This window comes from Gigantopelta aegis, chromosome 4, assembly GCF_016097555.1.
Source record: "Gigantopelta aegis isolate Gae_Host chromosome 4, Gae_host_genome, whole genome shotgun sequence".
Taxonomy (NCBI): domain Eukaryota; kingdom Metazoa; phylum Mollusca; class Gastropoda; order Neomphalida; family Peltospiridae; genus Gigantopelta; species Gigantopelta aegis.
In genome coordinates, this window is record NC_054702.1 from 26114771 (window position 1) to 26177903 (window position 63133).

General features: G+C 36.0%; 2 protein-coding genes across 3 annotated transcripts; one reads left to right on the forward strand and one right to left on the reverse strand.

Moving 5' to 3' along the window:
• Positions 1-4446: 4446 nt before the first annotated feature.
• LOC121371984 lies at positions 4447-23112 on the reverse strand. Its single transcript, XM_041498217.1, has 9 exons — positions 22160-23112; positions 21562-21687; positions 19950-20063; positions 12164-12316; positions 10611-10832; positions 9826-9938; positions 7742-7884; positions 6200-6301; positions 4447-4582 (listed from the first exon to the last, which is right to left on the reverse strand). Exons 1-8 carry the CDS (start codon positions 22809-22811, stop codon positions 6238-6240), a joined length of 1587 nt encoding a protein of 528 aa, XP_041354151.1. The 5' UTR covers positions 22812-23112; the 3' UTR covers positions 4447-4582; positions 6200-6237.
• Positions 23113-31786: 8674 nt separating this feature from the next.
• Positions 31787-54125, forward strand: LOC121370281. Of its 2 annotated transcripts, none has more exons than XM_041495416.1 (10): positions 31787-32027; positions 33204-33933; positions 36167-36286; positions 40070-40183; positions 41774-41926; positions 44178-44399; positions 45383-45495; positions 48277-48419; positions 49726-49829; positions 53151-54125. In XM_041495416.1, exons 2-10 carry the CDS (start codon positions 33285-33287, stop codon positions 54017-54019), a joined length of 2487 nt encoding a protein of 828 aa, XP_041351350.1. In that variant the 5' UTR covers positions 31787-32027; positions 33204-33284; the 3' UTR covers positions 54020-54125. The 2 variants fall into 2 exon arrangements, with proteins under 2 accessions (XP_041351350.1, XP_041351351.1); XM_041495417.1 differs by having other exon boundaries at positions 33208-33933.
• The last annotated feature ends 9008 nt before the right edge of the window (positions 54126-63133 follow it).

Sequence of the window (63133 nt, forward strand, 5' to 3'; positions counted from 1 at the left end):
CTCAAATATCTTCGAGACAAAATACACCACTAAAAATGTCAAATTATGTCATGAATCCCTTTTTGTCATGGTTATCTGTGATATAAATTTCTAATTCATTATTTATATTAACAAAACTTCAATTATTACAAATGATATCACTGGATAATATAGCAACAAGCAGAGGGTGAAGAAAAAAAAAGTCGGAGACATACACAAATAGAGAAAGAGAGGGAGTGTGACAGACAAATAGACAGACGGACAGAAACAAATACAGATACACACAAAGTAAATGGGGGAGATATAATCAAAGGAACAGGCTCACAGAGAGAGAAAGTGGGATATAGAGGGACAGTGAGACAGAGAGAGAGAGAGAGAGGGGGGGGGGGGAGAGAGAGAGAGTGTGTGAGAGAGTGTGTGTGTGTGTGAGTGAGAGAGAGAGAGAGTGAGAGAGAGAGAGAGAGAGAGAGAGAGAGAGAGTGTGTGAGTGAGAAAGTGGGATATAGAGGGACAGAGAGAGAGAGAGAGTGTGTGTGTGAGAGAGAGCGAGAGAGAGTGTGTGTGAGAGAGAGAGAGAGAGAGAGAGAGAGAGAGAGAGAGAGAGAGAGAGAGTGATCGATTAAAAGAAAGGGAGACAGACATAACATAGAGTGGGAGAGAGGCAGATTGACACATACACTAACAAGTCACATACGTACACGCACAATATACGCACAAACCAATTTTGGTATGTATATATATGGATATATGTATGTGCTGAAGGATGTGTGGATACATGGATGGATGAATGGGCGGCTGGATGGAACCTTATCCCTGGATGTCTGCCATTGGTATTTTTCCCGCCCCATCCAATGCCCCACATACCGTGCTATGTACTGTTTTGTTAAAGGGAAAGGGCATATAAAAATCCCTTGCTCCTTTTTGGTAGGATCAACCATTTCGTCCTTAGCCAGTATAACAATAAATACAATGTGCTTAGAATGTCGTTAAATAACCCTTTTTTTTTCTTCCTTTCTATCCAGCCACACACATATCCATCCATTCATCCAACCAACCATCCACCGATCCATTTATTACCTCAGAACAGATACGTCATACTTCTTCCCGTTAGACGCCATTTTCCAATATCATTTCATTGCAGTACATTACATTAAAATAATCTTTGAAATATATTTCAAAAATGGATCGCTTTTCTACTGTACACACACACACACACACTCTCTCTCTCTCTCTCTCTCTCTCTCTCTCTCTCTCTCTCTCTCTCTCTCTGTACACACACACAAAACACACACACACATACATACATATATATATATATACATACATACACATGTGATATATAATATATATAATAATAATAATTATATATATATATATATATATATATATATATATATATATATATATATATATCTTTGTACTTTAGTTTTTGAGAGGTGCGAGTACCACTGCAATCCTGCACTCTTGCCAATTCAGTGTTAAGGGTGTAAAACCATATTTCTAATTCATTATATACTCTTCAAAAAAAGTAGGGGAACTCTAATAAGAATTTCCAGTTGCCAAAATTGTAAGGTATATTAGCTGTGGGGAATGGTTATATGATAATGGTGAATTAATTGGGCAAACATTACAACCGGTAGTTCAGTATTACAGTAGGTTTTATGACCACCAAAAAAAATTTTAAATAAAAATTTCATTTCCAGTAACAACATCTGTGAATCATGGAACATTGGATTCCAGAGGCTGGTTGGCCATCAACACCCTTCTGTGTGGACAGCTATCGACTGTCTACGCAAAGACCAGGCACTGGTCTCCACCCTCATCCTCCAACATCAGCGAGGTGAACCACCTAGGAAGAGGGTGAAGAGGTCCACTCAGCAGATGCAAAGCAGACTGCAGATAAATATCATGGACTACTCACTGACTGGAACAAGAAATAGGCCAAATAACAGAGATTGATCCTAGATTGATCGCACACCAGGCGGACATTTCACAATCAGGCTATACGTTCTGAAAAATTAAAACCAATGCATAGGCATACAGGCTCCCATTTTTTTGACGGGGCAGCCTGCCTTTTGCCCAGATTAAACGAAAATGCCCGAATCTGGATAACAACATTTATTTACATTAGCATTTCTACCAAAGAGAAACCTCAAGTGGTTATCAATGAACCAAAAGTTATATAATCATCACATACACCGTGAATCAACAACTAGTAATATTTTGTAACATATTAAAATTATTTATTAAATTTTTTAAATAAAATTTTCACTTCACAATATAAATGCAACGTAGACAAAATTAATATTATGAAACTCAATTTCGACAGATTATTAAATTTCAAACGCCAAAATCTATATATTAAAACATATTATTAAAAGGACATTCCCGAGTTTGATGCAATTTTTGAGATGTTATCGACTAACAGAGAATTTTCAACGATTGTAATTACATATCAAACATATTTTTCTGCATAAAATATTAGTGGCTGCATATTAAACGTGTTTCTGATCGTTCTGCTATTTGTACTAGGTTAAATTTCATTTTATTTCCTAAAATATATTTTTTCGTACGTACGAAATTATTTGAAGACAAAATCCACTTTGGGCTTCTTACAAATATTAAGACGACCAGAAAAACATTAAATATACAGACATAGATATTCTAAACAAGAAAATATATTTAATATGTAACTTTAATCGTAGAAATATTTTAATAATCGGAAACGTCTTACAATGCAGCAAACTCAGGAATGTCCCTTTAAGTCTTAAACTCGAAAGTATATACATGTATTGTAAAACTCAATTAAAATATATGTTTCAAACTGCAAAATGAATATTATATAATAAAACAAATTAAATATAATAAAAATAAATAACAAAAACAAAACAACACAACACAAATTTTGATTAGGCTTTGATTGTTACAAAATAATATATAATAAATTATTTTAATATATAAATAATAATTATAATAATAATTTGCCAGAGAAGCTGCAGGACTGTCCCCAGGACAGCGTGCTTAAACCTTAATTGGATAAAGGCACATCAAATACTTACAAGTAAGTAAGCAAGTATTAGAGCTTATTTTTGTTATATCAAAATAAATATTACAGGCCAGACTCGTACAGTATTCACAGTATAATTTATGACAACAATAAACCCGATTTTCTTTATATTGTTTAACATCATCAAGTAAAACCCAAACATGCTACTGATTAATACTGATTTTCACCACTCTTAAAATACCAGGCTGATTTGGAATTAATACTTTGTTTGTTTTGTTTAACGACACCACTAGAGCACATTGATTTATTAATCATAAGCTATTGGATGTCAAGCATTTGGTAATTTTTATATAATATATAGTCTTAGAGAGGAAACCTGCTATATTTTTTACATTAGTATATATATATATATATATAATTATAGCAAGGGATCTTTTATATGCACCATCCCACAGACAGGATAGCACATACCACATCCTTTGATATACTTGTGGTACACTGGCTAGAACAAGAAATAGCCCAATGGGCCCATCATCGAGGATTGACTGTGCATCAGATGAGTGCTTTACCACTGGGCTATGTCTCACCCCGTAATGCTGATCAATGTCACAGTAGAATCTCGGAAGGGTCGAATACTCCACGATGCTTGAACCAAAAATGAAGTCCCGAGTTACACTTACACGATGTTAACAGAATGATGAGGTCAAACTACCCGATGAGGTCAAACTACCCGATAGGTCAAACACTTTCTCGAACACCGACATGGTTCGAGCCAATGTGATTCAGCTGTATTATACAACATCTTATGAGAATAGAGGGTTTGCGATCTTGTCTCTTCTCAGTTCTGTTAACTTGGCTCTGAATTCCTGTGCTAGATGGTCAAGATCATTTGCCTTGTACATGGCAATCAGTTTTCTCAGCTGAGCAGCAGCTCCTTCATACGCCTCCTCCAACTGCCGGGAATTGCCCATTTGAGTCAGCACCCCAACCATCCCCATGTAACAATCGTAAATTTTTTGTACATCTGTCTTCTGTTCGTAAGCCTCAGCATGATACCACAGAGCCTTCTGGAATGCTGCCAACGCCTCATCCAGCATTCGAGCATCTTTATAAACACCTCCTAAGGCAATGAGGCTTTTGATATGTGGTGCCGCACCACAGAAATGGGTCCTCCTAATGTCCACAGCAGCTTTGTAACTTGTTATGGCATCTTCGTATCTCCCTTCCTTCCAATACACCCGACCCATCGTATCGAGTATCTGACTTCGCTCAGATCTGTAAAGCTCTGGAGCTCTGTCCAATGTTTCCATAGCTTCTTGCAGAAGAAACCTGGCTTCGATGAATCTACCCAGGTAGGTTATGTTGATGCCATGGTGCTCTGTGATGCCACTATCGCTATGACTGGTGCGTTACTCTGTCTTTTGACTTGCAACCCATGCTCGTAATACTCACTGGCACGTTCGTGATCTCCCTTTTTGGTCATGAGGACTCCTATGTTATTGTAAACTGATCCAACAGTTGGGTGTATTTCACCCAGTTTTTGTTTGTATTTTCTTAAAGCACTAACAAAATGTGTCTCGGCCTCAGTGAACCTTCCTAGAAAGAAAAAACAACATTAAATAAAAAGAATCATATTATTTACCCCCTCTGCTCTCTCGTAAAAGATTGGCAATCTCTTACTCTACCAGTTGTTAGCCAGACCTAGGTCAGATACATTTTAGAAGCTGTAATCTCTTACCCTCTAAGATATGTTACCAGACCAAGATCAAATACATTTTAAAATCTGCAATCTCTTTATTCTTTAAATTGTTAGACAAACCAAGGTCAAATATATGTACATGTATATTTTAAAATCTACAGTATCTCACCATACAAATTGTTAACCAGACCTAGGTCAAATACATTTTAAAATCTACAGTATCTTACCATACAAATTGTTAACCAGACCTAGGTCAAATACTTATTAAAATCTGCAGTATCTTACCATACAAATTGTTAACCATACCTAGCTCAAATACTTCTTAAAATCTGCAGTATCTTGCCATACAAACTGTTAACCAGACCTAGGTCAAATACTTCTTAAAGTATGCAGTATCTTACCATACAAATTGTTAGACAGACCTAGGTCAAATACTTCTTAAAATCTGAAGTATCTTACCATACAAATTGTTAGACAGATCTAGGTCAAATACTTCTTAAAGTATGCAGTATCTTACCATACAAATTGTTAACCAGACCTAGGTCAAATACTTCTTAAAGTATGCAGTATCTTACCATACAAATTGTTAGACAGACCTAGGTCAAATACTTCTTAAAATCTGAAGTATCTTACCATACAAATTGTTAGACAGATCTAGGTCAAATACTTCTTAAAATCTGCAGTATCTTACCATACAAATTGTTAGACAGATCTAGGTCAAATACATTTTAAAATCTGCTGTATCTTACCATATAAATTTTTAAGCAGACATATAGGTCAAAAACATTTTAAAATCTGCAGTTTCTTACCATACAAATTGTTAAGACAGATCTAGGACAAATACATTTTAAAGTCTGCAGTAACCAGACCTCTGTTAAATACATTTTAAAAACTATAGTCTCTTACCCTCTAAGGTATGTTACCAGACCAAGATCAAATACATTTTAAAATCTGCAATCTCTTATGCTTTAAGTTGTTAGCTAAACCAAGGTCAAATACATGTACTTTTAGAATCTGCTAACTAAATTGTAAGCCAGACTAGGATCAAATAAACCCATTAAGTTATTAGATACCAAGATCAAATACATTTTAACATGTGGAATCTTTTATTTACCCTCTATGTTACCAGACCAAGGTCAAATATATTTTTTAATGTGCAACCTCTTACCCTCTAAGATGTTGGCCAGACCAAGGTCAAATATATTTTAAAATGTGGAATCTTTTACCCTCTATGTTACCAGACCAAGGTCAAATATACTGATGGAAAGAAATAAGGGAACATGTCAAATTGTAGAACATATTTAATTCTCAACTAGCATAGTAATATCTGTATTTCATACCAAGTTGTAATTTGGTATTGAATGTCTGTAGTGTTGAATCTGCTGCCTATATCTTCCCAGTCAACTTCTGACAATATGAATTGATTTTTGATGCAGTCATTATTTCTTGTTGCTATCTGTGTGATCCTTTATTTCTTTCCATCAGTATAAATTTTAAAATATGCAACCTCTTACCCTCCACGATGTTAGAAAGACCAAGACAGTTGAGGAGTTTACACAGGATAACTGTCTTCACACCCTGCTTCTTTCACGACTTCGAGACCTCTACTGAAATGCCTGAATCAGTGAAATCATTATCATTATTTATGAAAGGATGAGACTGTTTCCATGACAACTGTTTGACTGTATGTTTTTATAATTAAAAATTCATTTTGCAAATTTATAACAGACAGCAAATATGACTTTTTCTTTACAACATCTAGTCCTCAGCTGAAATGCTGAATTAATGAAATCAGCAATCAGCAAGATGGGACTGTTTTCATAACACCAGATGGGCTGTATATTTTTAAAAATTAAAATTCATATTTGTAGATAACACAGCAGACTTTACTAATAGTGCTTTTAACCAAAACATAAGTATAATATATATATACAGTACAACATCAATACAATGACCATCATCACTACATTTACAACTTCTGTCCAAAAAAATTTGGGAGTACAAGGTTATTCTGTTCATTACATTGGAATTCACACATTCCAACATGAATAGGGCAAATTAGGAACAACTGTACATCCGACTTCTGAAAATACTTCTTTACAACGACATTGCAAGATGCTGTAATCAGTTAAAAGAGGCACAGTCAACGACCAACATAGCAGTACACATAGAGCCACTTGGCATCTTTGATCTTACCCTAACTGACCGAGTCACATGATGTTGTGGCCTCGGTGATGTCATGGTTAAACCATAGGACATAAGGCTGGTAGGTACAGGGTTCACAGCCCGGTACCGGCTCCCACCCAGAGCAAGTTTTAACGACTCGATATGTAGGTGTAAAACCACTAAATCCTCTTCTCTTTCACGAACCACTAACTCACTGTCCTGGACAGACAGCCCAGATAACCGAGGTGTGTGCCCAGGACAGTGTGCTTGAACCTTAATTGGATATAAGCATGAAAATAAGTAAAAAAGAAAAAAAAAGTTTGAATTGTTTTTTGTTTTTTTTAATTCGTTATTTTTCTTTTTTACTGGCAAAGGCATGGGCGTACGACCTGGGGGGGGCAGAACACTGGGGAAAATTCGGGAAGTTTTTATCTGGGTAAAATTTCGGGCAAATCAACCCCTCCAGCCCCCCTAAATCAAAGAGTCCCCATATGCCCATGGGCAAAGGTACAGTTTACAAAACATATATTACAAAATACAAGAAAAAAGAACAAAACAATATAAAAACAGCACATAATTATAAATACAAACAGTAATTGAAAAAATTATGTACAGCTGATGTCTGAGTTACGGATGTCTGCTAAATCTGCAGACGTGAATTGCTTTTGAAAGTAAGCCTTTATATAGATTAACCTTAAATAATGATGTCATCTATTTATAAGTCAGTTTGTAAATGTGCAGATGTCATTTACAATGTCTTTAACTTTAAGCAGTAAATGATTAACTATGAATCACTGAATGCCACTAGGCCTATTGATTAATACATTTAATAATGCTTTTACAAATTAGTGTTTTAGTAAAATGATAAAAGATGTAAACTCTGTACTTACTTAATAGCTTGTGGAATCTCACCCTGGAGATAAACTGTCCAACCCAAACTAAGCAGAACAGTTGCCAGAGACTCTGTAGGGGGAGACAACTCCAGGATGTTGACTGCCTCTGTTAACATTTTTCTTCCTCCCATAAAATCAGACTGTTAATTAAGAACAAATATATATACCTACATGGTCATGCATCTACTCAAGAGGAAGTTAAATTTTGTTTTATTTAACAACATTAGAGAACATTGTTAATCACTGACTATAGCTTAAGTTCTTTTCTCTTTCTCTCTCTGAGAGTTCTCGCTGTTCCATTTAAGCGGGGCGGCCCTCTCCACTATTACATTTTGCCACCCTCCTTTCATGATCTCCGCCCTCCTTTATTTTTCTGTGCCCCTGTTTATTTTCCAGTACCATGCTATATTTTACAGCACCTATCTCCGGTATAATTTCCAAATGCACACTTTTTTCCACACATAAAAAAACACAAAGATCAGTCGGCACACTAGACATCAAAGGAAACAAGCTGTGTTGTACACGAAAAAGCAATTGACGAAACATCTATGACAGTCACCGTAACGTAATTTAACAGTATTTTTAACAGCCTCTATTTTGTCCCATATCTGTATGCATTTGTATGTTTAATACGCACAATAAAAATTATATTTTATTTGAGCAATGAAATTTTTTTTATTTTTTACGGATTCGGCAATCTCCGATTGTAACCCCCCCCCCCCCACTTATTTGGCGCCAAATTTGTCACGTGATCAGAATGGTCATTCTGTCTTTTGTTTCCACTAACTATCGTCTGATATTTTGTCCTCAATTGCAGATATAATATATTGGTTGTAACTGATGGTTTTTTCTTTCTGTCACTTCTGTCATTCAGTTTATTCAGCAATTATTTATAAAATATTGTAAACTTTTCATTTTGGGGGTATATCACTGCTTATAAAACAATGGAAGTGGTAGTGTTTATCATTAAAATCATTTATCTTGTGTAACAAATAATATATACATCACCTTTACAAAAACTAAACTTTTTATCAGCTGGTGATATTTTATCACAGCGATCGATTCATTCGATGAAGATGGAAAGAACAAAAAATGTACCGACATTAGGGGATCACTTTACAAACATCTTTATTGTTTTTCGTATATCTTGAAATCTTTATTAAAATAATAATATTAAAACTTTGATCGAATGAATGAATGAATGTTTAATGACACCCCAGCATGAAAAATACATCGGCTATTGGGTGTCAAACTATGGTAATGCAAACAAATAAGGTGATGATCAACATCAATATAAAAATTCAAAATTTAGATAAAAACAGTGTAAAGAACTGTGCGAAAATACAAATATCACAGATAGATACTGACTTTTACTCAAAATTTCAATATGTGCTGTATTGGCCATTCTCAAAGAGAATGTTACACCCCTGCACCACGGTGAGGTTACAGCATGCGCAGGGGAAAACTTTGATCGGTTCAGCAAAACCAGAACTGCCCGTGAATGTCAGACCGATAACATCTTTGGTTCAATTAAAAGACGAGTGCTTGTATTTCGTATAAACTTCTTTTGCACTTTTTTGTAGGCAAAATAACAAGTATATCTTTCAACAAAGTCTACTAACACACAATAATATGGTAACCATGCTCCCCCACCCCACTCCACTTTTTTTTTTTTTTTTTTTTTTTTTGAAGGGTGTGGTGCCGTGCGGCCGCCCTCCTTTAATTTTCGCCGAGCGAGAACATTGCTCTCTTTTCTTTATTATATGTAGCGAAAACATATCACCATTACTATAGTTACTTGGTAATACTGGCCACGGTGGCACAGTGGTTAAGCCATCAGACTACAGGCTGATACAGTGAGTTCTTAAGGGCTCAATTGGTAGGTGTAAGGCCACTACACCCTCTTCTCTCTCACTAACCACTAACCAACTAACAACTAACCCACTGTCCATGACAGACAGCCCAGATAGCTGAGGTGTGTGCCCAGAACAGCGTGCTTAAACCGTAATTGGATATAAGCACAACAATAAGTAGAAATCAAATGAAAATATTTGGTGATATAGTCACATGACTCATCTCACCTTGACACTGGTCAGAGTTCGACCGTAGTGTGTCATCGCCAGAGCCTGGTCTCTCTGCTTCCCATACTGCTGTGCTAGTTCAAAACACTTGGTGAAAAACAGAATACTTTCGTCTACAAAATATAATATAATTAAAGCCGACTTCTTTAGTGTACTTTTAATGATATACAGTATAAGCATTTACAAAAGATCATCAACTCTTGTTTTGTTCGTCTGATACGAAAGGCCTTTCTTTGATGTTCTTCAGATCTTATTTACAATTTAGGTCAAATTCAAATACTCTGTTTGTGAAATGGACAATGATTGGTGGGACACCCACAGTATACCTGACAAATATATATATATGCATGTGAACTGCTTGCAGAAGATATGAAAAATATATAGTTCATAAGTTACCTACTGCATTTTATTGCCAAACATATTTGAGGAAATACCTTTGTTTATTAAATATATAAGATAGTTCTTCTTCTTCTTTGCATTCATTGACTACACTTCTATATTTGATCGGATGATGAAGAGCATCATCCTCTCTAGGTCCTCCTTGTTGCCATAGAGTGATACAGTGATTACAAAGATTTCAGTAACTCAAAAAGAATAACTGATTTTAAAGGATTTTATTTTTCCTTCCATCTCAAACTTTGTCATAAAAAGTATTGAATTTTGTCATGTATTATTCAGTAAAGACATCCACTAACTGGATTACATTACACTTCAGACAAAGACTCGGCTATCATTTAATGTCATTCCACTCTGTTCAGTATTGTATTGTATTAAAATACACTCACTGCCAAAGAACCCAATGATGAGATTGGAGGATGTGGCCGCCATTTCGATGTAGAAGGGGAACATCTCCTCTGTGGAGTGCATCACGTTGGTCAGCAGTTTCTGCAGGTTGGGATATTCCTGGATGAATGCAGCGTACGCTTCCAGATACTCAGCTGTCTCCATCTGGCAACTCAGCTCATGCAGAACCCGACTGAACGTAACACAGTAGCGCTTTTGGATGTCTACACATCACAAGAAATTTTTTTATAGCAATCATACAAAGCAGAATTGAACATATGGCAATAGCACATGCATACGACTACATATCACAAGAAAAGAGATTACATTGTATAGCAATCATAATAAAGGCAGGACTGAAGGTGCAGCAATATCACTTCTAAAAGTAAAACATTCACAAGAAAAGAGATGATAGCAATGATACTAAGGGTAGGAATGGTGGTACAGTAGTAGTACTTCTCTGCTAGCTTCTATGCACTATAACAAAAGTCATTATAGCAATGACAGGCTGAAGGTATGGCAATAGCACTTTTGTACATCCATACGTCACAAGACTGCAGGTATGGCAGTAGCGTTTTTGTACTGAAGGTCAGGAAGGATAGGACTGAAGGTATGGCATGAAATGGATGAATGTTTCACAACACCCCATCACAAAAATTACTATTGCAGTAGCACGTCCATAAATCTATACATCACAAGATAGAAATGATACTCAAGACAGGACTGAGGCTACAGCAATAGCACTCCAGTACATCTATACACCACCAAACAAAGAGATGACAGAAATGACACTAAGGACTTATCCAGAACTAATCATATGGGTGGAGCTAGAGACATTGTATTTATTATTTGTATACCCAGTGGGTCTATATATACTTAAAAAATTCAACTAAAGTTATTTTATTTTATGCGTTGTGAGGATAGAACAATATGCATTCTTGTCTGTGAAGGAATGACATCATGAACTTATCTTTTTTTCTGATGTGAAACTAACAATGGTGCAAAGTGCTATCATGCTGCCATGCTATGTAAGGGTTAACATATAGGCTTTATTTTCTCTGGACTAATAATGCTTCTTAAAGTATGCAGTGGTGTTATGGACATAAATAGAAACACATAAACCTTCTTGGACAATTTAATCAAACAACATGTCAAGCAAGATTTGAGTCCATTCACAGGACTTGAGTACCCAATGCAAAGCATATGATAGAATAGTATAACACATTAATGTGCCTATATCCAATTAAGGTTCAAGCACCGTTCAAGGACAAACATTTTGCTATATGCTTGCCACCGGTTACATCACAGGGCTATGAGAATGTGTGCAATGCAATACAAGGCATGACTTGGCATCCACGTTCAGCACTGGAATTAAGATGCATAATGCTAGTTTACTTTATTACTCAGTCTCATTACTATCTAGTGTAAGTGTCGGGTACTCGAGTCCGGGTTGAGTTTGACCTTCGAATACCCGAGTCCAATATTTTGGACTTGTGGAGGCCCTAATTTTTACAGTATGCAATGGCTAATTATATCCAGGCTTAATAATTCTTACCTGGAAGGTTCTCAATGTTGAAATAAACTTCGAGGCAGTCCTGCAGAATACCATGGATGTTGTATCTCCTGGTTTTAGGTTGAAACTCTATCATGTAACGTCTCAGCAGGGGTCTTAATGTCTGCTGGCGAGTGTCACTAGTAGTAGGATGAGCTACAAGACAAACACACGTGACCACCTGTGTAAAGCTAGGCTCAGACTGTCAACTGTTATGACAAAGTTGGCCAACTTGACGGTTGCTTTGTTATTTCCCCCGACTCCTGACTTACGACGGGTACGTGCGTTCAGATTAACAACTAAAGGGTAATACAAGTGAGCCATCTAGCAACTGGACAGCCATAGATGTCGTGACAGCAGAAAGGTGGCCAACCTTGTGCTGGCAGTTGGTAGTGTGAGAGTAGTATAAATGTAGTCAATCATCGATGATGGCCACTATACGATCCACCCAATTCATTTCACTATATATTTTAACACTGTATCACAACCAATGGCTCAACACTAGCAGAATTCAAAAGGTGAAATTAAACCTGCTCTTGTATCTCTAAAATAGCATCGAAAAGATGACCATAACAATTATGATGACAAATTCAGGCTTCAAAGCATACTAAGTAACTAACAAACACATACTCAGTAACTGACTTAATAACACATACCCAGTGACTGACTTAATAACACCTACCCAGTGACTGACTTAACAACACCTACCCAGTAACTGACTTGACAACACATACCCAGTGACTGACTTGACAACACCTACCCAGTGACTGACTTGATAACACCTACCCAGAGACTGACTTGATAACACCTACCCAGTGACCGACTTGATAACACCTACCCAGTGACTGAATTAATAGCACATATCTAGTGACTGACTTAATAACACATATCCAGTGACTGATTTCATAACACATCCCAGTGACTGACTTAACAACACATATCCAGTGACTGACTTAACAACACTTACCCAGTGACTGACTTAATAACATATCCAGTGACTGACTCAATAACACATACCCAGTGACCGACGTAATAACACATACCCAGCGACTGACTTAATAACACATACCCAGTTGATCCACACATTACATACTCAGCAGTTAATCAACACATTACAAACCTAGGAGCTGATCAACACATTACATATCCAGTAGTTAATCAACACATTACAAACCCAGTAGTTGATCAAAACATTACATACCCAGTAGTTGATCAACACATTACATACCAGTAGTCGATCAACACATTACATACCAGTAGTTGATCAACACATTACATACCCAGTAGTTGATTAACACATTACATACCTAGTAGTAGATCAACACATTACATACCAAGTAGTTGATCAACACATAACATACCAAGTAGTTGATCACGACATTACATACTCAGTAGCTGATCAACACATCACATACCCAGTAGCTGATCAACACATTACACACCCAGTAGTTGATCAACACATTACATACCTAGTAGTTGATCAACACATTACATACCCTACCCAGTAGTTGGTCAACACATACAAACCCAGTAGTTGATCAACACATTACATACCCAGTAGATCAACACAGTACATACCCAGTAACTGATCAACACATTACATACCCAGTAGCTGACTTAAGAATACATATCTAGTAGTTGATCAACACATTACATACCCAGTAGTTGATCAACACATTACATATCTAGTAGTAGATCAACACATTATACCCAGTAGCTGATCAACACATTACATACCCAGTAGCTGATCAACACATTACATACCCAGTAGCTGATCAACACATTACATACCCAGTAGCTGATACATTACATACCCAGTAGCTGATCAACACATTACATACCCAGTAGCTGATCAACACATTACATACCCAGTAGCTGATCAATACATTACATACCCAGTAGCTGATCAACACATTACATACCCAGTAGCTGATCAACACATTACATACCCAGTAGCTGATCAACACATTACATACCCAGTAGCTGATCAACACATACATACACAGCAGGTGATCAACACATTACATATACCCAATAGTTGATCAACACATTACATACCCAGTAGTTGATCAACACATTACATACACAGTAGTTGATCAACACATTACATACCCAGTAGCTGATCAACACATTACATACACAGTAGTTGATCAACACATTACATACACAGCAGGTGATCAACACATTACATATACCCAATAGTTGATCAACACATTACATACCCAGTAGCTGATCAACACATTACATACCACGTAGCTGATCAAAACATTACATACCCAGTAGTTGATCAACACAATACATACCCAGTAGCTGATCAAAACATTACATACCCAGTAATTGATCAACACACTACATACCCAGTAGCTGATCAACACTTTACATACCAAATAGCTGATCAACACATTACATACCCAGTATCTGATAAACACATTACATACCCAGTAGCTGATCAACACATTACATACCCAGTAGCTGATCAACACATTACATACACAGCAGGTGATCAACACATTACATATACCCAGTAGTTGATCAACACATTACATACCCAGTAGATCAACACAGTACATACCCAGTAACTGATCAACACATTACATACCCAGTAGCTGACTTAAGAATACATATCTAGTAGTTGATCAACACATTACATACCCAGTAGTTGATCAACACATTACATATCTAGTAGTAGATCAACACATTATACCCAGTAGCTGATCAACACATTACATACCCAGTAGCTGATCAACACATTACATACCCAGTAGCTGATCAACACATTACATACCCAGTAGCTGATCAAAACATTACATACCCAGTAGCTGATCAACACATTACATACACAGTAGTTGATCAACACATTACATACCCAGTAGCTGATCAACACATTACATATACCCAGTAGTTGATCAACACATTACATACCCAGTAGCTGATCAACACATTACATACCCAGTAGCTGATCAACACATTACATACACAGCAGGTGATCAACACATTACATATACCCAATAGTTGATCAACACATTACATACCCAGTAGTTGATCAACACATTACATACACAGTAGTTGATCAACACATTACATACCCAGTAGCTGATCAACACATTACATACACAGTAGTTGATCAACACATTACATACACAGCAGGTGATCAACACATTACATATACCCAATAGTTGATCAACACATTACATACCCAGTAGCTGATCAACACATTACATACCACGTAGCTGATCAAAACATTACATACCCAGTAGTTGATCAACACAATACATACCCAGTAGCTGATCAAAACATTACATACCCAGTAATTGATCAACACACTACATACCCAGTAGCTGATCAACACTTTACATACCAAATAGCTGATCAACACATTACATACCCAGTATCTGATAAACACATTACATACCCAGTAGCTGATCAACACATTACATACCCAGTAGCTGATCAACACATTACATACACAGCAGGTGATCAACACATTACATATACCCAGTAGTTGATCAACACATTACATACCCAGTAGCTGATCAACACATTACATACACAGTAGTTGATCAACACATTACATACCCAGTAGCTGATCAACACATTACATATACCCAGTAGTTGATCAACACATTACATACCCAGTAGCTGATCAACACATTACATACCCAGTAGCTGATCAACACATTACATACACAGTATTGATCAACACATTACGTACCCAGTAGCTGATCAAAACATTACATACCCAGTAGTTGATCAACACATTACATATCTAGTAGTAGATCAACACATTATACCCAGTAGCTGATCAACACATTACATACCCAGTAGCTGATCAACACATTACATACCCAGTAGCTGATCAACACATTACATACCCAGTAGCTGATCAAAACATTACATACCCAGTAGCTGATCAACACATTACATACACAGTAGTTGATCAACACATTACATACCCAGTAGCTGATCAACACATTACATATACCCAGTAGTTGATCAACACATTACATACCCAGTAGCTGATCAACACATTACATACCCAGTAGCTGATCAACACATTACATACACAGCAGGTGATCAACACATTACATATACCCAATAGTTGATCAACACATTACATACCCAGTAGTTGATCAACACATTACATACACAGTAGTTGATCAACACATTACATACCCAGTAGCTGATCAACACATTACATACACAGTAGTTGATCAACACATTACATACACAGCAGGTGATCAACACATTACATATACCCAATAGTTGATCAACACATTACATACCCAGTAGCTGATCAACACATTACATACCACGTAGCTGATCAAAACATTACATACCCAGTAGTTGATCAACACAATACATACCCAGTAGCTGATCAAAACATTACATACCCAGTAATTGATCAACACACTACATACCCAGTAGCTGATCAACACTTTACATACCAAATAGCTGATCAACACATTACATACCCAGTATCTGATAAACACATTACATACCCAGTAGCTGATCAACACATTACATACCCAGTAGCTGATCAACACATTACATACACAGCAGGTGATCAACACATTACATATACCCAGTAGTTGATCAACACATTACATACCCAGTAGCTGATCAACACATTACATACACAGTAGTTGATCAACACATTACATACCCAGTAGCTGATCAACACATTACATATACCCAGTAGTTGATCAACACATTACATACCCAGTAGCTGATCAACACATTACATACCCAGTAGCTGATCAACACATTACATACACAGCAGGTGATCAACACATTACATATACCCAATAGTTGATCAACACATTACATACCCAGTAGTTGATCAACACATTACATACCCAGTAGCTGATCAACACATTACATACCCAGTAGCTGATCAACACATTACATACCCAGTATCTGATAAACACATTACATACCCAGTAGCTGATCAACACATTACATACCCAGTAGCTGATCAATACATTACATACCCAGTAGCTGATCAAAACATTACATACACAGTAGCTGATCAACACATTACATACACAGTAGTTGATCAACACATTACATACCCAGTAGCTGATCAACACATTACATATACCCAGTAGTTGATCAACACATTACATACCCAGTAGCTGATCAACACATTACATACCCAGTAGCTGATCAACACATTACATACACAGCAGGTGATCAACACATTACATATACCCAATAGTTGATCAACACATTACATACCCAGTAGTTGATCAACACATTACATACACAGTAGTTGATCAACACATTACATACCCAGTAGCTGATCAACACATTACATACACAGTAGTTGATCAACACATTACATACACAGCAGGTGATCAACACATTACATATACCCAATAGTTGATCAACACATTACATACCCAGTAGCTGATCAACACATTACATACCACGTAGCTGATCAAAACATTACATACCCAGTAGTTGATCAACACAATACATACCCAGTAGCTGATCAAAACATTACATACCCAGTAATTGATCAACACACTACATACCCAGTAGCTGATCAACACTTTACATACCAAATAGCTGATCAACACATTACATACCCAGTATCTGATAAACACATTACATACCCAGTAGCTGATCAACACATTACATACCCAGTAGCTGATCAACACATTACATACACAGCAGGTGATCAACACATTACATATACCCAGTAGTTGATCAACACATTACATACCCAGTAGCTGATCAACACATTACATACACAGTAGTTGATCAACACATTACATACCCAGTAGCTGATCAACACATTACATACACAGTAGTTGATCAACACATTACATACACAGCAGGTGATCAACACATTACATATACCCAATAGTTGATCAACACATTACATACCCAGTAGCTGATCAACACATTACATACCCAGTAGCTGATCAAAACATTACATACCCAGTAGTTGATCAACACAATACATACCCAGTAGCTGATCAAAACATTACATACCCAGTAATTGATCAACACACTACATACACAGTAGTTGATCAACACATTACATACCCAGTATTGATCAACACATTACGTACCCAGTAGCTGATCAAAACATTACATACCCAGTAGGTGATCAAAACATTACATACCCAGTAGCTGATAAACACAATACATACCCAGTAGCTGATCAACACATTACATACCCAGTAGCTGATCAACACATTACATACCCAGTAGCTGATCAACACATTACATACACAGCAGGTGATCAACACATTACATATACCCAATAGTTGATCAACACATTACATACCCAGTAGTTGATCAACACATTACATACACAGTAGTTGATCAACACATTACATACCCAGTAGCTGATCAACACATTATATACACAATAGTTGATCAACACATTACATACACAGCAGGTGATCAACACATTACATATACCCAATAGTTGATCAACACATTAAATACCCAGTAGCTGATCAACACATTACATACCCAGTAGCTGATCAAAACATTACATACCCAGTAGTTGATCAACACAATACATACCCAGTAGCTGATCAAAACATTACATACCCAGTAATTGATCAACACACTACATACCCAGTAGCTGATCAACACTTTACATACCAAATAGCTGATCAACACATTACATACCCAGTATCTGATAAACACATTACATACCCAGTAGCTGATCAACACATTAATTACCCAGTAGCTGATCAACACATTACATACACAGCAGGTGATCAACACATTACATATACCCAATAGTTGATCAACACATTACATACCCAGTAGCTGATCAACACATTACATACACAGTAGTTGATCAACACATTACATACCCAGTAGCTGATCAACACATTACATACACAGTAGTTGATCAACACATTACATACACAGCAGGTGATCAACACATTACATATACCCAATAGTTGATCAACACATTACATACCCAGTAGCTGATCAACACATTACATACCCAGTAGCTGATCAAAACATTACATACCCAGTAGTTGATCAACACAATACATACCCAGTAGCTGATCAAAACATTACATACCCAGTAATTGATCAACACACTACATACACAGTAGTTGATCAACACATTACATACCCAGTATTGATCAACACATTATGTACCCAGTAGCTGATCAAAACATTACATACCCAGTAGGTGATCAAAACATTACATACCCAGTAGCTGATAAACACAATACATACCCAGTAGCTGATCAACACATTACATACCCAGTAGCTGATCAACACATTACATACCCAGTAGCTGATCAACACATTACATACACAGTAGTTGATCAACACATTACATACACAGTAGCTGATCAACACATTACATACCTAGTAGCTGATCAAAACATTACATACCCAGTAGCTGATCAACACATTACATACACAGTAGTTGATCAACACATTACATACACAGTAGCTGATCAACACATTAAATATACCCAGTAGTTGATCAACACATTACATACCCAGTAGCTGATCAACACTTTACATACCAAGTAGCTGATCAACACAATACATACCCAGTATCTGATAAACACATTACATACCCAGTAGCTGATCAACACATTACATACCCAGTAGCTGATCAAAACATTACATACCCAGTAGTTGATCAACACATTACATACCCAGTAGCTGATCAAAACATTACATACCCAGTAATTGATCAAAACATTACATACTCAGTAGCTGATCAACACACTACATACACAGTAGTTGATCAACACATTACATACCCAGTATTGATCAACACATTACGTACCCAGCAGCTGACTGGCCTCCACGTCTGTGAAGGATCCTGGGATGTATCCCAACACAGCAAGTCTCTGCTGGAATTCCTTCGTTAGCTGCTCAATAAAGTTCTTGTAAACAGCTCCTGCGAACAAAAAATATATTCCCATAATTATCCATTGCATGCTAAGCCTCAACTATATGTGCATTTCCCCATACTTTCTGAGGTATGTACCTGGTTTGTTTTTGTTTTTTAACATACAATTTATTTTAGCTACTACAAACACCAGAATGACCATGTAGAAACACATTTGAAGATGTCCACATTAAAGGACATCTCTGAATTAATGTCATCCCAGGCACCTCCCAGGGTCCCGTTCCACGAAGCTATCTTAGCATTACTATCGCCTCGTTAACTTTGTTCTATGATCGCCAGCCAGTTCCATGACGCAGCGTAGCTTACTATCATCGTAAATTACTGTGAAAATGTACAATAGGTACGAGGCAGTTGTAAGCCACTAAAGTAGGTGTCAAATGGCAGTTAAATGATGATTTGGTCATTTTCTAAGAAGGATACTAACTTTTTGTATAAAAATGGATCTAATAATATACCAAATACCTTTTATAAAACTCGGTGTTCGATAAAAACATTCTAGGCCATACGACCTTTACATGAAATTACGGGAGATAACAATCACATCTTATGCATTCAGCAATTACTGCTTAGCAAATAAACTGACAAAGTTACTTCATGGATGTCCGATACCATAGACTACATCATAGATGTTCCGAAAAGTCGGTAACCAATTCACTATTTAACTAATTCGTACTTCTTCGTAACAAATATTTTAATCATTAAAGGGGCACTTACGATTACCGTAAGGTTACTTTGTGGAACGGCTGTAAAGCTTAAGGTGCCAGTTGTAAAATTCACTGTAAGTTACTACAATTAACCTTAGCTACAATTCTTTCATGGAATGGGGCCCTGGATGATATAAACGTGTGGTGAGATACAGAGGTTTCTACAAATTAAGCTCTAAGCCTGTATTGCATGATGACAAATTGTTAAATACATTTGTACATAGTGCTGTGGCTTAGGGTAATGATCCTGATTTGCTGGACCAAAGCACCAAATTTGGCACAGTTGTAGTTTAAGACAGTACAATTGTTTTAGAAGGGGCTACTCAATTTTAAAGGTCACGGTCAGATCAAAGGTCAAAGGTCAAATTTATATAATATTCAGAAAAGCTGTTTCAAATTACTACATTTTAATCATTACATGTATACATTAACAAAATTATGTAGTAAAATAATGGTGTGTGTGTGTGTGTGTGGGGGGGGTTATGGGGTTGGGGTTTTTTAATGTCAGGGTTGGGGCCTTGACATCACTACCTTACAATCATGTTAGACATTGTACATAATATATAAAATAGGTGTGTGTGTATATATATATATATATATGTATGTATGTATGTATGTATGTATGTATGTATGTATGTATGTATGTATGTATGTAATACATTACACTAGTAATAATGAATGTTCATACATGAAAAAATTAAGATTTCTGACGTTAACAGAAAATGAAGATAAAAAGACAGAAGGAAAGAAAAATTTGATATAATAATTCTAATGATACCAACCAACTTGTTCCTCTGGCAAATAGCTTTCTGAACTAAGTGCTCTAAGTCTACACTGACTGAGGATGTCAACCATCTCTGCTGCAGTGAAAGCAATTTCATTTTCCTGGCTCAGTGCATATCCAGTGACTAAAAGAGATTGATTTATATACATATGCATACACATACCCTGTATATACACACACACACACACACAGAGAGAGAGAGAGAGAGAGAGAGAGAGAGAGAGAGAGAGAGAGAGAGAGAGAGAGAGAGAGAGAGAGAGAGAGAGAGAGAGAGAGAGAGAGAGAGAGAGAGAGAGAGAGAGAGAGAGAGGAGAGAGATGGACACTAGAGAGAGAGAGAGAGATAGAGAGAGAGAGAGAGAAAGAGAGAGAGAGAGAGAGGAGAGAGAGAGAGAGAGAGAGAGAGAGAGAGAGAAAGAGAGAGAGAGAGAGGGAGGGAGACACTAAGAGAGACTAAGAGAGTGAAGAAGAGAGAGAGACAGACTGAGAGAAATGGAGAGAGAGACTAAGAGAGAGAGAGAGAGAGATAGAGAGAGAGAGAGAGAGAAAGAGAGAGAGACAGAGTGGCAGGCACACAGATTTACAAGTTATACAAACCTGCAATAGTTAATGCTAATGGTAGTCCACAACACAGTTTAACTATTTTTTCAAGGTATTCTCCAAAATCAACATCAGGTGCAATGGACTTGATAAGCTGTGATCCATCAATAGTGTCCATGGGAGGTAACTCTTGCCAGAAGAAAAAAGGAAAGCCACAGGCAATTTTGGTGGTTGATGAAAACATTATCCTAGTATTTTGACAAGTCCAAATGATTATACTGCAGGTTGATATAAACTCGTCTTTCAATGTACTGTTCAAGCAATCTTCAGCATTGTCAAATGACAGTATGTAGGCATGATGAATGTCAGTGTTCATTTTATCACACATCTGTAAGACCCAGTCATCAGCATCGTTCCAGACCTCATTGATGAAACCTAGCAGAAGCAAGATCTTCAAGCGAAGAGTCTCCATGGACGTGACACCCTGCAGGTCAACAGAGATGATTCTCAGGCTGCCGTCATCTCCAACATCAGACTGAAGTCTCTTCAAGAATTCCTTCACCGTCCTCGACTTGCCAACAGACTTTTGACCAAAGATTCCAAACACTCGGTTTCTCATCCAAGAACTGCGTATTGAATTCAGGAAACCTGCTCTTCCAATGAACGGATGCTCAAAATCATCATGGTCAAAGTCAAGGTCATCTTCCATCTTGGATAATTCTGTAATTTTATCCTTGCAGCCACCAGTTATAGAGTCATCCTTTTGTTTGTGTCTCGATCTGCAAGGTTACTTTCCTTGGAAAAAAAGCAAGCGCAAGAAACTAACAAACTAAATCTTAAAGATACCAAAAATGAAAATGTAATTACAAATAACCAGCACTGGAATGTTTCAGCTACTTAAATTACAGTACTGTGTGAATGTTTCAATATAAACCTACATATACTTAAAAGGATTCAAAGTTAAAGTGCGGTTTTTTTAACGACACCACTAGAGCACATTGATTATATACATCATCAGCTAATGAATGTCAAACATTTGGTAATTCTGACATGTAGTCATCAGATGAAACCCGCTACAGTTGTCCTAATGCAATAAGGGTTCTTTTATATGCACTCCCCACTGACAAGATAGCACATACCACAGCCTTTGACCAGATGAGGTGCACTGGTTGGAACAAGAAAAACCCCAGACAGTTGATTGAATCCACCGAGGTGGTTCGATCGTGCGATGCAAGCACCTCAAGTGAGCACTTAACCAACTGAGCTAAAGCCTAACCCTTAAAAGGACTCAAAGGCTGGACAACAGAGGCAGATTAACAATATGCTGATCATCTGGAGAAAATTATACACAATTCAGATTAATATGTGGGTCAGCTCTATCCATACTCAATTTCCCAAATGGCTTAGTGTTATGATATATACACTAAAAATGTGTCCAGTCTTTTGCTTAATTTTTTTTTAGTTTGTATAACAACATCACTAGAGTACATTGATTTATTAATCATCGACTATTGGATGTCAAACATTTGGTAATTTTGACTTACAATCATTATTAGCAAGGGATCTTTCATATGGACCATCCCACAAACAGGAAAGCACATACCATGAAGTTTTCATATACCGGTCATGGTGCACTGACTGGAATGAGAAATAGCCCAACGGGTCCACCAATGAGGCTTTAGTGAAATTCCAATCTGTCATCAATATGAAGGATCTATGGAGATAACCTATGATGTCACATTTTTAGTAAGGTGATATTTTTTAAACTTTAACTTTTACAAGTCTACACTCGTGGAATATTTATGCCTAAGGAAGCATAATTTACCAACTACTTTTCATGGCCTACCATAATTAGAGGTTTTTAATTTAGTTTGTCATTGTGTTCTTGATATACACAGCCATTACAATACTGACTATCTGTTTGGACATCACAGGTTATTCCCGTGGAGTTGTGGATCCTTCATATATTGTTCTATATTGTGGTGACTTTAGATAATTATGACATAAATGCAACATGAACCCTGACAATGAAGAGCAACACATCTTTGGTTATTGAAGTGATTGATCCTTTGTTTCTAGGGTAGGTATCTTTTCTATTTTGCATAAATTGTATTTTCAGATACCACAAACACAAGGACAGGATTTGCCTCTAGCATTTACCTGGTATACTTAAAGTTTGTTTTGTTTAGTGACACCACTAAAGCACATTGATTTTATTAATCATCGGCTATTGGATGTCAAACATCTGGTAATTTTGACACAGTCAACTGTATCGTTGCACCCCTAAAAACCACTACATTTTTCCATTAGTAGCAAGGGATCTTTTATATGCACCATATCCCACAGACAGGATAGCACATACCATGGTCTTTGATATACCAGTCATGATGCACGTACTGGCTGGAACGAGAAATAGCCTTACTTGGTATACTTGTTCCAAATATAAAAGTTAAAGGTCAACAGGAAAAAATAAACAATGATCACACACACATAGACACACACACACAAACAAACGCATACACACACACACAAAGAAAGACACACACACACACTAATAAACACAGACACGCACACAAACACACAGACACACACACACATAGACACACACAGATACACACACACAGACACACACACACACACACACAGACAGACACAAACACACACACATGCACACACACACACACAATTTTGCTGTCATCTTCCAACGAAGAAAACAATAAACAAAATCTTGAGTTCACATTATTATTGTGACTAGAAACCACCCACACCCATCCATGTGGTTTGGGATTCAGTTCACCAATTTATCCTCACGCTGATGGAAAGAAAAGAAGTTTGTTTTGTTTAATGACACCACTAGATCACATTGATTATTAATCGTCGGCTATTAGATGTCAAACATTTGATAATTCTGACTCGTAGTCAATACAGGAAACCCGCAACATTTTCTTAATGCAGCAAGGGATCTTTTATATGCACTTTCCCAAAGACAGGAAAGCACAAACCACAGCCCTTGTCCAGTTGTGGTGCACTGGTTGCAACGAGAGAAAAAACCCAATCAGTTGAACAGATCCACTGAGGTGGTTCGATCCTGCGACGCAAGCAACTCAGGCGAGCGCTCAACCAACTGAGCAAAATCCCGCCCCTACACTGAATGGATGCAGCTATAATGTAAGAAGATTTATTTAATTTTAATTGTCAGACTTGTTGACCAGTTATCACGGATATGTGCAAATTATTTGCTCCTGTCACTGACAGCACCAGTGATTTTTTTTATTGACAGTAGGTCTACTGCATTCGCCGGTGGCAGCTGAAAAGCTGGAAAACAAGACCGGTCAATTCAGGTGTGTAATGTGTATTGGCATGGGCGTCATGAGGCGGGGGAATGTCGGGACATGCCCTTCCCCACCCCCAACAATTTTTCACTTTGTGTCCTAAAAAGCTCTATGTCTATGCCCTGTAGTTAAATATTAAAAGCACACAATGCACCCTGTAATTTAACATCACTGAAATAGTTTATGATGAGACTAAACAAAGTCAAACTTTTGTATTGAAATAAAATTTCTCATGTGCATGTTTGCCATTTTTCCAAATTGTTATACAAACCGACATTATAATTCCTTAATAACGTTGAAAACTGGAAATTAAACTGTAATGATCATATTATGTTTGACAATAGCCAATGATCGTGGGTGTCACTTGGTGGGGGATGGGAGCATATGCCCAGGGTTTCTAGATTATGGTAGCCCCACTCCCATGGCTAGTGATATTCAGTGTTGGGCTAGTAAATAACTACTATTGCCATGCCCGACAGCTAGTGAATTTTTTAAGTCTATTTTGTAAATATGAATATCCTGCCCCCACCTCCACCCTCCAATGTTAGTGTTTTAAAGCTCTACCTCCCTCTTTAGGTGACATACTGATTATTACTGTTATTTAGTCAAATTGTATTAACTTAAAGTAAAGTAGGGCTAGTGAATTTTTAATCATGGCTAGTAAATTTTTTAAATCACTGATCCCATAAGACTAGTGGATTTTATAAAAATTCTAGAAGCCTTGATACCCCCACTTTCGGAAAGCTATATATAAATTATGTTCATTAGGCTCTTATATGCCTACAAGACGAGTTGGTCTAATTAAAATTCCAAATAAAATGGTGGCATGATAGCAGTTATTGTAATTATGTTGTTTATTTTATTTATATGGCTTTCTTCAGCTGTAGGCTTTTAACCACCATAATCGATACAAATGATATACATGTATATGCCTTAAAGGCATATTGTCACAGACCACTGACCTATTTAGTGGTCTAACAAAGTATTACCTGAACAAAAATAATTTGATTTGTCCCTAAATGTACTTTATTCAACCATCTTCATAACCACCATACTCCATTTATTAATGACATTTTGTAAAAATAATTTAATTATAGCAATGGTCCATAATTCAAAAACTAAAATTGCTGAGAGGTATGACATGGATTTCACTCCATCATGGTTCATTTAAGGTGATGCAATAGCTAGATTTGGTTTCCATCAATTAATATAATTTTTATTTATTATCCTTTTTTAGAGAAATAAGGTCCAGAAATCTGTGACAGTACCCTTACGGAAATAACTTATACAAACTTATAAGTGGAATATACTTTACTTATACGCCACTTATAAGTGGCCTATAAGTTACCCATATATTGGTATAAGTGAAGTATCAGTGTGTATAAGTATAAGTGAAAAGAATGGTTAACTTATACATCACTGATACTCCACATATATTTCACCTATAAGTGGTTTATCAGTGGTATAAGTGAACTGGAATTAAGACATTTTTTGTTTGTTTCTATAAGTGAAATATAAGTAAACTATTAGTTTGGAGATAGTCCTTTTGCAAAGGAAATGATGTGTTCCAAATGAACGGGAAAAAAACTAAGTCCAAAAACATTTCATGGTTATTTTTTTAAAAATTCATAACTTCTCACAGGATTTATCAAATTCATTGGGAACAGTGGCTAAACAACCAAACATACATGTAACAGAATTTGATAGTATTTCCAATAATAATTTTTAAAATTATTAATATTAATATTAATACACATGATGCTATATGATTATAATTATCCCATGCTACCTCCCCACTTAAATAGACCCTCCAGACTCACCACCTGTCACAATAAATATCTGTAAAATTATAGCTGTAGGGCAGAGGGGTGTAGATGGGGGTGGGTGAGCTCCATTTCAATGTTTATTACAGTATGGATTTATTTTATCTATTAATAGTAATTTGTATTTACATATAAAAAAAAGTTAATTAACTTTAAAAAAGAAAGAAAAACAAAGACAACAACAATGACATCAAGAATTCAGATGGAACAAGGGATTATTATGAGAGGTGCAAAATCCTGAGATTAATAGCCTTGCCATGGTGCAACTTCAAAAGGACTTAATTCAGATACCACTGTGTGGGTCTCCAGTCAGTAGGAGGAAACTACAGAAAAAAACCAAAATGGCGGCACCTGGACATTTTCTTTGTGCACATGTGTTTTGTTAAGACTATACCTCATGTCCGTGGAACAAGTCTATCATACAGGAAAACTAATTTGGTAAGTATATGACTACATGTAGCACCTATTTTTTAATTTTAACACTTCATGTTTTTCATTTAAAAACCATGCATTACAATCATTGTTGGATTTTCAAATAGACAAAATGGCGGCATTCCTTTGTCTGATAAATTCTTTTCATTTATGTTAATGCATGTGCATAGACATTTCATTTAGTGAATACAACTATAGTTCAAACTATAGTGCTGATTATAGTTATTTTGTCACATAAAGGTTTGGTGTTGTTGTTTACATTTAAATATTATAAGTAATTAGTAGTAATTAATTAAAATATACTTGTGGTTTCCCTCTGTTACCAACAAACATGATTTTTCTTTCTTTTTTTATGTCAAGGCAAATTTTAAAGTTTTTAAATCCATATGATCAATTAATAGCTTGGAAGTATTAATAAGTTATAATTTTTAATCAATATAATTTTTATCATTGTGACTATAGGAGCAATGGAGGAACATTTGTGCCATTGTACATTAAAACAGTTTATGTGATAAAGCCAACTTGAAAAGCATCATATATATATATATATATATATATATATATATATATATATATATATATATATATATATATATATATATATATATATGTATTTTGATTAAATGAACTAAAATAATTTATGTAATGTTCATCAACTTCTGCAATTCACAAACACTGGAAGTCTTTAGATATCACCTTACAAAGGGATTACACAGCTCCACTAATTGGGGCAATAAAATGTCTATAGGAGAATGGGAGATGTCACCTGATCACTTTGTACCTCTCTTATCAAAAGGATGTGTATCTCTACTTCTAGCAGACTGGGAGTAATTAATTTACTTCACACAGTTCTAATTAAAAGCCCAAGGGAAATGGGGGCAGTTGTAATGACTGACATTTTAAACAGTAACATGAAACATATTTGTTAGCTTTTATGTTTGCTTAATACACATATTAATTTTTATAAGCCCAATCATTGCATGTTAATATCATTTACATTAAACTGTTCTAAAGTCAGAATACCTAGTGTTTGTTCAGAAAAATAAAGATGCTACAGAGAACACCAAAAGAAAAACCTAGAGTCATCATATTTTTTTTACAAAATGCAAAATTAAAATGGATGTTTTCATTTATTCACCAGTTATAATATATCTCCAGATACATACATGTTGTAATGATTCATGTACTGAACAAATCAGTCTGACTGATGTTTTATTAAAGTTGATCATCCAGCTTTAATATCCTCAACATGTACATACAAATACATGAAACTTATGGAAACATAATCAGTTGAATCAGAGAAATTTATAAACAGTTATTACTTATTTGCATGATTCTTTCTAGTAGTTTCCAGAACTTAAGAGTTTAAAAATATATGTATATACATGTGTATTTTATTTTCTGGTTTCTTCTTAATTAAAATTAAAGTTCAACATTGAATATTTCAAAGTCTGTTTTAATACAAAAATTAATGTTTATTCTACAGATTTGATTAAATATTTTTTTAAACTATTATTTTTAGAAGTAAAATTGAAAATTTAACTGAAAGTTAGTTTTTTCCTGAAGTTTTGATTCCCCACATCTGAAACTTGGTAGGCTGTGATTCTCTAACTTAGTCTTTAAAAACTAATAGAAAGAACTAAATGTTTACATTAAACAATTGCAGATCTATTCAGACTATATGAAATATTTTTTTCTTTTGCAGAATCCCATCTGAATGTTGGATGACATATATCAAGATGGCACTGAACAAGACATAACTGAAAAAAAGGGATGTGAGAGAATCCAATCTAACATTTAAAAATAAATATTCATTTCTATTATTTATAAAATATTTCTTTGCATATACTGTTCAGATATACATGTATTAGTGGGTCACTTCGGGAAGAATGAAACACCACTTTGTTAATAGACTATTGTGCTTCAATTTTTATGTCTTGCTGACAGTTTACAGATATGGTGTGGAAGTGCTGTCATACTGTACTGGTGACATAAGAATAATAACTTTTTCAAACAATTATATGAATTAAATGGGTCATGGGAATTCCCATGGTATTCATGGATTTTGAACCTGTTGTTTCACTCTTCTTTTTTCTTTTCTTTTTTCTTTTTCTTGACAAAACATTTGTTACCAGTTGGTAGCTTGACCAAAATTAGTGTCCATTTCTGTGGGTGGAGATAGGGTCAGTCGCATTAATACAAAAATTACCTAAGAATATTGAAATTTGGTCTCCAGAGACAGATTGCTGCCTAATTTCATTTGTTTAATGATGTCACCAGAGTACTGATTAGTTCATCACTGGCTACTGGATGTAAACAATTAAATTGATAATTAATTCTGACCCATAGTATTCAGAGGAAGCTCTCTACATGTTTCAAAAGCAGCAAGTCATCTTTTATATGATCTTACCTCAGACAGGACAGAACATACCACAACCTTTGATATTCACTTATATTTCACTTATACTTCACTTATACAGCGTTTTTATAAAATATCAGTGAATCACTTATACTTAACTTATACAGCAATGTTTGTAAATATCAGTGAATCACTTATACTTCACCTATACTTTACTTATACAACAGTTTCTGTTAAATATCAGTGAATGACTTATACTTCACTTATAGTGGGGGTTTTTAAAAATATCAGTGAATCACTTATACTTCACTTATATTTCACTTATACAGCATTTTTTTTAAAATATCAGTGAATCACTTATACTTCACTATACAGCAATATTTGTAAATATCAGTGAATCACTTATACTTCACCTATACTTTACTTATACAGCAGTTTGTGTTAAATATCAGTGAATCACTTATACTTCACTTATACCTGGTACTTCACTTATAAGTCACTTATATATATCTAACACTTCTGTTAAATATAAGCGAATGACTTACACTTCACTTATATATATGGTTAACGCTTCACTTATAGGTCACATATACTTTGTATAAGTGATACCTCATTTGCATACAAAATCCTAATCATTTACTTATAAGTCACTTATACTTGAAAAGTATTAACGACTTATACTTCACTTATAAGTGAAAAATATAAGTCATTTCGGTAAGGGATATGCCTTTAACATGAAAACAGATATTGAGCACATGTACTGTATTAAAAATACCAGTTAGTCAATAAAAATTAAAGATCGTTTGCGTCACAATTATAATAATATCTAATGCTACATTAAAGTTGAAATGAATTTTAATATAAATAACATATTGTCACACAGCAATGTATTGAGACCAGAATGCAGGGCCGTAGCTAGAATTTAATTATTAATATAAATAACATATTGTCACACAGTAATGTATTGAGACCAGAATGCAGGGTCGTAGCTAGAATTTTAATTTTGTTTTGTGTATGTGTGTGTGTGTTGGGGGGGGGGGGGGTGAGGGCAGATGAATTCTTGGAATGAACGAGTACGGAAGGCACAAGACACTTGGGGATCTGGGGGCATGCCCCCCTCCCCCAATAAAAATTTTGAAATCTACAGGCTCTAAAATACCATTTTGCAATTTGATTTTATATATTATATTATACTTTACCCCCCACAGTTCCTTACACTGGTTTTACATAAATATATATAAGTAATATGTTCATATACTTACCATTTGTGACACCCAATAGCCGATATGTTTTGTTTTGTGCTGGGGTGTCGTTAAAGAAACATTCATTCATTCCATTTCAGGAAGGTTACATACTCAAAACCAAGAAGAGGATTTTTAAAAAGTTTCTATTGTTTTAACAGATTTTTTGGCCCACCTCTACCCCCGCTAACTACGCCTACGGCCCTGGGATGCACCGAAGACATCTGTTAATTTGTTCTGGGTGAATGGCGGTTGCTGAACAAAAATATTTGTCATAAACGGTCACCCCCACTTTTCATCAGCAAATGACGTGCCCAGTAGTACTGTTAATGTTCAGATGGCATATGGCACTACTTGAGTGCTTGAGTGTGTGTGTGTGGTGGCAGTATGATCAACTTTTACTAACTGCGTACTAGACTCGAACAAGGAAGCGAAACTGAAACTACGGTAGCAGTATTTACGAGTATACAGTTAGCTCCCCTGTGCAGTCCGTGAAGTTAGTCCCAAGTAGAATTGTGGTTTTGGAATGACAGATGTGTTAACACAGACTTTGTTTTGTATGTACAGCCAATGTTAGAACATTTGTGTTGAGGGGCAAGAAGTGTTTTCATAAATATAACAGTATGTTGTTGTTGCCTGGATGGATATGTGAATGGGTGTGAAGAGGCCCACCGTTTACTTATGTTTATACCTACTTCCTGGAAAAAGTGCTTCCTTGTCGAATGTTCATAATTTGAGGTTGCTTTGAATAAGTTTTAATTATTATAAATAATAGTTTGTTGTTGCCTTGTATAGATTTTAATGATTATATTGCTCAATTGTTTTATTACTTATATTAATTAAATATCTATATATATATATATCTATCTATCTATCTATAGATCTGTCTCTGTCTATATGTAACTGCAACTATATATATATATATATATATATATATATATATATAATGTAAATTAATAATTGGTATCCTACTTGATTTTTGTTTTAACAGTGCACGGGGCACATTAAGTCAGTACATTTCTAACCACACTTTCTACGTCCCTCCGAACTAGTTTTAACATAATTTAATATTTATAATAACCATTCCCTTACTCTAACCTTTGCACTTACTGTTGCTGAAGGCTTCCTGGGGTGGGGTATGAGAACTCTTTTCTTTTTTTCTTCTTTTTTTTGGAGGGGACTATAAGTTTCATCAACATGCTTCTGTCTGTCTATCTGTGTGTCTGTCCGTCTTTCCCACATATAGTTTACCTGATGTTTTATTCACAATGTCTCAAGATATTCAGCTGAAATTTTGTGTATAACTTTATTGTGTACTGTTACAAACAAAGTTTGACGTTTGTGAGTACCGGTATTTACCCATTTTTGACAGAATTAAGGCCCTTGAATTTAGGAGATACTAAAATTAGTTTTCCAGATTTTTTGCAATGCCTGAAGATATTGAGCTGAAAGTTTGTGTTTAGCTTTATCATTTTGTGTTTAGCTTTATCATTTTGTGTTTAGCTTTATCATTTTGTGTTTAGCTTTATCATTTTCTGTTGCAGATCACGTTTGGCATTCATGGCAATTTACCTATTGTTCAAAGAGTTATGGCCCTTGATCTTAGGAGATATGAATTTGTTTTAAACTTTTTACTTGTAATATGCCTCATTGCCTTAACATATTGAGATGAAATTTTGTGTATAGCTTTATCATGTTTTGTTACAGACAAAGTTTAACTTTCATGGCAAGTTACCCATTTTTCACAGTATTATAGCCCTTGAATTTACGAGATTTGCAATTTGATGGGCCTGCTAGGGAACATCTATTGCTTTAGCAGTTCTGTCAGACTGGTTGTTTTCAATAACATTTTTTGTACTTTTAATTTTTAATTTGTCAGTTTCTTATAAGTGTGTTCTTCTTTTCCATGAAAAGTAAGCTTGCAGATCGAGACACAAGTACGAGAATAAGTAAATAACCGGAGGTTACAAGGACAGAATTACAGAATTATCCAAGATGGAAGTTGACCATGACTTTGACCTTGAGGATGTTGAGCATCTGTTCATTGGAAGAGCAGATTTCCTGGATTCATTACGCAGTGCTTGGAGGAAATACCGAGTGTTTGGAATCTTTGGTCAGAAGTCTGTTGGCAAGTCGAGGACAGTGAAGGAATTCTTGAAGAGACTTCAGTCTGATGTTGGAGATGACAGCAGCCTGAGGATCATCTCTGTTGACCTGCAGGGTGTCACATCCATGGAGACTCTTCGCTTGAAGATCTTACTTCCACTAGGTTTCATCAATGAGGTCTGGAACAATGCTCATGACTGGGTCTTACAGATGTGTGACAAGATGAACGCTGACACTCGTCATGCCTACATACTGTCATTTGACAATGCTGAAGATTGCTTGAACAGTACATTGAAAGATGAGTTTATATCAACCTGCAGTACCATCATATGGACTTGTCAAAATACTAGGATAATATTTTCAACAACAAAAATTGTCCGTGGCTTTCCCTTTTTCTACTGTCAAGAGTTACCTCCCATGAACACTGCAGACGGGTCAAAGCTTATCAAGTCCATTGCACCTGATGTTGATTTTGGAGAATATCTTGAAAAAATTGTTGAACTGTGTTGTGGACTTCCATTAGCCATGACTATTGCAGGTTTGTAACTTGTGTAAATTTGTATGTCTGTCTAACAATGGTTTCACTTGGAAATGTTGATGGGAGAATATCCCTCTTGGGATAATTTGAGAAAATAAGTATGTGTATGTAGCGTTCCTGGTTTTCAGTCTGTCTATCTTTTCATATTTTCCTTGGTTATTATATTCAGTTAAGATTCTGATTATATCTCTTACTAATTACATTAACAGCATGATCTAACTCTACTCACTTATGAATATCAGGAACGTTATTTTCTCATTGCTACGAGGGATAATACAATAAGTGTCGTGCAACCGTTTTAAATGTTGTCGGCAGAAGTCCGTGCAAGAGTGTGGCCTGACTGAATCAACAAATCAGGTTGGTCAGGTTAGATCATTTTTCGACGCACGTTATTTATCCCCACTTGCGCTCGGGTTGTTTTTCTGTGAGGTTAGTTTTTGTGTGCTGTGTTGTTTTTCGTTTTATATATATGTAAACATGTTTGCTTCCATTCCTAGCTGTCTGCCCATTTATACATACATTTAACCAATGTATATCCTATAAGATTTGGTTATTAAAATTATAAATTAGCTACGTAAAGCGAGTCATGCAATGACCCGTGTTACGTGTAAGGTGTAATCGTCCCATCTATAATTCCGTGTTTTTACCGTGCACGAACTGTCCGCTTAATCGTTTTGGCTGAGTTAGAGAACGGACGACCCGTCTGAATAAATTAAACCTGATTAAATTAGGATCTCGTTGATTTTAATAAGCGGTCTTCGTCATTGTCGATGGTTTGTAACCCCATTCCGAATAAGTGAGTCCTAATTATATGGATTAACGACTGCTTTAATAGGGTGTTTTGGTTAAAATAGCTTTGAAGGGGGCTGTCCAATATATATGGTTTAACGGAGTTCGTGTACACCGGCATGGATGGGTAATCATGTAAGGTGTAGAGCCTAATTATTTGGTGTGGGCTGTCCTGCAGATGCAAATTTAATTCCGCGAATATTCTCTTTGTCAGGATTATCAACGACACATTCATACACGTCCCTAAATATAAATATTTATTTGTATGGATATGTGGGTGTAAATTTACTTATTTAGTGGTAGTCAATTCATATATGGATTCTTAGAGGACTACCATACATATTTGTTATTTGTTTGTACTCCCTCGAATAAATGTGTAATCTGTTTATTTGTTAGTTTGGGTTTTCTGTGCTAGTCAAGTCGGTCTGGTTTATAGTAATTTCAGCCTTCTAGAGAATTATTAATAGACTCTTAGTACCAGCAAAAGTCTACAACCGAAAGGGGTAGCCGAACCCGTGGTCCCCAGATTGGGACCCGAAAAGTAAATTTCATTACAAGTGGAACCTCCGGCGGGACCCGAAAGTAAATTTCATTACAAGTGGAGCCGACGTAGGGACCCGAAAGTAAATTTCATTACAGGTGGAGCCGACGTAGGGACCCGAAAGTAAATTTCATTACAAGTGGAACCTCCGGCGGGACCCGAAAGTAAATTTCATTACAAGTGGAGCCGACGTAGGGACCCGAAAGTAAATTTCATTACATGTATATATATCTGTGAATATAATTGGCTTATAAAAAGCTTCTGCAACTTGCCACATGTTTCAGGTCTAATTAGAAATAGCGTCTGTACCGAATCTGGAGCTTAGACTATAGTATCTAATGTGTAAATCTGTGTCTGTCTAACAATAGTTACACTTTGCAAAGTTGATTGGAGAATATTCTGTGTAGGAGAATTTTCTGTGTCTCTTTTTCTCTCTTGTTTGTTTATATCTATTTACTCATCCATCTCTCATCTGTCTCTTTATCTGTCTATCTCTCAGGCTAATTCTCAGTTCCCTTTCTCTGTCTATATACATGTGTGTCATCTGTCTGTAATATCTGTCTGTAATATCTGTCTGTCACTCTATCTGCAAAACCTCTCCATCTGTCTGTCTGGTGTCTGGGTCTCTCTCTCTATCTCTCTCTCTCTCTCTCTCTCTCTCTCTGGTTGTTTCTCTCTCTCTCTCTCTCTCTCTCTCTCTCTCTCTCTCTCTCTCTCTCTCTCTCTCTCTCTCTCTCTCTCTCTCTCTCTGTGGTTGTTTCTCTCTCTTGCTATGTTAATATATATATCTGCAAATTTTATGTTTTTGTGTGTGTGTGTGTGTGTGTGTGTCTGTGTCTGTGTCTGTGTCTGTGTCTGTCCCCCTTTCTGTCTGTCTCTATAATTGATAAATTTTTCTCTCAGGATGTGAGCTGAGCCAGCCAGAAGGAATATCGTTCACTCCAGCAGAGATGGTTGATGTCCTCAGTCAGTGTAGACTTAGAGCACTCAGTTCAGAAAGCTATGATTCAGAGGAACAAGTTGGTATGGTATCATTAGAATTATATAAAAACAGTGCACAATATTTAATGCAAATTATTCTATTTGCAGATTTTGATTCATGTGAACTGCCAATAGTTTACATGCTGAAACACTTCGTTTTAAAATTAATATTGGCAAAATATATCAAATTATTTTCAAGACTGGTTTTGGACATTTGAAAAATAATATATATCATTTTATATATCATAACACAGCTAAGACTGAGCAAGCCACATTATGTTATGACTTGCTTGCCGAAATTGCATCATTCGCTGGTCATATGAAATCATTATGACATATGTGTGTCATACTGGTTATATTTCCTTGTATATCGTGGACTATGTGGATAATAAAGACCTGTATTATCCACATGGTTCAACATAACTGAGTTAATAATAAACATACGAAGCACACATGTTATAAAAAGCGTAATGACGCAATTTTGGGAAGTGACGTCATAACGTTATGTTACTTCCCCAGTCCTAACTCTGACTTTGCATGTGAAATATGATGTTATTTCATCACCTCCTTCTAGTTGTGGTTGAAACATTTTGAGACAGCCCTTGTTATTTATAAATAAAACCGAATAATAATATGGATAATAAAGAAATTATTACACTCTCATGTGTGTCGTACTGATTTTATGAAACACATGTCAGGATTTATGTATTACAACACTCAGGCAATACAAAATTCCTGACACTTCTTTCGTAAAATCAGTAGGACACACAAGCTTGTGTAATAATCTCTATGTAATACACATGTGTCATGATTGTGTTACTCACCAGTTACACAAATTATATAATTCATGTTAATGAATAATATAATTTACCTAGGTAAAAGTCACGGTTACTTCTGGTTATTTCTGATTTTGAAATATTGTTCCCTGTGAAAAATTTCAAGTGCTATATTTCTTTCATGATACTAGTAATTAAAATACGTTATAATTATCAGTTTATCATCAATATAGGCTTAGAGCCTTGTAGAAACTTCAGCCAGTACACCACGACTGGTATATCAAATGCCATGGTATGTCCTATCCTGTCTGTGGGGGTGGTGCATATAAAAGATCCCTTGTTACTAATGGGAAAATCGAGCTACTCTCGACCCACTAACGAGCTATTCTCGATTCAAAACCAATACTAGCTCGCACATTTACCTTTCGAACGACCGTTCAAAATTGCGCCAAATTTCCTCAACAAAAATGCGCACCTTTTCTCTTTGGCATTTAACAGCTCCATTCAAATTCCATAGCACCACCACCACCCCTCCTGCCTGCTACCGATTCAATCGGGCTGCTGCTGCTCCCTTGCACCTGCCAGCGCAGGTGGTCCCTCCTTGCCCCCCCCCCCCCCCCACACCTTTCCTGTCATGGACGGAGGAGCCTGCCATGGCCGGCTCTTGTGCCCACAACAGGCGTGCGCTACAACAGCTTGTTCTGAATGTGCACGTAAAACCCTATGACCTGACCTGACCTGACCTGACCTGACCTGACCTGACCTGATGGGAAAATGTAGTGGTTTTGCTCTCGAAGACTTAATGTCGAAATTACCAAATGTTTGACATCCAGTAATAGCCGGTGATTAATAAATCCTTGTGCTGTTAAACAAAGCAAACTTTTGTAGAAACTTCAGATGTCTGCTCAAACATCAAATGTCATTGTTAGTGAATTTGGCATAAGTTATAATCATTATGTTTTATTTGTATTGCTTGTAAAATATTCATATTGTAAAAGAGAGGCCTTAATATAGGCTGACGCCTGTTGGCCAATCCCCAGGCTGCTACTGTTTTTGAACAGCAATAAATATTGTTTAAACTAAATGTCATTGTGGGCGATCTAGCTTGAGCCTACCACACACAAGAGTGACATTTTGCTCAGCTGATATAGCTCACGTGTGCAAATGATTTTGCTGACTTTTTCGTATTGCATGGTTGTAAGGAAAATATCTATTGTGTTATGTTTTAGGTCGCGTGTGGTAAACATCTATATGTGTGGGCTACGTGAGCTATTATCTGAGCCGAATGTACCAATTGACCGATGGAAACATGAACATATGGTGTCAGTGTGACGTCATTTTCATAGGCAGACTAGCTCAGCAGTTAGCTCATCATGTAATTGCTATAAGCTAACAGCTGAGCAAAAAGTCTTGAGTAACTTTTTGCTCAGCTGATAGCTTTCGTCTGCCATAGGCTTAAGATTCTTGGAATGATATACATGAAAGCTTTCTACCGAACAGAGCTCTTCCCTCTCACATTAGGTGACAGTCCTGTATGCAATGTGCTTATTATCTTTGACAACAGGAGGCTGTTTCAGAAAAGAAATTGGTCAGGGATCGATCTCTATTGGTGGGCCCATTGGGCTGTTTTTCGTTCCAGCCAGTGCATGCACTACAACTGGTATATAAAAGGCCATATGGTATGTCTGGGGTGGTGCATATAACATATCCCATGCTACTAATAGAAAAGTGTAGCAGGTTTCCTATGTATAAGACTTGATGTTGAAATTACCAACTGTTTGACAACCAATAGCCGATGATTAATAAATAAATCAATGTGCTCTAGTGGTGTCATTAAACAAAAGCAAACTAAGTTTTTAGAAAAGAAAGCAGTTATATACTCTTCTGAATGCAGTGAGGCGTGGCGATGTTCCAGTGATCGATTATAATAACAAATTGATCGGTTCGGTTATACAAATCCATAATCAATCATCGTAGAAAATGTTAACTGTAATTGTTTCTCCAGGTTAGATGATGGAATGATGTAAATACTGTAATTGTTTCTCCAGGTTAGATGATGGAATGATGTAAATACTGTAATTGTTTCTCCAGGTTAGATGATGGAATGATGTAAATACTGTAATTGTTTCTCCAGGTTTGATGATGGAATGATGTAAATACTGTAATTGTTTCTCCAGGTTAGATGATGGAATGATGTAAATACTGTAATTGTTTCTCCAGGTTAGATGATGGAATGATGTAAATACTGTAAACCAGGAAAATATTGCATGCATATTAATTTCACGTCATTCGCGCCCAACCTCAAGTCGCGAAATGTATACACACATTATTTTCACAAGCATAGTTTTATACAGATGCCAACGGTCATTTGCGAAATTTAAACATCGCAAACAAGAGTAAGGTGCATATTCACAAAAGAACACATCACATTATTAATCCAGTTTACAGTATGTTGCAGTTGGTGATTATTTTCAGTTGCAAATAAGAAAACCCAAATGTTACATAGCTATTAAAGTTAAAATTAGCGATTTATAAGGCCTATCCCAGTGAATTTAACAATAGGTCCATGATGGTCCATGTAATGCTAATCCTCCTTATGTCATATTATTCTAACCGATTGTACAATAGTAAAGTAGATCAGTGATAAAATTCCAACTGTATCCCAACACTATAAAGATGGAACCATCAAAATAGGTGGCAGTGTCTAGTAGCAACCTCTAATGTTGTTCCAAAATGTCTAATGTTATCCTAAACAACAGTGGATGTTTGGTGTGACAATGTAAGTTGCTACTGTAACACAGTTTCATTCTTTTCCCCACTCTGTCATTTAAAATTCAGTTTTTGTCAGAACTTTAAATCCAAGAAAATGTTTTATTAGTAGGGCAAATAATGACTGTTAAATCAGAACGTAATGCCGTCTCAGGTAACATTAGACATTTGAAGGTGAAACTGGACAATATGGCTGTTCTTTATAATTGTAGTGAACAACATTAATTTTTATGCAATGAATTATGTTCATTAAAGGGATACATTTTTTGTTTACATGCAGGAGCTGTTTACATGAGCGTTATTGGGCTGTTCACGAAGGAATTCCAGCAGAGACTTGCTGTGTTGGGATACATTCCAGGATCCTTCACAGACGTGGAGGCCAGTCAACTACTGGGTATGTAATGTGTTGATCAACTACTGGGTATGTAATGTGTTGATCAACTACTGGGTATGTACTGTGGTAATCAACTATTGGGTATATGTAATGTGTTGATCATCTACTGGGTATGTAATGTGTTGGTCATCTACTGGGTATGTAATGTGTTGATTAACCACTGGATATGTAATGTGTTGATCAACTACTGGGTATGTAATGTGTTGACCATCTACTTGGTATGTAATTTGTTGATCAACTACTGGGTATGTAATGTGTTGATCAACTACTAGGTATGTAATATGTTGATCAGCTACTGGGTATGTAATGTGTTGATCAACTACTGGATATGTAATGTGTTGACTGGGTATGTAATGTGTTGATCATTTACTGTGAATGTGATAACCTGTTATTTAGTGAAAAATGTTCAGGTCAGCTCATTTAGCACAAACATCTCCATCATTTTTACCCAACTGCAAAAATGTTTCTCCAGCAGTTGAAGGAGGGAAGGGGCAGTTGACCCCTTCTAATCTCTCATCTCATATGCCTATGGCCAATTACAAGTAATATAGGAATATAATTTACTCTTAGCTAGTAGTTTTATGTTTATCTCAAATCTCTGATTTCTCAAACTTTTTGACTTGATTCTTTCAAGATCCAGTGCTGCAATGATAAACAGGTATACCGGCCCTGTATACCGGCCCTGTATACCAGCCCTGTATACCATGATAATTGATCAGCTCTATATGAACCACAGTACAGTTTTGCGTATCGCAATTTTTTCATGCTATTTTTTCCTTGTATGTTATTTGACTTCAAATAGGCAAACAAATAAACAAACAAAACCCCCATCATGTTATTAATTGGTGATGACAGGAAATGTAACAATCACGTCAAGCGTAGTTGGCTTACTTGTTGGCATACGAAGTGATAGGTTGGTTATACTTGGTTCAAAATTTGTTAAAAGTCCAATAAAAATAACCAGTGAACGATAATTACAAATAAATGTTTTGGTACTTACACATTATTATTCATTGTTCATTTACGTTGGAATACAGCTACGGCTATTATGTTGCTTTTCCCTTAACTCTGAATACTTTAGCTAATTGTTCAAAACACCTCGGCCAATAACCTCTGGTTGGTCGATTGCCAAAACATTGCGACTCAATACGTACATTTCCGTGTCAAGTGAGCAGCAATGGAAAAGCCTGATAGTAATGATTTCTGAATGTGACAATTTATAAATAGTTTGACAACATCACACCGGTGTTCTAGTAGACTAGTAGTGTATTAAAAAATAAAAATGACCAAGAACATTATGCTACTAATAAATGTAATGTCATGGTTTATATAATCATTTAGGTCTGTGATGGAATCAATATTACAAATAATATTATTTTGATTTATATACTTAGTATTTCTTATTTAACTCAAACTAGCTATGCTAAGTTTATGCCTTCTGCTTTCATACAAAAAAAAAACCTATAAATATTAAATTTAAATAATATCAACTATATTGCAATACGGTTTCTTATATCACAATATATCGCAATACGGTTTTGACTGTATCGTTGCACCCCTAGAAGATTGACTATATGTTTTCCCATGCAGCTCATCATACTACTAGTGATACCCACCAACAGACATTAAGACCTCTGCTGAGACGTAACGTGATACAGGTTGATCCTAAAACCAGGAGATACAACATCCATGGTATTCTACAGGACTGCCTTGAAGTTTATTTCAACATTGAGAACCTTCCTGGTAAGAATTATTAAGCCTATATAACTATAACACATCTGCATACCATCAGAAACACTATATATTCTGTCCAGTATGTTAATTGGTTTAATTGGTTTATAGCAAATAAATGGTTCTATGTTAAAACGGCCACTATATACGTGTATATATACTGAGAAAGAAAGAAATGTTTTATTTAACGATGCACTCAACACATATGGCGTCAGACATATGGTTAAGGACCACACAGATGTTTAAACCACGGCCTTTGATATACCAGTCATGGTGCACTGGCTGGAACGAGAAATAGCCCAAATGGACCCACCAACGGGAAGCGATCCCAGACTGACCGTGCATCAAGCGATCGCTTTACCACTTGGCTACGTCCCGCCCCTATAAATAATGCAATGGGTATTTCACTGAATATTTTCTTATAGAATTAATGTCATTTGTTACCCATATGGGCAGAGAGAAGTGGGGGAAAAAAATCTTTCCCTAGAGAAAGAAAAAATAAATTGTTTGCTAGATATGGTGTGACGTCATAATCAGTGCTTCACTATAGGCTTTGACGTCACAATTGTAAGGCAACAACAAACAACTGTAACTAGTTTTTATCCATGTCAACAACTAACTTTCATCATCAGTGACAAGCTGACAAGCTTTAGTTTGTAGACTTTCACAATGGCTGGTGATAGTGGTGAAATTACAGTGGCTCTTTCATCATCCATGAGATCAGTTCTGAATCAGTCCTTATACATGTAGGTTGTACTATACCAAATAATGGAATATATCAACCAAACTATGACCCATGAATAGGGAATAACTGGTTACTGTCTTAAGATATCGGCTTTATCCTGTGAAGGTTAGAATGGAGAATGCAGCGTGGCTCTGCCGAGCTGCATTCGCCATTCGACCTGAGCTGGATAAAGCCGATATCTTAAGATAGTAACCAGTTATTTCTTTTATCCTGCAATCCGAAAGGAATATTTGGAAAATAATTATTTATTCCAGTTTTGTGTACGCAAATCGACATCATATACGTCTAATGCCTAGTCATACAAGAATGGCTACAAGATTTGCTGTATGACGTCATACAAGATGCATGACATCATACAAGATGCATGACGTCATTATTGTAAGACACTAGCTACTTTCTGTCACATTAAAAAAACGATTCCAAACACTAATTCATAAATAAATATACAAGTTTTGTATTGTTATCGCAAAACTTAAAGTTATTTGTATTTACTGCTCTTCAACAAATGATTTAAAGAGTATGTTTATTGAAAATCTACTCTGAAATACTCGAGTCAAGTCGGGCTTATGTCACGTGACCTATATTTTTGGTCAGTGACCGAAAATATAGAGATTTATCTTGTCATATCTTTCCAATGTATACAGTGATTGCTGGATAAATATCAGTACTACAACCCCTACCTCAAAGTATTAACTGAAGAAAATGGTACCTTTCATGGCTCATTTTCGGTACAACCAGATCTTTTTACAACACCCCTAGTTTCACAAAAGATTTTAGTACTTTTTTTTTACAGGTACCCCATACATGTTCCAAGCACAAGGCTACTCGACACAGTGGTATTAGATGAAATAAAAGTGCATACATTTTTAGCCCAGATAAAACTGATTTTTTTTACAACTAACACAATCACAGCTAGGACTTGTGGTGTTCACTTCTCTATCAAAAGTTCGGTGTACCTCAAACTCTGACCCAGCCGGAAATTATTTAGTTTAGTGCTACGTACACGGTACCTATAATTGTCTTGACAGTGTATTATAATAGTCTTTCTTCTTGTGTGATATACAAGTGCTGAAGAGCTATTGCCATACCTTAATTTAGTCCTGCCTTGAGTATTATTGCAATAATCTTTTTTTTTAATTGTTGTATAGAAATTCTATTACCATACCTTCAGTCTTGCCTTGAATATCATTGCAATAATTGTATGTTTTGTGATGTATAGAAGTGGTACTGCTGTTCCTTCAGTCCTGCCTTGAGTAGTATTGCAGTAATCTTTTTTCTTGTGATGTACTTTTGTATAGAAGTGCCATTACCATACCTTCAGTCTTGCCTTGAACATCATTGCGATAATAATTTTTCTTGTGATGTATAGAAGTGCTACTCATGCTGTTCCCTTGTCCTGCCTTGAGTATCGATTCTATCATCTCTTTTCTTGTGATGTATAGGTGTATGGAGTTGTTGCTAGTACATACCTTCAGTCCTGTCCTGCTATATTCTTCTTTTTTTTCCTGTGATGCATAGAAGTCCGAAAGCGCTACTGTGTTACATTCAGTCGGGTTCTGCATGAGATCAGTTGCCAGATGGAGACGGCTGAGTATCTGGAAGCGTATGCTGCATTCATCCAGGAATATCCCAACCTGCAGAAGTTGCTGACCGATGTGATGCCCTCCACACAGGAGATGTTCCCATTCTACATCGAAATGGCAGCCACCTCCTCCAGTCTCATCATTGAATTCTTTGGCAGTGAGTAGATTTTTATACAACATTGAACACAGTGGAATGTCATTCAGCGGTATTAGAGTCTCTGTCTTCATATACACTCAGGGTTTAAATCTATCATTTATGAAGTTACCATTATGAGTTGGAGTTAAATTTGGCAAATATATTTCACAATAAATAACCGAGCATTGCATTTTTTACGAGTCTTTTTATTTTGTTGGGACGGGATCTAGCTCAGTTGGTAGAGTACTCGCCTGAAGTTCTTTGACCACAGGATCAGATCCCCTGATTGACCCATTCTGTGTTTGAGTTTTTCCCATCCCAACCAGTTCCCCATGATTGGTATATCAAAGACTATGGTATGTGCTGTGCTGTCTTAGAGAGGAACTCCAATACATTTTTCTATTAGTAGCATGGGATCGTTTTTATACGCACCATCCCACAGCCAAGATAGCACATACACAAGCATTTGATATACCAGTCGTGGTGCACTGACTGCATGGAACAAGAAATAGCCCAATGGGCCCACCGATGGGGATCGGTCCTAGACCGGCTACACATCAGGTAAGTGCTTTACCACTAAGTCCAAGTCCTGTCCCTTCAGTTACAAAGGAGATACATGTAGTTTTGTTCAGTTTGAACAGTAATTTGCAGATTTCATTGGGGTTTTTGTTACTGATATTGTATTATTTGTAACTGTTATAGACCTTATACATGTATTTATATTAATGGACAAAGGTATTTTCACAAACAGTTTGGCAGTAAGATACAGAAGACATCTTGAAAGTTATATTTTTCACAAGCAGTAGACATGCATGAAATCTCTTACATGTACATGGGAGTCGCCATCCATTTTGTCCTGCCAGTCATTGTCTAACTGATCACTGAATGTGACCTAGATTGCAAATATCATGTAAAGAGAATTGAAGAATGCTGTATATCATATCTTTATATTAAATGTGTAAATTTGTATTAAAACTATACTATATAATATTTTTATTTTGTAGATGAAAGCATTCTGTTTTTTACCAAATGTTTTGAACTAGCACAGCAGTATGGGAAGGAGAAAGACCGGGCTCTGGCAATGACACACTATGGTCGAACTCTGACTAATGTCAAGGTGAGATGAGTCATGTAATAGTTATAGGTAATTGCCAAAATGTTCGTATTGCGATACGTATCATCATATGTTGTGAAAACCAATTCTCAATTATTGGAATCTATAAAGTGTACATTTTGTATAACTTAATAAAATAATACACCAGTTAATAAAGATTTGTACCGAACAAGTGAAGCTACAATGTATTGTTTCTTTTCTTAAACTGGTGGTTTTTGTTTGAAAATATAATACCTGTGAATACACATACAAAATACATAAGCGCAATATACATGTATGCTAGAAAAATATTGCGATACATATTGTTCAAACTTTATATTGCAGTATACCAATATACCAGTTATAAAGTGCATCTCTGTGTATGTAACTATGATGGAGTAGTTATAACAATGGAGATATATTTTGTCGCTTAATATTGACAGGTGATAGGGGTAGCAATCAACATGAAGTATAGCATTAATTTTAGTGAGAATTTAATGGAAAAGCCACTCAGAATTAAGTCTTTAAATAAATCTCCATCACATATGATATCGCTCTGTGAATCGACAAATCTCAGGGTTTTTTCTCCGATGTTTATGTAAGAAATGTATGTTGCCATTTCTCACTCTGTTCTACTTGTTATTGCAGAACCCTTTATTGTATTAACCTTGTTTGGAGAGTCTTTCAGTAGAGTGTTGTACGAAATATATTGATTTTTTGTTTTTTAAATAATGAAATATCAAAACAAAACCACTATCACTGTGCTCAGATTAAAATTACCTTTCCAGTGAAGTATTAAAATTACCTTTCCAGTGAAGTATTAAAATTACCTTTCCAGTGAAGTATTAAAATTACCTTTCCAGTGAAGTATTATATTTGATGATAGCTTTATTGTTGATGCTTTCTAATCCCCAAAATCGATTTAAAATGTTAAAATGCCAATTCACAATTAGAAAATACATCATAAACATCACATTTTGTTTTACAAAATGCTTTGTTTTTATATTAAATTTAAAGTACCAACATACTAATGTTACTAACACAGGCTCCAGGCCTGTGCATGGTTATATTGCAAACAGCTAGTGTAGGTCGTTGGTGGTTCTCATTGTTGTTCGCCATTTTGGATGTAATATTACTCTTTGAATCTCAATTTAACCATGTTGCTCATCCTTTGTTTTGAACAAACATGCTGTTTGCTTCAAAATAAACTTGTTTTTGACCAACATCCCATAGTGACCACTAACAAAGAATGACTCATTTTCTGGTGTCATACATGCACTGACTGGAACCTTTCTGTGGTGGGCTAGAGAACAGATATGACAGTATGTCAGTCAGATAGGTAATGTCCCACAATCAGGTTGTATAATACACAGAGGATACTCTCTGAGTGTCTCGTGATATTATAATTTATCAGCACAAGTTGATAAAAGTATGAAAACCGAGGCTTACCGAGGATTTTTATACTTTTATCAACAAGTGCTGATAAATTATGATATCACAAAATATGAGGGGGTATTCTTTTTATCATCCACTATTATACTTTTCATTTGCGACAATTGTAAACAATCACAATAATGTGGGTTGAATATCACTATATTTGGCAGTGATAGACTCGTTAACTAGCAGAACGACAGTGGTGTGACGTCACTAGTGATAGGTTTAGTGCTGAAACATACACAGTGACGTAACAAAATAATGTCATGTGATTAAAATTTCACCAATCAAGATTATAAGAAGCAATATCTCCTAGGAGAATATCGCAGGAGATATCGCAAACTATAGTGCCAGTGATATCTCTTACAAAAGCCTTTAATCAGGGCTAGAAATGAAGAAAAAAAAATCTACATGCACCAGGTGCATGCTCAAAAAAAAGTTACATGCACCATTAAAATTCTGCATGCACCAAAAATAAGGCAACTTCGTTTTTTTTTTATATGAAGCTATTCGGAATTATTCGGCAATACCTATATTTATTTATTAACATTACCGGAACATTATACAACTGCGTTTATTACTGATTCTTGATCAAATTTGAAAATTTCACCCAACATAAACGCCGTACAGAAATCTATAATAGGCCTATTACAAAAACGTACAAATATTTGTGTTTTGTATTAAGTATGTTATCAACTTTTTTAACTCGATAAGATCTGTTGGTATAATATAAATTAGCCTACGGAATTTGATGAGAAGTTGCGATTGAAATAATCACTGGCTGACTTCGAGTTAACTACGCGAGTAACGCACCTGCACGTTCGCAATCATCTGATCAAGTGCCCATATCTGAGGTCGAAAATGTTCACGGCTGTTACGGTACTTTGTATTGATCACAGATCTGGCAGAGTTCAATTTGTCAGTGACGACAACAGCTGTGTTATGCGCGTGGATACCCCAAAGTCGGTCTCGACCACCTTCCCTAATACCGTTCACGGATATAACCGAGATATTGTCGGCAATTTTCGCAAATATATTTCACGGAAATGACCGAAAGGGCGCCATTGTTGTAAATAGGATTATGGGATACAAAATGGATGCACCCATAAGATAAAAGTTATCGTTTTCATGTGGCGAACAGATTACGAAATGCATACGCAAAATTCAACAACTTGAGTCTGAATCTGGTAGACAACAGGATACTAGTATACGCAATACACAGTACTTGAAAAATATTAGCATGCACCGCGTGCACCCAGTTTTAAAAGTTACATGCACACGCAAAAATTAGCATGCACTGGTGCATGTACTAACACTGCATTTCGAGCCCTGCTTTAATGGATGATAAATATTCATATTTGTCCTTGACAGTCTGATTTTGTGGGAGGAAGAAGAATGTTAACAGAGGCAGTCAACATCCTGGAGTTGTCTCCCCCTACAGAGTCTCTGGCAAATGTTCTGCTTAGTTTGGGTTGGACAGTTTATCTCCAGGGTGACATTCCACAAGCTATTAAGTAAGTACAACTCTTTCAAACAGTACCTTTTTTCCACTTTACTGAAGCACTGACTAATTTGTATGTCAATATCTAAACTTGTAGACACAATTAAAGGACCTTGTCTGATAAAATAATGGTAACTATTTTCTTGCGCAGATATTTACACGTTTCAGTAAAGGATTAAATAAAACACAGGTTAGTTGTTAATATCATTTATCCTGCAAACATGCACTGTTTGTATTTTTCAGATTGTGATGTCCGATTCGAGTTCACTATTTAGTTTCATTTGTTTTTAATGTACCTTTTTGGGAAGATACATGTAATAGGAGTAACATGCAGAGGTATATAATTTTAATAAAGAAGATTGTTTCCTGTTTTTAAATGTTAAATCTTGATTTTAAACGAGTTCTGATTGTCAGCTAATCCATGTTTTGATATCAACGGTGTCATGTTTCCTCTGTTTTTTATTTCTCCAATTCAGGCAATTCAGCAGAGGATTAGAGTACGTTGCTGTCTGTATTTTGCAAAATGAATCTTTAATCACATCCAACCAATGCACCACAACTGGTCAAAGGCCATGCTATGTGCTTTCTTGTCGATAGGAAAGTGCATATAAAATATCCCTTGCTGTATTAGGCAAAATGTTGTGGGTTTTCTCTGATGACTCTGTCAGAATGACCAAATGTTTGACATCCAATTGCCAATGATTACATTAATCAGTTCGCTCTCTAGTGGTGTCGTTAAACAAAACAAACTTCTTCTTCTGTAATCATGCAGATATATAGCCCGAGTATTCTGCCATTCAAAAGCTAGACATATATATGGATGGTTATAATCAGTCTCTCAGTCAAAGATCAATCGATCTAGTGTAACAATCCTATATTTGACATTAAACATCATTACATTGATAATTTTCGAGTTTGTTCATATCGGATATTTCACATAGTAACCACTAATACACACACTACAGGAAGAAACCCGACAGCACTCAGCCTGTTTCAACTAAATTCTGATTAAATAAGTAGGTGTTGACAGGTTTCTTCCTGTAGTGTTTGTACATATATTAGTGATTAATATGTCAAATATTTGTTATCGGAGAACTGAAAAATAATCATTGTAAAGGTATTTAATGTCAAACATAGGATTATTGTTGTATTAGAGCAGGAATATTTGCCTATCCAGTGGTATAGGCAGAAATTCTGTGTTTTCACTATAGAGTTATATCTGGCTGGTCATAAACGTCCATATGATATACAGCTAAACAGGTGTTATGGAAACAAAGCCATATTTTTTCTAACTGCTGATTATCATTTCACTGATTCAGGCATTTCAGCAGAGGACTCGAGGTTGTAAAGGAAGCAGAATGTGGAGAGAGTCTTGTCCTTTACAGACATCTCAACTGTCTTGGTATTTCGCACAACTTAGAGGGTAAGAGGTCGTGGATTTTAAAATGTATTTGACCTTGGTATTTCTTACAACTTAGAGGGTAAGAGGTCGTGGATTTTAAAATGTATTTGACCTTGGTATTTCTCACAACTTAGAGGGTAAGAAGTCGTGGATTTTAAAATGTATTTGACCTTGGTATTTCTCACAGTTTAGAGGGTAAGAGGTTGTGCATTTTAAAATTATATATGCATTGTGAAACATGTCTAAACCGGACCCTGAACTAACCAGAATTCGTCAAAACTGCATGGCCACGTTTCATGGTCTCAAATGTTTTAAAATCCTAAAACATGACACTCAATACATCAGATAATGTCTAAATTGGATAAATATTACATGTAGGTCCCTGGCATTTCATTTCATTTCAACTTATTTCCATGCTTATATCCAATTAAGGTTCAAGCACGCTGTCCTGGCCACACACCTGAGCTATCTGGGCTATCTGTCCAGGACAGTGGTTTAGTTGTTAGTTTGGTTAGTGGTTAGTGAGAAAGAAGAAGGTGTAGTGGCCTTAATACACCTACCCACTGAGCCTTTAAGAATTCACTCTGAGTTGGAGCCGGTACTGGGCTGCGAACCCTGTACCTACCAGCCTGTAGTCCGATGACTTAACCACTGCGCCATTGAGGCCGGTGTCCCTGGCATGATCTTGTTTAGACAGGTTTAACTGTATTTGATCTTGGTCTTAATAAAACAATATACAAAAATAAAGGTGATAGATTCACAGTGTTGAAAATTACAGACCAGTGACTTTATCATCACGTCTAAGTAACTTGTTTACAGATGTTTTAAATAACTGACTAACAGAATACATTGAGCATAATAATATTCTGACGGAAGCTCAAGCTGGACTTCGAAAAGGTTACTCAACTAGTGATCATTTATTTTTACTTCATGGACTTATCGCACTGATGAAAAGGAGAATATTTTTATATATACTAGCTGTGCATTTATTGACTGGACTTGAAAAAAGCTTTTGATAAAATATGGATATTAAAATATGGAAGGCAGGATTGTTGTCAAAATGTCTCCATGCATCAAAACATTGATGAGAAATATTTTAGGTAATTTATAGCATGTACATAATAGTATTAAATCTTGTACTGTATTGAAAAGGACAACACACTATCCAAATTTGTTTAATGCTCTATACCAGTGTGACTCCGTTATTGTTTTCCCTCATTTTAATGACCTGGAGAACTTTTTAAAATCACACAGTTGTGATGGTATTTTTATTACCGCGTACGAGTTAGATAGTATATATATATTGACCTTGGTCTAACAATATTAACTATGATGTATGCTGATGATACATGTTTACTGGCATCAAGTGCTAATGATCATCAAGAACTTCTCAGTGCTTACCGCTGTTATTGTCAAAGATGAACACTGTACATCAACAGACAACAAAACTAGGTTCTCTCTTCATACCCTGGTGTATCGATCATATAACTGCATACAGCTAGAAATATAGAACATTTTATAATGTATTTAACCGTAGTCTATTAGCATCTTAGAGGACTGCACATTTTAAAATGTATTTTGACCTTGGTGTTGTAACATCTTAGAGGGTATATATATGATATTTATCCTATAACTTGCTCATGATATCCATGTCGTAAACCCATGTGATAATTTAGTGTATTAACCCGGTTAATAATGGTATGCAAATTTAAATGTATACTATATATGCAAATTTGCAGGGTCTTTAGGTAATAATGCATTGCTGTGAATGGGTCATTTGTTTACAAGCCAACAAGACCTGTATAGCTGAGCGTAATGTTTTCATAAGATTTAGTTAAAATTACTGCGTGATGTCAAACTAATTTGTGCTGATAGTGATGACGTATTATTAGTGATGGGAGGTGACTTTAGTACTGAGAATTACTAAAAATCCAATTAAAATGTTATTTCGGAAGTGTTTTTGGATAAATAGAATTCGCTACTCATGTTTTTTACTATGTAAAATATCAACCTCGTCTAGTTAATCGGTATTTGTCGAGACATATACTGATTAACATACATGTAGACTTGGTTGATATTTTCCACATTAAAAGAACACTTGTGACGAATCCTCATATATATGTATATAGCCATCAAATAGATCTACAGAAACCATCAAAGTGATGTTTGGTGAAGTCATATTTTTAGTGTAAAGGTAAAATCTTTACTGACTTTAAGCTACAGTGAAAATACCAAAAAGATATTACCTGATGTATTCTTAGGTGGAACAAGTTCATGCTTTGTTACTGCCCTTGTAAATTATTACGGTCTAATTATTGAGGTCAATGTAGCATTCTTGTTTTTTGGTTTGATGATTACCAATGCATCTGATCATATTTCTTTGTTGCTTATTTGAATGATAACTTAATTTGTGAAGTACATTTTCACAGCAGTATTGTTAAATAATTATTAATTTAATTGTCATTACACATGTAAATACAGACTAAATTTGATTGAATTTCTTTTATAAAGTCCATGATCAAGTAATGATTCTGCAAACGTTTAACCAAAACATTGCAGATATATACCAGTATACTCTTCAAAAAAAGTAGGGGAACCTGACATATTAATGTTTATATCAGCTATTAGACCTAACATACGTTTTGACCACAGACATCCCAGTAAAGAACCTTCAGGTCTGTTTATCAACACACCAAAACACATTCCATAGTTTGCACATGCATCACGCAGTTGCCTCGTACATGCATGTGCGTGAGGTGTCATTCTCGATTTTGACAATTTCCAGGAAGGTCCATTAATCACTGTGGAACATTATTTCTGTCACTCTTTTTCACTCTATTGATCATACAGTTGTTATTGTTTTGTTTTTAATCATTTTTATTGTTTGAATTTGCTATTTACTTATAAAAAAACATCAACTTTCAAATTTCACTTCTGACCCCAATCATCCTTCAAGATCTTTGGTGGTCATAAAACCTAATGTAATACTGAACTACCGGTTGTAATGTTTACCCAATTAATTCACTATTATCATATAACCATTCCCCACAGCTAATATACCTTGGGGGGTTTTAAAAGTATATTATGGCATCACATATTTTTTATCTTGATTTTTTGTGTGGGGTTTTGGTAAAAAAAAATATTTCACAACAACATGGTGCTTCCTTGCTATTAATGTAAACTAAATTTAATAATCCTTCTATATTACAATTTAATTCTTCATGTTTGCTTTTAAATGACATTGTATTTGTACCTATAACCCACACTTAAGACCTCACATCATTTGTGAGCAGTATTAACCAAACCAATGTCCATTGTTAATTCTGTTTTACTATTTTGTAGGAAATCTGCAAACAGCTGAGGAATATATGTCTGCAGCATTGAAAGGATATATAAGGAAACTTGGTCATGACCATCCCTTACTAGGATCGATAAACAACAACATTGGATTGATAATGGCAAGCAAACTTGACTCCGAGAGGGCAAGAGAATATTTTGAGAGAGGACTAGAAATAAAGCAGAAAACCAATGCACCACTAAAAGCAATCATTGCTTCACAAAACACAGTAGCAGACACATACATCCATCTAGGGAGACCTCTGGAAGCAAAGATTATGTTGGAAGCAGCTTTAGCATCACTAGACTTTGCACCAGAACTATACAGTCATGAAAGAGGGCTTACTCTTGACACTTTGGGTAAGGTATACTTGAAGCAAAGAAATTATGAAGATGCTATAGCTTCATTCCAAAAGGCAGTGGACATTAGAAAGATAACTAATAAAGGATGCATTTTACACGTTGAAAGCCTCATCAACTTAGGACGTGCTTATAAAGGTGCTGGTGCACAAACGGAAGCTTTGAAATTATTTGAGGAAGCAGTTACCTTTGAGTCCAAAGTTTACAAGTTCAAAACTGATGGTCTCAGAATGTATACGTGTTACAGAGAGATGATAGACATTTTTACCAACTTGGGTGATGTCCAGAAAGTCAGAGAAGCTTATGGAAAGGCATCTGCACAGCTTACGGCTATGATAGAATTGTACCAAGCCAACAACCTTCCACAGCCGGTCGAGATGTGTCAAAAACATCTTGCTCAGCTCAAAGAAAGTGAACAAGCCAACAGTTTGTTGAAAAACGGGGATACCCCAGTGTCTCTTGAGAGATTGCAGTCAAGTCCAAGTGGTGACATTTGGTTACTGCTGTGTCATTAACTCACTGACCACCCGGATAGCTACGGTGTGTTCCCAGCACAGGATAACTGAACCCAAGTCAGATATATAGATGGAAATCTATTGAATAAAAGGAACACATATTAAGGGCAAAATGTAGCTCAGTGATCGAGACCTCAATTAAAGAGGCTGTCCTTAGTTTGCTGCCATTAAGAGGTTTTCAGTCAATGGACCCTTTTTAATGACTGCATATTTAAATATGTTTTCTTGTTTATAATATCAGTGTGCTTTTACAAAATTATTTGGTTATACCTGTAAAATCCAATTTGAGGTATTACCAACATTAGGATGATCATCAAGAAAATGTATTTGATATGTACTTTTAGTCCTTAAAGCTGCAGTGTCTGGAATATTTTTATTATTTAAGCTTTTAGAATAGATGATCCAGTTCTGTTTGGTACATAAAAGGCCCACCACATCGCTATAGTTTTGCAATGCTCGCTTATCTACATTATCTAGGTCAACTGCAAACCCAATGGCCAGCTTGTTTTTCTTCAATCAGCGGCACGCCAGTAGAACTGGGAATTTACGCGATTTGCGCAGGCGCTGAGCTTCTCGCGTGATTTTGAACAAATTTATCTGTCTTGATTGAGGGGTCGTCTCATACCTCCAAAATATATTTATATCGATAGAGGTATGGTACAATACCTTTCCAGAGGTCGGTGGGGGATTTGCCTTGAAATTTTGACAATGACCAGCGGTTGACATACACGTTACATGTAAGGAGGTGTTAATAATTACGTAACGATCTAGGGGTAGAGGAAGAGGGCGGTATGTTCGATATATGTAACATTTATGAAGACTATATGTTATTTCTATTCATTACTTAGACCTAAAAATGTGGTGGGGTTTTTTAATGCGCGGTAGGTCTAGGATCAATCCCCATCGGCGGGATTGTTCCAACCAGTGTGCCATGACTGGTATATAAAAGGCCATGGTATGTGATATCCTGTATGTAAATGTAGCGGGTTTACAAGGTGCATGTGCAGGGATTTCAGCAGGGTTATAGACTGCGTTGAGCGAAGTTTATATAGGGCCATGTTCCCCCAGAAAATATATTTCATTATTTTTTTTATCTTGGTCAGGGAAGGGTTTCGACCCCCAATACCCCCCCCCCCCCCTGCACATGCGCCCGTTTCCTCTTTTAGCTTATATGTCAAAATTACCAAACATTTGACTTCCAAAAGCAGATGATTATTAAATCAATATGCTCTAACACTGATGTCGTTAAACAAAACAAACTAACTTTACTCTTTCCAAAGGAAATAATATTTATTTGATTTTGTCGATTTTACCACACGTAAAATTAAAAAGTGAAAACGGTCATTTTCTACTTTAGTATATTTTATTAAAAATATATACATGATCAATGTGTTATACAAACTAAATTTTGAAAGTTCTACTAACACTTTATAAAATATTAATTCTTAAATAGGAATGTACGATTGTCGATAGTACGTTGTCAAGATCAAAACCGGTTTTAACGAAAGAATAGTACGTATCCTCAACCGAATGTTCTTTGCACAGCGCAAGAATTCTCATTTCATTTTTTGAGACGAACCCTACAATTTCAAATCCGCAAACACACCTGATAACTGAAATTGACAACAGGCTGTCGTTTGTTGTTTGCCGAGCAATGGCCGCACAGGCGACGAATCGAGTGTATACTTTTGACGTTCTCCGTTCATAGTGAACACACACATTTTTTAAAAGTGCAGTTGAACTTGTATTTCATATTTGTGCATGATATTATTATATGGTAACCAGACACTGTAATTTTAATTAAGAGATTCTATTACTAAGAACCATGGCAACAAATTCAGAACAGATTCTATTAAGGTGCCAAACAGTATCCTATGACTGGTAAAACAAAAAGTACACCAAATGTAATATCTAGAACCATATATCTTTCATATTATATTATCCCAAGAAAACTTTATATCTGTAACACTGTATTCCGAGAAATTAAATATTAAAAATTGTATATATTTCACATTTCATGTATATATAACTTTGTATACATGCAACACTGTATTCCAAGAAATTAATATCCAAAACCACATATATTTCATATTATATTATTCCACAAGAACTTTGTATCTGCAACACTAGTCCAGGCAATGAAATATCCAAAACCATTAATCAATAATATATTATATCCAAGAAAACTTTGTATAGAACTACAACACATGTATTCCAAGAAATGAAATGTCCAAAACAGTGTATCTTAAACTTATTTTATATTCCAAGAAATGAAATATCCAAAAATAGTGTACCAGCCTGTACCCTATCTATAATATAGTAATTATCACAGTATCTGAAATATCCGAAGCTGTGTATCTATAATGTATTATTCCAAGAATTAAATATTCCAAAATTGTCTGTTTATATCTATATTGCATTATTAAAAAAATTAAAATGTCCACAAATTAAGGAGGCAAAAATGTATTGGAATCAAATCTATTTACTGACAACTGTATTTGTGAAATTAGATAGGACCTATCGCCTTTTATAGCATTGTTCGGGAGCATACAAATTTTAAAAATATTGGGCCAGACTATTTATGCAATAGGCGAACTTGTTGGTCTATTTCAACATTAAAAAACAGGGGGAAAAGTGCAGTAATAAACTCTGGATTGTATACTAGTATAAACAGATTTTATGGCTATACCATCACAGTCTTTTTTTTCGTCTTGAAACAAATTTTATTTAAAATTTTATATTGAAATTAGTTTCTGGCATACTTCGTAATTCACCCGAATCATTTCGTGTACCCTCGGCATAATCCCAAATGTTTTACTTTAAAAAAAAATCATTGGCATGATTTTGCAAGTAAGGTTTTGATTGGTCAAATAAAAGGTCAACTGAACATGAGCTCCAACGGGGTGCTGTTAGATCCACAGGTAATAGTAATTAACCAGTGGAGCTAATTTTAATTAGATTGGTGTTGGTGTACATAATAATTAGATTATAGCCAGTGTATGTTCTACTTGTATAAGCTTGTGCTAGAGAAAAACCTCAAATTCAGGCACCAGTTATACAGATATTCGGGGAAATTATGCTAACCTGAGACCTTTTAACAATGTATTTCCAATATTATACCCTCAAAATTAGTTGTAATTCATGTACAAATGTGTAGTGATTTGTTTGCAACCCTATATAGCTGTTTGGTAGCAATGTTAATATGAATAAATGTTGTTATTCAGATTCGATCATTTTCCTTTAATTCTGGCAAAAGCCAGCCTGCCTCCCTTTAAAATGGGAGCCTGTACACCTATGTGAATAATATCCTTGATGTGATGGTGTGTACATAATATATTCAATTAATCAGTGTATTTTCTACTTGTATATGAATAATATCCTTGATGTGATGGTGTGTACATAATATATTCAATTAACCAGTGTATTTTCTACTTGTATATGGAGAATATCCTTGATGTGATGGTGTGTACATAATATATTCAATTAATCAGTGTATTTTCTACTTGTATATGGAGAATATCCTTGATGTGATGGCGTGTACATAATAATTCAATTAACCAGTGTATTTTCTACTTGTATATTGAGAATATCCTTGATGTGATGGCGTGTACATAATATATTCAATTAATCAGTGTATTTTCTACTTGTATATGGAGAATATCCTTGATGTGATTGTGTGTACATAATAATTCAATTAACCAGTGTATTTTCTACTTGTATATGGAGAATATCCTTGATGTGATGGCGTGTACATAATAATTCAATTAACCAGTGTATGTTCTACTTGTATACGGAGAATATCCTTGATGTGATTGTGTGTACATGATAATATTATAACCAGTATATGTTTTACTTGTATACGTAGAATATCCTTGATGTGATTGTGTGTACATGATAATATTATAACCAGTGTATGTTTTACTTGTATACGTAGAATATCCTTGATGTGATGGTGTGTACATGATAATTATATTATAACCAGTGTATGTTATACTTGTATATGGAGAATATTCTTGATGTGATGGTGTGTACATAATAGTTAGGTTATAGGCAGTGTATGTTATACATGTATATGGAGAATACCCTTGATGTGATGGTGTGTACATAATAGTTAGGTTATAGGCAGTGTATGTTATACTTTTATATGGAGAATATTCTTGATGTGATGGTGTGTACATAATAGTTAGGTTATAGGCAGTGTATGTTATACATGTATATGGAGAATACCCTTGATGTGATGGTGTGTACATAATAGTTAGGTTATAACCAGTGTATGTTATACTTTTATATGGAGAATATTCTTGATGTGATGGTGTGTACATAATAGTTAGGTTATAGGCAGTGTATGTTATACTTGTATATGGAGAATACCCTTGATGTGATGGTGTGTACATAATAGTTAGGTTATAGGGAGTGTATGTTATACTTGTATATGGAGAATATCCTTGATGTGATGGTGTGTACATGATAGTTAGATTATAGCCAGTGTATATTCTACTAGTCAGTGATGGAGAAAGTACTCGCACACATGTCAAATGCATGCAAGTAAAAATGCTGACGGAGGAGTTAAAATGCAACTACCAAGCCGACAGTGTTTCTGCCTTTTTGACTTTGTTTGTCATGTAATGTTGATCACATACCAAGTGTTCTTAATAATGTTTTATATATCATTTGAAGTGAAGACACTGTATATTATAATAGTGTTAATAATAAATAATATATTATTAACTATATTATAATATACAGTGTCTTCACTTCAAATATTATTGTTCTATAGACTAGTAGAAATTCTGACAGGCCAGTACATTTTTTGTTGGTTTTGATCCAGCGGGCTATAGTTAAATATTTTCCATGTCCATCCCAACCAGTTCCCCATGATTGGTATACCGAAAGGTTGTGGTATGTGCTGTACTGTCTGCACTTACATAACTGGGACCTAATTCATTAAACTCTCGTAACTTTGCGATCTCGCAGTGCAGTGCAAAAAGACTTGCAAAGTGGATGCTTTGTTGTCTAGCAGAGCCTAAGAGACCTGTGTGAATTAGGCCCCTGATCCCTTGCTGTTACTTGGTAGTAGTCCATGTAGTAACAGGTTTCCTCTTTTTTTTAAGCTCCAGACCGAATGACGTGGGATTTAGGTCAGTTGGTAGAGCACTCAAATCGGGTGCCTGGGTTCTGGGATCAAACCACCTTGTATGATGGGTCTATTTCCCCACACCAACCCGTGCCTTATATAACTGGTATATCAAAGGCCTTAATAATAAACAGCTTTGGGATTGGCCAGCAGACTAATGCCTATATAAAAAAAACATTAATGCCTCTCCCAGCACCTTGTATGATGTGTCCATTTCCCCCCACGCCAAATTGTGCCTTATATGACTGGTATATTAAAGGCCTTGATTTAAACATATTTATTTGCTGTAATAAACAGCTTTGGGATTGGCCAGCAGGCTAATGCCTATATAAAGAAAATTAAGGCCTCTCACAGCATTTTACATGCATACAGTATTTCTAGTCAGCATGACATGTAGGGCCTACATGTACATGTAAATGGTTTCTCCGGAATGTTGGGGGCGAGACGTAGCCTAGTGGTAAAGCGGTCGCTTTATCCGATGTTGGTTTGGGATCGATCCCTGTCAGTGGGCCCACTGGGCTACTTCTCGCTCCAGCCAGTGCACCACGACTGGTACATCAAAGGCTGTGGTCTGTGCCATCCTGTCTATGGGGTGGTGCATATAAAAGATCCCATGCTGCTAATTGAAAAGAGTAGCCTATGAAGTGGCGACAGCGGGTTTCCTCCCTCAATATCTGTGTGGTCCTTAACCATATGTCCGATGTCATATAACCGTAAATAAAATGTGTTGAGTGCGTTGTTCAATAAAACATTTCCCTCCTTGCTTCTCCAGAATGTTTTACATTCTTGGAGAAAATGGGGAAAAGATGAAGAAAAGCTAGAGAAGAAAGATAAAGGTAAAAGTTTGTTTTGTTTAACAACACCACAAGAGCATATTGATTAATTATCGGCTATTGGATGTCAAGCATTTGGTAATTCGGACACATAGTCATCAAAGGAAACCTGCTACATTTTTCCTGAAGCAGCAAGGGATCTTTTATAAACACTTTTCCTACAGATAGAAATGAACATACCACGACCTTTTACGAGTGGTGGTGAAAGATAAAAAGGAGGATCGAGGAATGGTTGACAACACAATATTTTGCTAGTCTACTTTGTACACAATGAAAGGCCTTAGTATGTGGTGCCCTGCTTGTGGGAAGGTACATATAAAAGACACCTTGCAATTATTAATGAAGACATTTAGAAGTTTCCCTCAGAAGACAATTGTTTCATATCCAATAGCCGTTGATTAATTAATCAGTGTGCTCAAGTGGTGTCGTTAAACAACAACAGAAAATAATTTTAACTAGACCAAGTGTTCAAATAACCATATGTTAAAAAAGCTTTGAGGTGTCATTAAACCAAACATATATTTGCTTTTGTGGTGGAGGTCATGATCACTGTAATTTATTACTACCTTTATTGACATTTTCTACATATTTCAGGTAATAAATAAATACAATTTCATAACTGTGTTCTTATTAATTCCATTATTCCTGTGTATTTTGTTTTCTTACATACCCATATTGTAAATATGAAGAGAAAAAAAATTGAGGGGGTGGGGGGTATTTTGTTTTTTAATTATATATACTGAACAAAAAAAGAAACTTCCGATTTGTACATATAGTATTTGTTGTGTTAAAAAATTCATTGTGTAATGAAATTATATAGGTAGTATTAGCCTTGAGCTATCAGGATTCATGAATTTTATCGATTATTTTTGCACTGTTAATCGTCGACAACGTGAAATTCAATTTGCACGTGCATGCATGGTTCGACATGTCCCGTGTAGTATTCGGTCAATTTGTTTTACTTGTCTTACTAACATTGTTGTCAAGTGAACGAAAACGCTTCAAAATTTGTAAAAAAATTAACGTTTTTTACATTGTAGCATTTTTAGTATGCCAAGAATACCCAATAATTTACGCGAACGGGCGATTGGCATGCTTGATGCTGGCATGTCGACAGAAGACGTTGCAAGGCATGTTGGGAGTTCTAGTCGAGCGATACGAAATCTTTGTGTAAGATTTCGAACGACAGGAAGCACCAACGACTTGCCACGTCGTGGACGTCCGCGTGTTACAACGCGTGGTCAAGACCGCTATATCATGAACACGCATTTGCGCAATCGATTCCAAACTGCCACTGCTACTGCTGCTAACACACCTAGGCTTCATAATAACCGAATCAGTGGGTAAACTGTTCGTAATCGTCTGCAGGAGAAAGGTTTACATGCACGACGTCCTTACGTCGAATGCGTTTTAACGCAACGTCATCGTCTAAATCGTCTTAATTGGGCAGTGTACACATTCGTTGGATACGGCGACGCTGGAATACCGTTCTTTGTCCGGATGAATCCAGATTTTCTTTACAACGTAGTGATGGCAGGGTGCGCGTCTACCGTAGGAGAAATGAACGCTATGCTGACTGTTGTGTTCTTGAACGAGATCGTTTCGGGGATGGGGGTTGTGTCATGGTCTGGCCAGCCATTGCCCATGGTTATCGTTCACCACTAGTCGTCAATGATGGCAATTTAAATGCTCAACGTTACCGCGATGACATTCTCGCTCATCACGTCATTCCTCTGTTCCATAACAACGCCAACATCTCGAGACACTGTAAATTTTCTTAGGACAAATAACATTGATTTCATTGATGACTGGCCCGCTAAAAGTCCTGATCTCAACCCCATCGAGCATGTCTGGGATAGTCTGGACAGACGATTGAGGCGTCGTCCCAAACCACCCGCTAACGTCAACGAACTTCGTCAAGCGCTCATTCAGGAATGGAACAATATTCCACAGGCAGAAATCAACACTTTAGTCAATTCTATGCGCCTGCGACGCACTGCAGTGGTCAATTCAAGAGGTGGTCATATCCGTTATTAAGTGGGTTTTTTTTTTTTTTAACCCCTACCACACTTGGTCAAAATTTCTCCCAGTTTCTGTTAACCTATGGCCATGATTTTTGCACCAAACGATGCATCATGGAACACTCTTTAAACGCATATATAACAATTATTCCCCCGGTTTGTTTTCATCAAGTTATGTTCAAGCAAAGTTAGCGGAAGTTTCTTATTTTGTTCAGTATATATATATATTTTTTTTTAAATAAATATTTATTATCCCAGATCAGATAGCAGTGTCGGGGTTGAGAGCCCACAATCTCAGATTTACATACATATCCATGTTCTAAGAAACAAAAACCAACAACCCAAATATAACGAAACTCACAAAAACTCATTCATACACTAGTTCAACACATGCATTTATATACATGGGCGGGATTTAGCTCAGTCGGTTGAGCGCTCGCTTGAGGTGCTTGTGCTGCAGGATCAAACTACCTCAGTGGATCCGTTCAGCTAATTGGTTTTTTTTCCTCATTCCATCCAGTGCACCAAAACTGGTCAAAGGCCGTGGTATGTTCTTTCCTATCTGTGAGAAAGTGCATATAAAAAATCCCTTGCTGCATTATGAAAATGTAGCGGGTTTCCTTTATTGACTACGAGTCAATGTTTGGCATCCAATAGCCGATGATTAATATATCAATGTGCTCTAGTGGTGTTGTTAAACAAAACAAACTTTATAAACATAGGGTCAGAATATACAAGCAGAACACACATACCAGAACGCACAGATTGAAACAAATTATTTAGACATATCTATATATATATAAAAAAAGTCATAGACCGTGATCTATGATACAAAAATATATCTTTATGATGTGGGACTTAAACGAGAATACAGAAAATAGCAAAGAAGAGGAAAAAAGAATCGGAAGAAAGAAAACAAAAGAAGAATATAGATCTGGTTAAACCGATTTGAAAGCAAAGTAATTGTTCAATCAGGATCAATGGCAGTACATGTACTTGTGATAATTTCTCGTTCCAGCCAGTGCACCACGACTGGTGTATCAAAGGCAGTGGTATGTGCTATCCAGTATCCTGTCTGAGATGGTGCATATAAAAGACCCCTTGCTACTAATGGTATATGTAGCAG

Excerpts from the sequence above, each read along its gene's own strand:
- LOC121370281 (XM_041495416.1), top strand. The coding sequence starts at position 33,285 with ATGGAAGTTGACCATGACTTTGACCTTGAGGATGTTGAGCATCTGTTC. Across the intron at positions 44,400-45,382 it reads CATCATTGAATTCTTTGGCA|ATGAAAGCATTCTGTTTTTT; the intron begins GTGAGTAGATTT and ends TTTATTTTGTAG. Across the intron at positions 45,496-48,276 it reads GAACTCTGACTAATGTCAAG|TCTGATTTTGTGGGAGGAAG; the intron begins GTGAGATGAGTC and ends TGTCCTTGACAG.
- LOC121371984 (XM_041498217.1), bottom strand. The coding sequence starts at position 22,811 with ATGGAAGATGACCTTGACTTTGACCATGATGATTTTGAGCATCCGTTC. Across the intron at positions 10,833-12,163 it reads CAACATTGAGAACCTTCCAG|ACATCCAAAAGCGCTACTGT; the intron begins GTAAGAATTATT and ends TGTGATGTGTAG. Across the intron at positions 9,939-10,610 it reads CATCATTGGGTTCTTTGGCA|ACGAAAGTATTCTGTTTTTC; the intron begins GTGAGTGTATTT and ends TATATTTTGTAG.